Below are 72,089 nucleotides of genomic sequence, written 5' to 3' on the forward strand. Positions count from 1 at the left end.
ATTTGATATTTTTGCTTATTATATACCAGCCACGATAATAATAATAATTCGCATTAATTTTACGATAGCCAAGAAACGTCATACATAAACGAGAGATTAATTCTATCGACTAATTTTAACCCAAACCTAATCATACACACGTTATTGTTAGAAAATAATACGGAACGGCATTGAAGGTTATTACTGCCAGAGTTGCAAATAGTTAACCGAAGTTTCCACATTATTTTGTCATTTCATGCATTTTGTTTAATGATTTATTCCTGCTTAAAAAAATCAGAAGCGTATTCCTATTTTGCTCAGGAGTAACAAGCTCAAAATTCTGAATTAGTACTGTGGGTTTTAAATCATTCCAATAATCAGTATATGGATATAGGCGCCATATGAAATTTTTATGTATTGAACAACTTACTTATTCTGATAGTACTTGATGCTCAGTCAGATAATCAGCTCCATCATGTGTGCATTTTGTAAGTGGCAGCTTTTGTTATACATCAATAAATTAAAGCATTAAAAATCTATCTACTTTCTATTATTGTTACTATTATTTTACTTTGCAAGCAGTATAACCTCAGGGGATTGAATTTGAATCCTGGCCTGGTCATTGTGTGTGTTGTGTGTTTTTTTTTGTTTGTTTTTTTATTGATTTTATTAAAATCACACAACATTCAATACAAATAAATCAATTTTTACAAACATAAGATTGAAAACAAATCAACCCCCACCCCTGAATGTGTGTTGTGTTTTATATGATGTTCATGTGTTTGTGTTTTTTTCACTGGGTACTCTGGATTTCCTCTTGCATGTCAAAGACATGAGTCTTAAATTGATGTGATACTAAACTGGTCATCTTTAAGTGACTATGCACATGTGCAGATGAGAACCCATTGATGGACTGGTGTCCTGTCCAGGGTTCATGTCTGCCATGGGCTCAGTGCTGTAAGAATAGGATCCATCTCTCACTTGGATAAAGTGAATTTAGAAAATTCATGTACTGTGTAGCTGTACTATATTATGATTTGCCTCAGTCAAATATTGAATGTAAATTAAAACATAAATATACTGTTAATATCGTCCAGTTAAGATTCATAGGGAGCCAAGACTGGGTGCAAAATAAAGCATAACATTGCCTTGAATAGGACACTAATCCATTTCAGGACCCTTTTAAGCATCCATCCATTCACCCAGCTTCCTAACTCACTAATCCAAGCAGGGTCAGAAGACAGCTGGAGCCTGTCACAACAATCACTGGGCACAAGGCAAGAACATCTCCTGGTCAGGATGTCAGTATATCGCAGAGCTGATTGCACACACAAACACAGACTAATTTAGCAATGCTAATTCACCTCATCTTTATGTCTTTGGACTGTGGGAGGAAACCCACATGGAGAACATATGCAAGCTGCAGGCAAGGAACACCTGGGATGCAAACCATGGTCTCCTTAATGTCACAGTGGTTTCCCCCTTTTTAGAGGGAAGAACTAGAATACTAGAAGCCAAACTTACAAAGACACTAGGAAAGGCCACACAGATATGAAGAGAATGTGCATGCTTCACAGCCAATAACTAGACATGGATATCAAATGCAGGATGCTGGATTCTTGAGGCAGCAGTGTTAACTATTGTTTCACCATACCTCCTATTTTCGATTGTAATCAAACATGTAATTTTCTTTTCTGTGATAATTTTGTATAGGATTTTTATTTCTTACACCCATTGTTTGTTGGGCTAGGCTTCAGCTGTCTCACAACCCTGCCCTGGATAAGCAGGTTTTGAAACTGGATGGATATTTCACTATAACATCTGTTCAGTTCTTGTCACTTTCAGTCTGGGGCATGCATTCTCAATGTTCTCTCACATTGAAGCAATATTAATTCTATGCCAGCTGTTTTACATTTTTTGCGAAATAATAGAAAAGGGTTCCATATAGTCAAGGAATATACACAACAATCTGACTTTTTTGGATGGATGGATGGATATACATTTTAATGAAACCATCAGTAATATATTCTATTATCCTGATGAGATTTCTATTTTCATCTGTATGTGATTCTGGCCTTCATTTCAATGATAACTTAATTTTTTCTTTTCGAGAACAGTTTTCTTTATAATCTATAGTTGTTATGTGCAGGTTTTGAAACACTGTACACTTTCTCTTTTGTGGTTTAGGTTAGAAAAATTGCTAGATAAAGGGACTGAGAGTTTGTAAATAGCCTTAAGAGATTTTTGGATAAATTATGAATGAACAAGAAGACCAAGACAGTAACGAAGAAAATGAGGTACTGTAAAATGTTGAATATGAGTTTTCACTATTATTAATTACAACAATTTTTTTTTTTTAATTTTAAAAACTGTATATTTTCAAATGGAAATATCTGCTTTGACTTATCTTTGTTTGTTTTGAAATGTATCTCACAAAGAAAGTCATTACAGTATATGTCATGAACGTATTGTGAAAAGTACACCCTCTTTCATATTTATGTTTTAAATATTAGGACATCACTTCTTCTTCTTCTTCTTTTGGCTGCTCTCGTTAGGGGTTGCCACAGTGGATCATCTTCCATATCTTTCTGTCCTCTGCATCTTGTTCTGCTACACCCATCACCTGCATGTCCTCTCTTACCACATTTATAAACCTTCTCTTAGGCCTTCCTCTTTTTCTCATACCTGACAGCTCTATGCTTAGTATCCTTCTCCCAATATACTCAGCATGTCTTCTCTGCACATGTCCAAACCAATGCAATCTCGCCTCGCTGACTTTGTCTCCCAACCGTCCAACTTGAGCTGACCCTCTAATGTACTCATTTCTAATTCTGTCCATCCTCATCACACCCAATGCAAATCTTAGCATCTTTAACTCTGCTACCTCCAGCTCTGTCTCCTGCTTTCTGGTCAGTGCCACCATCTCCAACCCATATAACATAGTTGGTCTCACTACCGTCTTGTAGACCTTCCCTTTCACTCTTGCTGATATCCGTCTGTCACAAATCACTCCTGACACTCTTCTTCACCCATTCCACCCTGCCTGCACTCTGTTTTTCACCTCTCTTCCACAATCCCCATTACTCTGTACTGTTGATCCCAAGTATTTAAACTCATCCACCTTTGCCAACTCTACTCCTTGCATCCTCACCATTCCACTGACCTCCCTCTCATTTACACACATGTATTCTGTCTTGTTCCTACTGACCTTCATTCCTCTCCTCTCTAGAGCATATCTTCACCTCTCCAGTGTCTCCTCAACCTGCTCCCTACTCTCGCTACAGATCACAATGTCATCAGCAAACATCATAGTCCATGGGCACTCCTGTCTAATCTCATCTGTCAACCTGTCCATCACCATTGCAAATAAGAAAGGGCTCAGAGCCAATCCCTGAAGTATTCCCACCTCCACCTTGAATTCATCCGTCACTCCTACCGCAGACTTCACCACAGTCACACTTCCCTCGTACATATCCTGTACAACTCTTACATACTTCTCTGCCACTCTCAACTTCCTCATACAATACCACAACTCCTCTCGAGGCACCCTGTCATATACTTTCTCCAGGTCCACAAAGACGCAATGCAACTCGTTCTGGCCTTCTCTATACTTCTCCATCAACACCCTCGGAGCAAACATTGCATCTGTGGTGCTCTTTCTTGGCATGAAACTATACTGCTGCTCACTAATCATCACCTCATTTCTTAATCTAGCTTCCACTACTCTTTCCCATAACCTCATGCTGTGGCTCATCAATTTTATCCCCCTGTAGTTGCTACAGTCCTGTATATCCCCCTTATTCTTAAATATCGGCACCAGTACACTTCTTCTCCAATCTTCAGGCATTCTCTCACTTTCCAAGATTCCATTAAACAATCAGGTTAAAATCTCCACTGCCATCTCTCCTAAACACCTCCATGCTTCCACAGGTATGTCATATGGACCAATGTTTTTTCCATTCTTCATGCTCTTCATAACTGTCCTTACTTCCTCCTTGCTAATCTGTTGAACTTCCTGAGTCACTATCTCCACATCATCCAACCTCTTCTCTTTCTCGTTCTCTTCATTCATAAGCCTCTCAAAGTATTCTTTCCAACACCGTCTCCTCGCTTGTGAGTACATTTCCATCTTTATCCTTCATTACCCTAACCTGCTGCACATCTTTCCCAGCTCGGTCCCTCTGTCTAGCCAATTGATACAGGTCCTTTTTGTCCCTCTTTAGTGTCCAACCATACAACTCATCATATGCTTTTTCTTTAGCCTTCACCACCTCTCTCTTCACCTTGCACCTTATCACTTTGTACTCTTACCTACTTTTTGCATCTCTCTGACTATCCCACTTCTTCTTTACCATCCTCTTCCTCTGTATACTCTCCTGTACTTCTCCATTCCACCACCAGGTTTCCTTTTCCTCCTTCCTCTGTCCAGATGTCACGCCAAGCACCTTTCTTGCTGTCACCCTTACTACATCTGCTATAGTTTCCCAACTGTCTGGTAATTCTTCACTACCACCCAGTGCCTTTCTCACCTTCTCCCTAAACTCAACCTTGCCGTCTTCCTTTTTTAGCTTTCACCATTTGATCCTTGGCTCTGCCCTCACAATCTTCCTCTTCTTGATCTCCAACATCATCCTACAGACCACCATCCTATGCTTCTTAACTACACTTTCCCCTGGCACTACTTTGCAGTCTTCAATCTCCTTCAGATTGACTCTTCTGCATAGGATGTAATCTACTTGTGTGCATCTTCCTCCATTCTTGTACGTCAACCTATGTTCCTCCCTCTTCTTAAAATACGTATTCACCACAGCCATGTCCATCCTTTTGGCAAAATCCACTATCCTCTGACCTTCTTCATTCCTCTCCTTGACACCATACCTACCCATCACCTCCTCGTCTCCTCTGTTCCCTTCACTAACATGCCCACTGAAATCCGCTCCAATCACCACTTTTTGTCCCTTGGGTACACTGTTCATCACTTCATCCAACTCACTCCAAAAATCTTCTTTCTCATCCATTGCTCACCCAACTTGCAGGGCATATGCACTAACAACATTCATCATCACACCTCCAATTTCCAGCTTCATAATCATTACTCTGTCTGACATTCTTTTCACCTCCAGAACACTTTTGACATACTGTTCCTTCAGAATAACCTCTACTCCATTTCTCCTTCTATCCACACCATAATAGAACAATTTGAATCCACCTTCGATCCACCTGGCCTTACTCCCCTTCCATTTAGTCTCTTGCACGCACAATATATCAACCTTCCTTCTCTCCATCATATCAGCTAACTCTCTCCCCTTACCAGTCATACTGCCAACATTCAAAGTTCCTACCCTCAGTTCCTCTCTCTTTACCTTCCTCCTCTCCTCCTGCCTCCAGACACGTCTCCCCCCCCTCTTCTTCTCCTTCTTCCTCTTCGGCCAACAGTAGCCCAATTTCCGCCAGCACCCTGTTGACTAACAGTACTGGTGGTGGTCGTTGTTAACCCAAGGCTCAACCGATCAGGTTTGGAAATTTGTATTGTTGTCCGCATATTGATTTGGCAAAATTTTACACCGGATGCCCTTCCTAACGTAACCCTCCCCATTTATCCAGGCTTGGGATATTAGGGCATCACTAACAATCATTTAATCCTCATAAGGTCCTGAAAATAGAATTTTTTAATCTCAGGTGACATACAACACATAATAGATTTAATTTTTTCCTTTTTAATTTATCAAACAAGCTACCATGCAGAGTTCATTTCCTAAATGTGAGAACACCCTGATGATCAGTAGCTTGTAGTACAACATTTAGCAGCACAAACTTGAAGTAATCATTTCTTGTCTGAGTGTATTAGTGTCTTACATCAAACTGGAGGAATTAGCCCTCTCCTCAGTACAGCACTCCTTTAACTTACAGCTCTCTTAAGGTCTCAAAATAATATTTCAAAGTAGTTGAGATCTGGGGCCTCATGTATAACGCCATGCGTAGAACTCACACTATAACATGGCATAAGCACAAAAGCGGGAATGTGCGTACGCACAGAAAAATCCAGATGCAGGAATCTGTGCGTACGCAAACTTTCACGTTCTTCCACTACATAAATCACGATCAGCGTGAAAAGTAATGCACGTGCACGCGCCTTCTGTCCTGCCCCAACTCCTCCCAGAATTATGCCTCTTTGAATATGCAAATTGATATAAATAGCCTTCTGTGAAAAGACAATGGGAAAATCACGGGGGAAAAAATAAGAATTTCAGCGAATACCAAGTGAAGGCAAAGGAAAAACGTACTATTTGTTGGTTTAAACAGTGGTTTAATCAACAAAAGAAAGTTGATCGAGTGACAGAGTGTCGGACAAACTTGAAAGCACAAGTTCACAAAGTCGCACAGTGCCCAAAATAAAAAAGAAGTTGTCACATATCAAAGTCGGCGTGAAAAGGCGACTCGTAGCGGACCGTCTGAGTGTCATATGAAAGCTTATTAGGGTACAGACAAAAAAAATAGACACAAAGTGGGAAAAAAGCACGAAATGTCAACTTTAATCTCGAAATTTCCACTTCAATCACGTAGTTTAATTTGTCATTAAAGTAGAACATCATAAACTTCATCTTAAAATCATTTAATTTAATAGTTTCTCAAATACCTTTGTAACTAAAGTAGCACGTTAAATGCTTTGTTTTGTATGTGTTCTTCTATGTGTTCTATGTGTGTGAATCACTACGTCCTTCTAAAAAAGACTTTCTCTTCCTCCCACAGGACACAGAATCCATTACATTCGTGATATTATAGCTCTCTGAATAATTAAAATACTGAGATGTATACGTGATATCTTTTTCATGATGATAGGAATGAAAGCATGTTATTAAACATGGGAACACGGTGGCGCAGTGATTGTTCATATCTCACGCAAGAGGCTTGCTGTGCCATGCACGACATTCGATGAAATAATTTATTACAGAAGTACTGTCTCTTTCAAACATACTAACCTCCAATTCCTGTCCATACTTTTCTTTCTCCAAATACCCAATCGCCACACAATCAGCTCTGTAATAGACGTTAAGCCATCTGTAAGCGTAGAACGCCGATTCTTCAAAACTTTTAAGGAACACTGAAATAGCTTCGTAGTACATGTTTAATTATTCTATCCGTCTATCCTTCCAGTGTCACGTCAGCACCAGCAATAATACAGCACAAGGCAGGAGCTATCCATGAACTAGCTAGCGCTGCGGCACCGTGTCCTTACATGTTTAATTATTAACAATACAGATTATTTAAATGAAGTTAAAGTTTTATCTGTATACTATAAGCAACATATTTTGCTGCATTTCATCTTAAAAATGATATTGTCATCATACACACTTTATAAAGTGGCGCAGGTTGTGCAATATTATAAGTGTAGTGCAAGTTTACAGTGGGGTAATTGTACTTATAAGTACAAACAGTTCTACAAGGAGCACTTGATTGAGTGCGTTTATAGTTCTTGGAATGAAACTGTTTCTGAAACGAAAGGTCCGTACAGGAAAGACTTTGACGCGTTTTGCCGGATTTCTGAGGCAGCGTGTGTTTGAAACTGTATACCGATAATTCTCTTTCCGATCAGTGATATAAATATTCCGAGTGGTGCAGTGAGAGTAATATGGAAAAAGATGATCCGCTGTGGCAACCCTTAACAGGAGCAGCTGAAAGAAGAACAAGATGCATTGAGAGTAACAACGCTAAAGCAGCTATGGTATTTGGAATACTATGGCTATTCCCCGGACCATTATATTGCTACAGGTTAATTACAATCAGATGCATTACACTAATAAACAATATGCAGTTAGTTTCAGTGTATTTATAATGCTGCGTCAGGAATGTGGGTCTAAGAAAGAAAGGGTGACCACACAGGAACAGTAGCACTGCTTTGACGCTGGGTGCCGCCAGTCTGCAAAACCGAGCGGAGAAATTGTGTACGCCAGGGTATGAGGTACCGTGGAAATGTGCGTGGCTTTACGCCAAGTTTAGGTTTTATACATTGCGATTTGAGCGTGGAAACGTTCATACGCAACATTTCTGTGCATACGCACCGTTTATACATGAGGCCCCTGGACTTTAAATTAGTCACTTCAAAGCATTGGCTATTCGTTTTTCAGTCATTAAGTTGTTTTTCAAGCATAGTCCTTTACATTCAACAAGTCAGGTTTACAGTTAGCCTTTTACATAATAAAGCTCTTACTGTATACAGAAAAGTGCATAATTTCACATTTTAATAATGGTCTAAAAATCTGCTTACTTTAGAAATTTAAATGGTTGTATTACATACTTTTCCAAGCTTGGAGGATTTTGCACCTATTTTTAGGTGTGTTCACATGTAATGTAAAAAGCCCCTATAGAGATTTTCATGTCTGTGTCTCTATCTGTCTGCCTGTCTGCAAAAATCAGCTTAATAATAATAATAATAAATTAGCTCCCAATGGACCAGTATTGTTGGAGTTTGGCACACTTATCCTTCAAGGAAATTGATTTGGAAAGTCCCATTTTAAATTAAGTTTTTCAACCAACGATTAACCAATTTTACTTCACTTCAGTACAAATCTGCTGTTCATGAAAGTTACTGAACCACCACAATCCTATTTGGACTATTTTAAACTACATGAAATTGTAAAATACTGCTAAAAAGCTTGTACTTAATGTAGTCTACCAATGCATGTAATTTAATTTTATTATCACTGTTATGTTCTACAAAAATATTTAATAAACTGAGATGTGATGACTGACTTTTTGCCTTCATTTCTTGCTTTAAGGTGTTACAGACTAACTTTAAAGCTGATTATGATGGTTGATGGTAAATGACTGTCATAGAACAACAATTTTGATAAAGTTCTTGGAATAACAAGTCATTGAAATCAGGTTCACCAAATTTTCTGGGACACCCATTCCTTTGAAGATTGACAGCTATTTTGAATTGTGTCCATTTGTTAGTAATACTTCTGAGTAGAGAATGATAGATTTCTAATTGGCCAAAGATGTCCTTATAACCCCTCCCAGACTGATAAACAGCAACAAATGCTTTTCTAAGAACACTGATGATGTCTTTTACTTTTGGCTTGGAGTCACCGCAAATCTGAATGCTCAAGATTACCTGTTTGGTAGCGCTCGAATAAAGAGGCAGCAAAGATGTACTTATTTTTTTCACACATGGCTTTTTTGTTGAATATTGCTTGTAATTTAAGGTTAGACTTATCTAATCTTAGATATCAGTGATTACTGGGTGATAATTAGTGATGTCCTGCTTTGTGAAAACATAGAATAGGAAGGGTATGTAGTGACTTTTTTATTTCAGTTATTTAAAGTGCCATTATTTAAAATGTAATTTTCTAAAATTATTTTTAGTATTCTGAAATTACGGTGACTATGTTAAACACCTTGTGCTTATAGCACAATGTCTCATTTTTTATTTTCTTATTTATACTGAAGTCTTTTCTGCAGGTATACCTCAGTGTGCTGTGCAATCATGGCCAACTTGGAGTCGCCTACTATAGTATGGTTGACTGTGCTGTGTACTTCATGCCTGACTCCCAGGATAACAATAGCCTTAGATTATTGAACAAAGGTATGATTGTATAGGATGTGTTACATTTAATCAATTTAAATATTAAATATAATAAATATATATTAAATATCACTTTGTTGCGGAAGAATTTTTGGGATGCTAAAGGACCCTCAAATACCCACACCCACTCTCATACATCGGCCAATTTAGAATCATAATTTAATCTAACCAGTTTGTCTTTGGAATATGGGAGGAAACTGAAGTATCTGGAGTAAAGTCTGTGCAGACACGAAAGAACATACAAACTCCACCTGGTCAGTTACTAACCATGGTCTACAGACCCAGGATTCTGGACCTGTAAAGCAGCAGTAGCATAGTAGAGTAGCCTCTGTGCATAATGCTGCCCCTTATAATTAAGATAATTATATTTTTTCACACATTTGCAAGAACTGGCTGACTTGGCAAAATTATCTAGATAGATAGATAGATAGATACTTTATTAATCCCAAGGGGAAATTCACACTACCCACTATACATTTTTTAACCTGTCCATTACAAAATGACAAGAGGTCAGAGGCTATTTCAGTTACATCAGCTGCAAAACAAGAAATAGTGCACCGGTCTATCTCAGTGCAAACTGACCAATCCACCCACAATCAATCAAACTGTACAATGACAGTTTAAAATCACTAGGACAACTAACATAGTATGTGGGGGAGTTTGGGAATGAAATACACAGAAGAAAACCATCACGGTAAATGAGCTCCACATAGTTAGTGACAAGACTGGAATTTTAATCCAGTATTATCATAGAAGTCTGAATAGCAGGGCTGATTATTGTACCTCATTGTCATTCTTATTTGGGACATACTGAAATAAATATACAAATATCTAACCTGTGCATAAAGCAGTTTCTATAAATAAGTTGTTAATATATATCTACATATTTTGTGTCTGATGTCCTGTTCAACACTTCTGAGCTATGTGCAAATGTAAAGTTCACAAAGTAGTAATAACATTATTATTGCTGATTGTTTAGGACTGAAATTACTAATGAAGGCCTCCTACATATTTGTCGCATTTTTCACAATGTTGCATTTTTTCATTCATTTTATATTGCTTCATTGTGTTAGTTTTCTTATTTATATAGTGAGCTTCATATTCTAAAGCAATTTATATGATTTTAATTTGTTTTTCTGCAGTAATTGAAGATGTTCATCCCAAATGCCTTATTACTAGTGCTAAACAGGAACAGAATTTTGCAGAGTTCCTAAAGAAGCTAAGTTAAGTGCCTTTACAAAATGGATATTCAACATAAAGAATGTATTTTCAATGCTTTCAAGCATCTTAGGCAAATAGTAATATCTCTATTCTGATTCTTTCTTTTTCAGATACTATAGAGACTGTGCTGTATCCTAATGCTGATTTTGGTAAGAATCATGTTCCTTATTTTCATATCTGTTGAAATTTTGATGTGCGATCAAGCTTTATATATTTTAGACTGTGTAATTATCCAACTAATTTAAATCAGGTACTTTCTATTCCACAACTATTTTAGCTGCTTCTTTGAGTTTATATACATAATATCTGATATTTCACAGCTCCTGAAAACTGGTTTGCGAGGGCTATGTCATTGGGAAAGATATTTTTGGTGTATATACTTCATCCATTTAGTTAGCTAGTGATCACAATTTGTTTAATTTTCACCATTTAAAGAACAGAAGTTTACTCCGGTGTCAAAATCTTGTAAATCATGTCTAATTTGATCTGGTGCCTCCTCTGTTAAAGCCAGTAACATCTCAAGACACATTTGATTTTACAAAGTCACAGTTCATTAACTGCTCCCATAGTAAGACACCCCACAAAACTGAAGTACTTTTGCCAGTTCATATATTCATTGTCCATATAGTAAAGCTTTGGAAGAACCACGCCTATACCATATATCCAGTTTGGTATCAAATTTATGGTTGAAACTTGAATCCATACTGCCCATTTTCTTTTGTAATAGGGTGACTATAGAAATTTATTATGAACAGTAACATAAGGTTTAATACAACCCAAATAACAAGTCCTACACCACCCTTTGGGCAACCATGGGTAAGCATTCTGTCTACAAACAAAATAAGTAACATTAGCAGCATCTGGTACTTTAGCTTAGTGAAGAAAGGGACGTCTTTGAAACTTAGTCAGTTCCAGGAGTGTTTATGTTAAAGTAATAATAATAATGATAATAATACATTTTATTTATATAGCGCCTTTCCCATGCTCAAGGCGCTTCACAGAGTCTTAGAAAAAACAGCAGGGTATATGTAACATTGGATACAAATGTTTTCCTAAATAGAACAATGAAACAGATAATAAATCATTAAATAGAATAAAGAACAATAAACCAGAGTAAAATACTAAATTCAATACTAAAAGAAAAACCTAACAAATGATCTAACTCAGGGGTGGGCAAACTACAACAACAACAACATTTATTTATATAGCACATTTTCATACTAAAAGTAGCTCAAAGTGCTTTACATAATGAAGAAAAGAAAAATAAAAGACAAAATAAGAAATTAAAATAAGACAACAATAATTAACATAGAACAGAGTAAGGTCCAATGGCCAGGGGGGACAGAAAAAACAAAAAAAACTCCAGAGAAAAAAATAAAATGTGCAGGGGTTCCAGGCCACGAGACCACCCAGTCCCCTCTGAGCATTCTACCTAACATAAATGAAATAGTCCTCTTTGTTTTTAGGGTTCTCTCTACGGCCCGCGGGCCACATCTGGCGCGTTGGTCTTTTTAATCCGGCCCGCCGAAGATTGGTACAAAATTGCCCAAATCAAATCATATCATAATTATGACTGCATTCATTTGACCTTGTCCTGTAATGCCTGGCGTTCCATCAGAGGGAGCATTAGGCGCAGTGATACATTGACTTGATTTTGCGGAGCCCGGGTTACTCTCTGTTATTACTCTGCTACTGCTCTGAACCCATCTGCAACAATGAGTGGGCCAAAGAAAAGAGAAGTCGACAGTGAGTGCCAAGTGTTTAATAAGGAGTGGGCAACTGAATACTTTTTCACTGAAGTCCAGTCAAAGGCTGTATGTCTTATTTGCCAAGAAACCGTTGCGGTTTTAAAGGAATACAACATCAGCCGTCACTTTTCCACCAAGCATGCTAATTACGTTAACAACCAGTCAACGCAAGAACGGACGGCTACCGCTCAGAGGTTGGCAGCTAGTTTGCAGGCTCAGCAAAACACTTTTATCCGACAAACTGCCATCCAAGAATCAAGCACGGAGGCAAGTTATGTGCTGGCATTCAAATTAGCAAAGACCAGCAAGCCTTTCTCCGAAGGGGAGTTTCTCAAAGAGTGCATGGTAGAGACAGCAGGTATCTTGTGTCCTGAGAGCAAGAACACATTTGAAAAAATTAGCTCATCATACAGGAAAGTGACTCGCCATGTTGAGCTAATTGACGAAGACTTAGCTAGCAAGTTAAACAAAAAAGCGGAGTCATTTACATTATATTCCTTGGCACTGGATGAAAGTAATGACATAAAGGACACCGCTCAGCTTTTAATTTTTATCAGAGGGATTAATGACAATTTTGAGATAACGGAGGAGTTTTTGGCCATGAAATCCCTAAAGGGGAAAACGTGTGGAGAGGACTTGTATGAGTGTGTCGGGGGTCATAAATTGGCACAAGCTACCTTGCGAGTACGCTCGCCAACGTTACTACAAATGGATCGCCAAATCTGACTGGAAAAAACATTGGGTTGCTGAAAAGAATCCAGAAGAGGGTGAAGGAGGACAACCCTGAGCAGGAGGTAATTTTCTTACACTGCCTAATCCACCAGGAAGCACTGTGTAAATCCGTATTGCAGCTTGACTATGTAGTGAAGCCAGTTGTAAAACTTGTTAACTTTATTCGAGTGAGGGGACTTCAGCATCGTCAGTTTATTAAGTTTCTTGAAGAAATTGATGCTGATCACCAGGACTTGTTTTACCACTCCAATGTCCGCTGGTTAAGTTTGGGGAAAGTGTGTCGACGAGTGTGGGAGCTCAAACAGAAGATTATCTCATTTTTGGAGGTACTTGAGAAAGCTGACGATTTTCCTGAGCTGAGTGACACAGATTGGCTTTGTGATTTAGCTTTTGCTGTGAACATACTGACACACATGAATGAGCTGAACGTGAAGCTACAAGGGAAAGACCAGTTTGTGCATGAAATGTACACAAATGTCAGAGCCTTCAAAACCAAGCTAGCTTTATCCTCAAAGCAAATGTCAAACAACTCATTCGCTCATTTCCCCACACTGGCTACGCTGAAAGAGGCCCCTCGACTTGTGAAAAAATACAGGAAATCACTGGACGACCTGCATGGAGAATTCTGCCGTTGGTTCTCTGATTTTGGAAAAATTTACAAGTCACTTCAGCTGGTGGCATGTCCCTTCACATAGGACCCTGAAACAGCACTACAGGAGTTGCAGTTGGAACTGATTGATCTCCAATGTGACACCGTCTTAAAGGAGAAGTTCAACTCTCTTAAACTGGATGTGTTTTATGCTTCATTAAGTGCAGTCAAATTTCCAAACATCCAGAAGATGGCACAGAGGATGCTGGTGTTGTTTGGCTCTACGTATGTGTGTGAACAGACTTTTAGTGTTATGAACACCAACAAAGCACCCCACAGACCCCAGTTAAGCAATGAACACCTCAGATCTGTTCTGACAATTGCCACAACAAAACTCACACCAGACTTCAATGCACTGGCAAAAAAGGGTGATCAACAACACTGTTCCCACTAAAAGTGAATGTAAATATTAACACTGTAATGCCTTTTTTATGTTTATGTTTGATATGTATGCATCTAGTGCTGGCCCGGCCCGTCTGTCAAATTTTAAAAGTCAATGTGACCCCTGAGCCAAAAAGTTTGCCCACCCCTGATCTAACTTGTGGTATAACAAACACACAAATTATCCTGAGCACCTGGACAGAGAGGTAAACTGAAAGAAAGGGCAGAATGTTAAGTTAAAAGCCTTCCTAAATAGATGAGTTTTAAGTTGTTTTTTAAAAGAATGAACGGAGTCAGCTGATCTAATTAATTTCGGGATGTCATTCCAAAGTCTGGGTGCTATAGAGCTGAAGGCCCTGTCACCCATAGAATGCAGGTTAGTGTGAGGCAGAATCACCAGAATCAGAGGACCTTAGTAAGCAAACAGGAGCATAGTGATTTAGAAGGTCACTGATGTAGTCCGGTGCAAAGCCATTTACAGCTTTGTTATTAATAGAATTTTATATTCAATCCTGTAAGACACAGGGAGCCAATTAATGCGAAGCAAGATTGGTGTTATGTGCTCATTGTTGCTGGTTCGTGTAAGGACTCTTGCAGAAGAGCTTTGAATCGACTGGAGCTGTGATAAAAGATTAGAAAGGGCACCTGCCAGCAGCCAGTTACAATAATCGATGCGGGATGTGATAAAAGCATGGAGTTTCTCAGAATTAGAAAAGAAGAGGAATGAGCGAACAAGGGATATGTTACAGAGGTGAAAGTAAGAAAGTTTCTTAATATGGTTTATGTGGGCAGAATAAGAAAGGGAGGAATCAAAAATGACACCAAGATTCCTTGCATCAGAAGAAGGTCTGATGAGATCACCATCAAGAGTGACTGGAAAGGAGCTCATTTTCTTAAGTAGTGATTTAGTGCCAATTTTCAGGAGTTCAGTTTTGTTGCAATTTAATTTTAAAGAGTTCTGCTCCATCCAGGTTTCAATTTTAGGCAAGTTGTGAGCTGAGAAAACTCTGATGAAGTTGCACTTTTTACATTGAAATAGAGTTGAGTGTCATCTGCATAAAAATGATAACCCAGTCCATAGCTACGAATAATATGGCCAAGGGGAAGCATATAAATACAGAAGAGAAGACAGCCAAGGACAGAGCCCTGAGGAACTCCTTGTGTGACTGGCGCTGAGCTGGAACTGCTGTTGCCAAGACTAACAAACTCTTGCCTATCAGTCAGATAGGACTTGAACCACTGGAGGGCAGTGTCAGAGATACCCAGCATGTTCTCCATTCTGGATAGTAGATAATGTCTGACAGTGTCAAATGCTGCACTGAGGTCTAACAGAATTAATATGCTGGTTTGTCCAGAGTCTACTGCCATAAGCAAATCATTGGTTACCCGAAGAAGAGCAGTTTCACAGCTGTGCTGCGCCCTGAAACTAGACTGAAAGGTTTCCATCAAATTATTAGAGGTTAAGTAATTGGTGAGCTGGGAGGCTACAACATGCTGAAGAACTTTTGACAGAAAAGGAAGCCCATGTGGTTGAATTAATGAGGGGTGAAACCATCCAATCATGGAAATAACAAATGGTAATTTACAACTCTACTAGTAATTGAACAGGAAGTCGAGCGGCCCATAAACACTTTGAGTATTAACTCAGAGCCTGCTGAAAAAGGGTGAGACATCCATATTATGAGGTAATCATAGACACAGATGAGGCTGACCATTTGATGTTAGTCTTTGTTGAGAAGCGTGAGGAAGTTAAGGAATAAAATGTTGTGCCATTTAAGAAGTAATCAAATGGAAATAGTAAGAAAAACAGAAGGAAGGATTACAGAGTCAAAGAGTACAGTAAGAAGTAATACCTAAGGGACTAATAATACTTAGGCAAGACATATTACATAGAGATTCAGAAGCATAGTATCATAACAAATATAGTTCTTCAGGATCATGGCAAATATAGATTTTTAGCACCCACTGATCCATTATCAATTATACAAATATTCATACTGTGCTAAATCTAAATAAACCAATATAATAAAAGGTACGAGAGATAAGAGAATTTCTGCATGGGCTGGAAGTATAAGTGTCATACAAACCCACCATTAATATGAGGCTGTGATTCCTTATATTCCTAAATATGTGTTAATACCATGTAAAACCTGGTGATGTAAGTGGGCATCTGGAACTTGTATATGATGACTAACAGTTTTAGCAGAGCTATGGAAACTAATACTTCCCAGTAAAGGGATATAAATGTTCACTTTGAATGTATTGATGATGTGTTAGTAATCTGTAACCCTAATCTTCAACTTTTAGTCAGCTCATGTGCATTGGGGACCTGAGATCCGTTTAACTGGAACTTAAGTGCATTGTAATAAACAGAGGTTTGATTGTCAGCCTGCACAATCGTCCTTCGGAGACTGGACTTTTTGGTAGTGAGAAACATGAACCCAAGTCAGTCTTTCAATTTCAAGGCAGTAGTGGTGGTTGATAACACTTAGTGTCACCCATTTCACCTTAGAAGCAGGCAATTATTTAAGTTGAGGAACTTTACTAAAGGGCGGCACGGTGGCGCAGTGGGTAGCGCTGCTGCCTCGCAGTTGGGAGATCTTGGGACCTGGGTTCGATTCCCGGGTCCTCCCTGCGTGGAGTTTGCATGTTCTCCCCGTGTCTGCGTGGGTTTCCTCCGGGCGCTCCGGTTTCCCCCCACATTCCAAAGACATGCAGGTTAGGTGGATTGGCGATTCTAAATTGGCCCTAGTGTGTGCTTGGTGTGTGGGTGTGTTTGTGTGTGTCCTGCGGTGGGTTGGCACCCTGCCCGGGATTGGTCCCTGCCTTGTGCCCTGTGTTGGCTGGGATTGGCTCCAGCAGACCCCTGTGACCCTGTGTTCGGATTCAGCGGGTTGGAAAATGGATGGATGGAACTTTACTAAATCCCAGTCTGAAATTTTAAATTCATGAGATGTCATTTCTGAAGGATTAAGGAGAACTGCTTTTACCTGTAGATGAAAAGACTTAAAGAGTTTTGCTCATTAATAACCAGTAATGTAACGTTTCATTTGCAATAGTGGAAAGAGCTTGAGGTTGTCAAATACACGAAGGATATTCAATTTGTTGCAAGAACCTTCCTATTAATACTGTCATGAAGTGACAGTTCTGTAGTTCTGTTGGTGTTCCTTTTATAGCCATTAAGGTTAGTGGTAAGGCTGATGGCCATTTTAAACCAGTCTCCTCCCCACATGGATTTTATCTAGCTTATTTGTAATGGTCAGATTTGGTCAAATACTGTAGGTAAAAGTCAGAGAAGCTGCAGATACTGCAGAAAGCTTTTCTTTTCCTTTTTAAAAGGTATTAAGATTATGTGTATAAGTAATGCAACATAGAGGTTCATTTAAACAAACCATGCAAGCATATACTGTAAGTGTAAATATTCTGTTTTCTTATCTCAAGCACATCTTAATTTTAATTTTTCATACTACAAACTAAAACTTAATTTCTTCAGTTGCTGTTTACATTTCTCCTCAATCATGTCTGGCTTAAGGTAATTACTAGAAACTTGCAGAAACTTTTTCTCAAGCATTTTCATTAGCTGCTCTTTTTGTTTATCTCAGGTTCTCCTTTCTTTGCTTTTTTGCAGCATGTCCAGTAAATTCTAAGGCTGTTTTTGTCATACTTGCAGTGGAACCTCGGTTCATGACCATAATTCGTTCCAAACCTCTGGTCATAAACTGATTTGGTCGTGAACCGAAGCAATTTCCCCCATAGGATTGTATGTAAATACAATTAATCCGTTCCAGACCGTACAAACTGTATGTAAATATATATTTTTAAAGATTTTTAAGTACAAATATAGTTAATTACACCATAGAATGCACAGTGTAATAGAAAAACTAATGTAAAAACATTGAATAAGACTGACACAAACACCCAGGCTCCCTGCTCAGCTGCACGCGCAGGCTCTCTCTCTCAGCAGCAGCGGAAATCATCGGCGCACACAAACCGAAAGGGAAATTGGCTTGTTCGTATACCAAGTGTGTGGTCTTGAACCGAGGCAAAAGTTTGGCGAACTTTTTGGTCGTAAACCGAGTTGTACGTGTACTGAGACGTTTGTGAACCGAGGTTCCACTGTATAATGTACATATATGTATGTATAAGATATAGAAAAATATATAAAAAAATAATTTCCTCCATACATGCAAGGGTGATTGATGACTCTCAGTTGACCTAGTATGAGTGAATATGGATGTGTAGGTGAGTGTGTGCTGTGTGATGGACTGGCACTTATCCAGGGTTGGTAAATGTCCTGTATTACAACAATGGGCTCCAGGCCTCTGTGAAATTTGCTGTTTTATACCTCAGTAGGAAAAAATACCAATACACTGTCTAGATTTAGATGTCTGTAAATTAAGTTACTTGACAAAATGAACATCGCAAAAGAAATCTAAATCTAAGATTAATTGTCTTCTATGAAAAATGTTGTGTAGGAGCCAGTGTCTCCAATGCATTCCACAAGAAGTCCTTTATGGGAAAGTGACAAGGAAGCAGACTTAAAAGAAAAAATACAAATACTTATCTAATACAGTGTTCTGCTACTGCAGAAAGTTTTTTTTTTAGTCTCATGAGACTAAAGTAGAAATTTTTGGTCTAGATGTTACAAATTAAACACTAAACACCTGTCATGTCACACCATCCCTGTTGTAACTCATTGTATATTTATACTAGGAAGGAAACGTGGGCCCTGCTTCCCAAAAAAAAAAACTGAAAAATTAAAGGAAAAAGTATTTGCACTCAATATGATAATACTAAAAATGTTTTATTAAATAGATATTGTTGACTGGCTCAATCAGAGTTTCTGGCCTCGATCCCATCTGAAATCTGTGGTAAGACCTCAAAATTGAAGTCTACCACTGACTCCTAGCTGACAGAGTTACAAAACTGATGCAACTGCATATTTTGCCCTATCACAATATGTAAAGGTATTCGAAACCCAGAAATATTACTAGGCGTTATTGTTTTCAGGGATGGTTCAACAAAGTCAAGGTTTAATTATTTTGTTTTTTACTAATTTCTTTTTTAGGATGGTTTGTGATCAAAATATTGTATGGCTTATAAAGGAGACCTCACAACTTAATGTGTTAAATATATTAAAAAGCCTAACCTGGTGAGACTCTTATAAATGAAACAAAATGTTTTGAGATTGAATGCTTTTCCAGAATAGCTTTGAAGCTACCTAAAGATAAACAGTAATGCATAAAACAAAACCACATACTGTATGAAATACCAGTCCAGTGTAGAGTGTATAGTGTATATATTCCACTACTGTCTGCTTGTCATAAACTTTCAGTTAGCTTTATTTTGGTATACTGACATAGTTTTAGAGGTGCAGGATGGTCTTGTATTTTGTAACATACTGTATACAGTACTCCAAATGTACTTGGTTTAAAAGTGTGATTAAACCAATTTAACTTGCAATAAGAGAGCAAAGTGATAAAAAATAATGGTTATTATTAAATATAAACAAATAAATATCTTTTCGTTTATTTCTTATTTTTTGTTTAATGGAATTTTCCATATCTTAGAAAGTTATACTCCACTTTTTGTTAAGATGTGAATTAAATAATTTCTGTGTTTTGTAGTAAATTATAGGAAAGTGTTTAGGACAGAAATGTGAAGTGGGTTACTTTACCAAATAGAGTTTTATTTTCATTGTCCACTTTCCACCTGTAAAAAAGTTTAATTTATTATACAACTTGTTTGCTGTTGGCCTTACTTATAAAAGCAATTGAGCAAGGTTTTCCAACTCTGTTTCAGATTACTTTACTTTGTTTTTATAATTTCAATAAAAGGAAATCCTAAGTGTTAGCATATTACTAGATCATTTTTTAATTCACAGGTATGTAAACAAAGAGTCTGATTAATCTTAAAATTATAATATGAATTTAGTAGTAGTAGTAGCTGTAGTAGTAGTAATTGTGGTAGTAGTAGTAGTATTGTCAAATGTACCAACATACAACATGTTGCCACTCAGTAGCACCATGATAAAAAGGGGTGATTTCGTACCCGGATGGGAGGCCAGAGAGGGACCACAGACAGACTTATCGGCAGAACAAAAAAATAACTTTGTGTCTGACCGGTATCAAATAGTGGAAGGACCAGTGATAGTTGGGAGTCCGGAGCAATTCCATCCCCCATACACTAGGTGGCAGTTGTCCTCATATGGGAACTCAGTTGGGACAACTGCAGGGGTGCTTGGGATATGAAGTCCAGAAATGCAGCCCTGTTGGGTTCCCTAAATACTAGTAGAGGGTGCTATCGGTGGAGAACCTCCCTATTTTCCTTATGGGCCGGAAGTGCTCCCCGGAAGGTATGGAGTTGGCACCAGAAACATTTTTGGGTCAAGCATAAAAGGGAGCATTCTCCCTTATGTTGGTGAGGCAGAGTCAGGAGGCAGCGGGCTACAAACACTCAATGGAGGACAAGAGGAAGAAGAAATGTTTATTATTGTATCGTTTTGGCTGAACTTTGGAGAGATGATTGTGAAGAAGTGTGATTGTTTGAATAAAAATTATTTTTTTAACTCGAAAGTGAGATGGATATTACTGTGTCTGGGCTTTGTGGCACTCCCTACAGATAACACTATACTGTATTCAAAACTGTGGAGAAATTTACTAGTAACCACTGTTGATTGATTATTGACTTCAACATAAGCCTGTATACACTGCAATAAACTAAACTGAGATCAGCTGTTTATATAATATACACAGAAAGACATAACATTTTGTATAATTTTACAAGTTATAAGTTATATGATGTGTTATTTCATGAAGTGTTATCATACCTCCAGTGTATTTTGCTTGAATTCCAGCCCAGGTGCTATCATTTTGAAGTACTTACATTCTCGTTATATTTATGTTAGATTTACTCTGTGTACTCCTGGTTTTCTTCCCTGTGTCTAACATATGTATGCTAGGTTAGTTAACAGCTGTGAATTGGTCAATGGACTCGTGCACCACTTAGGGTTGGGTTCTGCCAGTGCTGTTTTGTTTTGACCCCCAACATCCCTGAATTAGATTAATTAGATTTAATTGTTTTGATAATGAATGTATGAATTAATATTACCTGCATATACTGTAATTCTTTATAAAAACTTTAGGATTTTTTTCTTCACTCAGAGAACCATAGACAAATGGAAAAAGGTACCATGTAGTGCAGTAGATAGGACTTTAGGGACCTTCAAATCTAGACTTAGTATTATTTTGGAGGAATTAAGTTTATGGGATTGGCAAGCTTTGTTGGTCTAAATGGCCTGTTCTCACCAAAATGTTTCTAATGTTCTAAAAAAAATGATGTTTTCTAATTGTTTGCAGTTGTCATTATAATTGCATTATAATGTATTATCAACAATTTCTGATTGTCCACAGTTGTCATTAATATTTCATCTTAATTTATTATCGACAATCTCAGCTGGAATAACATAAATGATAATATTTGTTATTTTATATTACCCTTTTTGTTGGACATTGAATTCATTATAACATAATGTTCTGAAAGCCACTGAATCCAATTCAGGGCAGTAGTATTCAATTTATTATATTTAAACATTTTCATAAACTGATGATTTGTCTCAGTTCTAGAGCTAAGCAAACAGAGGATTCTTTCAACACATTTGCCCTTCCTCCCGACTGATTTAACTGATGTTGAGAAGATCTCTTACCTGTCTTCCACACTTCTTTTTGAAAATACTCAAACGGTAGGCATTTCCATTAGCATTTCTTAAAAAAAAATTAGATTTGCATTGTTCAGATTAATAATTGCATAACCCATCTTTACTGAGGGCTATTCAGATACTGCAAATCCAAAGAACCTACAGGGCTCTATGCTTATTCTTTTATCATAGATCACCTGTACTCAGAGTATTTGATTTGGGAGTACTGCAAATAAGTTTGAAACACCAGTCTATATGATTACTTAAATACTATTATTTAATTTTGATTTAGTGTATGCAATTTTGCAGGAGCCGAACAATATTAATAATTTACAGGTTTAGATAATGATCAAAAGTGAAAGTTTAACTTCTTATAATCTAGTATAATATACATTATAATTGCATTAGCTTTTGTAGTTTGTTTTCCCACCTGTTTTCATTGAAATCAGCCATTTCCCCATACATCTTATAGGACCAAATGAGTCCTTGGGAATGTTGTGTTGATACAATACATTTTTTGGTATAAAATGATGTATTATTAATTTGTTGTTTGCATATATCCTAGACATTTAATTTAATATACATTTTTATTTTTTTATTATTTAATGTCCTTTACAAATCCTCTCTAAAGTCCCTTCCTTGTATTTTTTATTAAGTCTTTTAAATACACAAATGACTCAATAGATTTGCATACAGTCAAGCTACTGTAAACATTGTGTATTTATTGCTTTAGCACGTGAGACATAAGCCTGGAGGGCTAGAGAGAAAATTTGGAATTATTCCAAATTTGGAAAATTTGGAATAAAGCACAATGCAAATCCAAAAAAAAAAACCTAGAAAATTGTACAGATACTACGGGGAGATAAATTTTGAAAACCTTTAGAAATACAATATTGCATAGATTACTCACCCATACCCTTGCATTAGATTTTAGTTTGCTGTTCTTACAGTTATTTTTTTATGTCTGTCACTTAATTATTTTGATTTTCCAAAGTGTACTCTACTGGCAATAACCAACCTTAAAGAAGAAGCCAGTGCACTCATGCATACATATTCATACTCTCTCATTCACTTAGAGCAGTGTTTCCCAACCTCGGTACTGTGGCCCCCCTGTGGCTGCAGGTTTTTGTTCCAACCAGCTTCTGTTTTTAATTGGACTCCTGGGTTAATTAAGTGATGTCTTATTTCCCAAGTTCTGTGTTTTTGGAACAATATAGAAATTAGAAAACTAAGTTTAGTTAAAATATATATATATAGTACATTAAAATGTACCAAGCAGTTATATGGGAATAATGTATTTTTTTCTTTTTAACAATATTTTCATCTTGATTTTAATTCTACTTTTCTAGGTGTTCTAATTGTTTAATTAATCCATTATTTACTAATTCGTGGGTCTGATGCTAAAGTACTTGCAGCCTTTGATTATTCAGTGTTGTTTGCCAGCGTGTCTGCTCTGCTCATTTTTAATTGTCATTAATAAGATACAACGAAGGGGAAAAACTGCACAGAGAAAGGGCAAAATATAATGAAATCAACAAAAGAGAGTTAAGCATTTAAATTTATAGCAAAAGCAGAAATGTCTTATAAATGTAAAAATCATGCTGCTGTGCTTTTCTGAATGTAGAATAAAATAAAAATAATACCAGCTAATTAAATGAGATAAGTCTTATCAGGTGTTGTCACTGATTAGGAATCTGGTTGGAACAGAAACCTGCAGTCACAGGGGGTCCCCAGGACTAAGGTTGGGAAACACTGACTTAGAGCCTCCATTTGGTACTGTATGTAAAAGGGAAAGTGGAATATGCACAGAAAACACACACAGGTATAGAGAGAACATACATAGATCAATCCAAACAGAGCCTGGTCTGGTATTGTACACAGTGTTCTGTTGGGGGAGTTACAGCAGCTCAGAGGATGGCAGATACCTAAAAAAAACTATCATGAAGGACACCTGATTATGTGACTGATCCTGCAGACGCTTATCACAATGCTAAGTTGCCCAACAGAGGCAGTTTTTTTCTGCAGCCATCACAATATGTAACACATCTTCAGAATATGCTCATCCTAGCCAATTATAATAAAATAAACTACTTTAGGGTCAATATATACAATGTTTTGAATGCTATACATTAGCTGACTAATGCAATAATGTATTTGTACATTTTATACTGTTTGTATAATACAGTATATCTTGCACCTGTGCAGTGGTTCACACTACGTAATTACTGTTTTGCACAATTTCTATGCAGTTTATTTTTTTCTGATGTTATTGGAGTATGTGAATTTCCTCTCATCTATCTTTCTAAATGATATCTGCCAATGCAACATTATAGTATCTTAGCCAAAATATATCAAACATTAAACATGCTTAGATCATATATAACTGTTGTCCTGTTTTCATTTTTTTTTTTCAAGTTTATTGTTTTGCTCCAGTCCTTTACTCTTAATTTTTATTTAATGTCTGTAGGGTGAGCCCTCATTTGCAACTAGGACTTCGAGCAGATATTGGTCAGTACGGTTGTACAAGGCCCTCACTTGCTTCAGGCTATACTGTGACATTACCTAATTTTTGGTGTTTGGTTTTGTTTTTTCTTTTATTCATGATAAAAAGTGTAGTATTTCTTTTCTAATTTGAGAATTTTGAGTTTTGGATTTTGTCTTAGAAACATTCTGTGGTCTCATTTTTTTCAGGGCTTCTATTTTTTTTTTTTTTGATTTACTTAATGTGCCCTTTATTTCTTTGTTAATTAGTATATAGTTAGATTTTGTTCAGGTGTTTTACAGACCAGAACATAGATGAGCTTCCCTGAAACAATGCATATTTGTGTTACAGTATGTAAAAACTAGTGTTAACTGGTGAATTTTTCACAGAGAATATGCTAAGTTAGCCAGTGACTTTCTTCACTGTGCTGCAGGGCAATGTGTGTCATAAGAGCACAATGATATGTATATTTTTTTCTTATTGGTAGTTTCTAGCCATTTGTTTTGTTTTGTTTGTGGTTTTCGTTCTGTTTGTGCCTTATTTGTTTGAGAGATGGTTGCACAGCTGCCTCATAGCACATATCACAGTTTGGCCACAGTAATCAGTTCAGCATAGTTGCCAGACATTTCCCTAGCCCATGAGGACACTTAAAAGTTGATTAAACCATTATAATCTAGTCAAAACAAATTCAGTTCCTCCTTGTCAATTGACTTCAATGCAGTTCATACAGTTCTGTGAAGTTCCAGAACATTTCCAAGATTTTGCCAAATTCACTGCATAGCAAATTCTCTAGCGTTTGCTCATCGTTAGTAATACCGTGTTGATGTGTTTTACTGGTTTTTTTTTTGTTGCTTTTGAATTGTTGTTTTTCATATCTTTATGTATTTTCTGTGATGCTATGTACCTGATATTCCTTGTGCTTTGTGGGTGGAGCCCCAGGAGGCAAGGCCACATTAACATCACCACCCCTGAGCCCTACCTCCAGTTTTTAGCTAATGCAGGCTTCCATCGTTTCTTTAACCAGCTGCAACCTTAGCACAAAACTTCAAACCTCTTAAAAGAACAAAAAATATCATTATAGATTTGTCAATATTAACAATAGAACTTATTGAAATGATTTCAATATTTTTGGTACATAATATAATCATAAAAATACATTACTGTAATTCATTGTGAAAATATTATCATCTAATCAAGTCTAAATTTGCTTTGTCTGGCATCCAGTGTCTGTCTAAGATTGGTGCAAGAAATTGGTGCCAGTTTAACAAGCAATTAATAAGAATGGTCAGGTAGCACTTACATTACGTCAGATTTAACATGATGCTTTAGCTATGATGGGAATTTGGAAAAGCTCATAAATGAATGTTTAATTTTAGGATTGAGTTTAGCATGTTCTTAGTGCTACTATGGTTTCAAGGAATTCATTCCAGATTAATATGTCTCGGGCCTTCACTTTTTCCTTTTCAAATATTTCATTAAAGCAGATTTTGCATGATGAACACAACGATAGGTTCAAATATGACCAAATTAGCTAGTCTTCTTTTGGTTTGTTTTACACCTAATTTTTGTTTGGCAGCTGGTATGGGAAAAAAAGAAAAAAATATATTGGTTCTGAAACATAAAAAAATAATAAGGCAAAATAAGTTTGTTTCATTAGTTGGTTGCTAACTACAGTATGTACAGTATGTGGGTGGAATGTGGATCCACATTGACTGGAGTGTTTGTATTCCTCCCTTCTTTGGCCATCTGTCCATAGCATATGTTATCAAACCAGACACTGATGTTTGTCATTTTAACCATTAAAGACAATTTAACACATTATAACAATATATCTGTAACTTGGCTCTTGCCTTGCACCTGGAACTGCCAGCAGAAGCTCCAACTCCTTGTAAATGAAAAAATGGGTTCAAAAATGTAAAGATAAGATGGTGAATTATCTAGTGATGACTGGTAACTTATATGCTTATTATACACACCGTTAGTAATTTCATTGACTGCCTTTTGAAACAGCTGAAATGTTTATGGTAATTTTGATATTTTGCAATCCAGATGCGAGCTCTTGGGGGACTCCTCAAGTTCCTGAATAAAAGAAGAATGGGACTGGAGTTGGAAGACAGTAGCACTGGCATACCTATTCTTGCTATCAAAAGGTTTATGCTGTATGTGTTCTTTCTGGAATTATAAAATGTGTGGCAAATGAAAAACCTTGTTTGGATGAGGACCAAGTTATTTATAACAATAAGTAATAAATTGCAATTCACACTCTAATTTCAACAATATTTCAAATAGGAACCAATAGTATTATTTAATTTACTCTAAATGAGTAAAATGCATTGGTAGCATTGGATTTATATTTGCCAAATAAATGATCATTTATTGGCCCAAGGGTATTTGATGTGTGTGTGTGTGTGTGTGTGTGTGTGTGTGTGTTTACCCTGATATGGACTAGCACCTTGTCCAGGGGATTGTTCCAGCCTTGCACCCTGTGCTAGCTGGGATAGGCTAAAGCTTTGCTCAGATATAAGCGGGTTAGTAAATGACTGACTGACTGTACTATATTAAAAATTAATTTTTTCTCTGGTTTATTTTATTTTTATCATCAGAAATCAACTGGTATACATGGACAGAGATGCATACAGGTAAGACCATTTTAAAATTCTATATGTATACCTTTAAACACTTTTTAAAATGTACAATTAAAACTTTTATACTTGTAGCCTGACCTATTCTTTTTATTTTAAAATTTTGTGGAAAATTAAATGTCAGCTGTGTGACCAATGTAAAAGGATATTTCAAAATATTTCTGCACCCATACATACCATTTTTAAAACAGTATTAATATCTATATACTCTACTTTTAACAGCACTTTACAGATTTTCAAATCAGAGCTTCACCCATCTGTATACAAATTGGCTTCAGGAGTAAAAGAAGGCCTCAGTTTATATGGTAAAGTATATTATTAGTTTATTATTCTATTTTTAAAAAGTCTTGTTCTATGCCATTTAATAATATTTATTTTCTTAAAATAAAGTAGAAAATAAGTCTTTTACAGTTAAAATTAATCTTAATTCCTAATTTTATAAGGTTTTGCTGAATACATATTTTTGACCATTTAAACATATTTGAATAAATATATGTCCTTTTTTGTTTTTAATTTTTGTCATTGTACAACCAAGACAATCTTGGTCAATGTGTTTTTAAAAACATATTGTATGATTATTTCTGTTTTAATTGCTGTTTTAAATTTATAATATTATTGAGTAAAACGTAAGGTATTAAATGCAATTAAAATCTTTTTGAATTGTGTATTTTAAATAATGTTATTGAAAAATTAAATCCCTAAATTCATCTGTATTATGATTGATTGCTGACACTAGGGAATCCATTCCCAGATGGGTTTATCCATTCCCGGGAATTCGGGAATCCCGCATTTCATTCCCGGGAATCCCGGTCTCCTGGGCATCTCACATGTGAACGGTTTAGAAAGACCGACACTTATTTTTAATAAAACTACTGCAATATGTTGACACAAATAAAAGACTAACCTTATCTACAAGCAGTTCATGCTGTCATAGAAGTACATGATTTGTGGTAATAAGAGCATAGAAAGCACAACGTCCTCACAGGTGGCGCAGTGATAGTGCTGCTGCTTTGCAGTAAGGAGACTGTGGAAGATTGTGGGTTCATTTCCCGGTTCCTCCCTGTGCGGATAGCGCTTTCAGTACTGAGAAAAGCGCTATATACTGTAAATGTAATGAATTATTATTATTATTAACGTGTCCTGCATGCGGTCGGCCATGCGAGAGCGCACCTTCATGCAGAAGTATGCCAGCCGCTGAGAAAGCACGCTCTGCCTCCACTGAAGTAGGCGGCACAATCATCAGATACTGATACACTTGTTCTAAACAACACCCGCGCTTGCCGTTGCTCTGAAACACCGCCATTTCAGCTTTTACTGATGCATCCAGTTTCTTGTCATCATTCTGTGATGGCAAGTTTCTTGGCACAGATAATGTGGATGCAACAGACTGACGCATTGCAATTTCAAGTTGCTGTTCCAAGCTGTTGTCTGATGAAGTGCAAGCTACAGCAATGGCGCCACCTTAATTATTTTCAACTATAACTCTGTTATTTCTTGATCGATTTTTACACTTTTACACGCTATATATGCAAGCTTGCCCATTCCCGTTTTCCCAGGAATTAAGGCAGTTTCATTACCGGGAATGGGGGAAAAAATGTCTGGGAATTACCAGGAGCCTGGGAATGGATTCCCCAGCTGACACTGAACTGATTCAGTTACAGTGAATTTGTTTGTGTTAATGTACAGTATGGTCCCAAGTGTGGAAAGAAGTCCTCTCCAGCACTGGTTCTTTTCTTGTTCCTTATGCTGCAGGGTTAACTCCAAAACCAAACCAGTTTTGATGCCATAAATTGGATTGGAAAGTGACTGGTTGTTTTAATGAATTTGAGCAAGTTGCAAACAATACCAAAGAGACACAGGAACCTGTCTAATTCAGTACTATATAACAGCACTCTCAAAATATTTCCATTTTTATTGAAAACATTGATAAAATAGTGGCATGCTGGAATTAATTCCAAATATGACTAATTTATGTGTAGATAATGCTTGAATAATCCATCCATCCATCTATCCATCCATCCATCCTCTTCCGCTTATCCAAGGTCGGGTCGCGAGGGCAGCAGCTTGAGCAGAGATGCCCAGACTTCCCTCTTCCCGGCCACTTCTTCTAGCTCTTCCGGGAGAATACCGAGGCATTCCCAGGCCAGCCGGTAGACATAGTCCCTCCAGCATGTCCTGGGTCTTCCCCGGGGCCTCCTCCCGGTTGGACGTGCCCGGAACACCTCACCAGAGAGGCGTCCAGGAGGCATCCTGATCAGATGCCCGAGCCACTTCATCTGACTCCTCTCGATGCGGCGGAGCAGCGGCTCTACTCTGAGCCCCTCCCGGATGACTGAGCTTCTCACCCTATCTTTAAGGGAGAGCCCAGACACCCTGCGGAGGAAGCTCATTTCAGCCGCTTATATTCTCAATCTCGTTCTTTCGGTCACTACCCATAGCTCATGACCATAGGTGAGGGTAGGAACATAGATCGACTGGTAAATTGAGAGCTTTGCCTTACGGCTCAGCTCCTTTTTCACCACAACAGACCGATGCAGAGCCCGCATCAATGCGGACACCGCACCGATCCGCCTGTCGATCTCACGCTCCATTCTTCCCTCACTCGTGAACAAGACCCCGAGATACTTGAAGTCCTCCACTTGAGGCAGGATCTCGCTCCCAACCCTGAGAGGGCACGCCAACCTTTTCCAGCTGAGGACCATGGTCTCTGATTTGGAGGTGCCGATTCCCATCCCAGCCGCTTCACACTCGGCTGCGAACCGATCCAGAGAGAGCTGAAGATCACGGCCTGAGGAAGCAAACAGGACAACATCATCTGCAAAAAGCAGTTACCCAATCCTGAGTCCACCAAACCGGACCCCCTCAACGCCCTGGCTGCTCCTAGAAATTCTGTCCATAAAAGTTATGAACAGAATCGGTGACAAAGGGCAGCCCTGGCGGAGTCCAACTTTCACTGGAAACGGGTTCGACTTACTGCCAGCAATGCGGACCAAGCTCTGACACCGGTTGTACAGGGACTGAACAGCCCTTATCAGGGGGTCCGGTACCCCATACTCCCGGAGCACCCCCCACAGGATTCTCCGAGGGACACGGTCGAATGCCTTTTCCAAGTCCACAAAACACATGTAGACTGGTTGGGCGAACTCCCATGCACCCTCCAGGACTCTGCTAAGGGTGTAGAGCTGGTCCACTGTTTCGCGACCAGGACGAAAACCACACTGTTTCTCCTGAATCCGAGGTTCGACTATCCAATGGACCCTCCTCTCCAGAATCCCCGAATAGACTTTTCCAGGGAGGCTGAGGCGTGTGATCCCTCTGTAGTTGGAACACACCCTCCGGTCCCCCTTCTTAAAGAGGGGGACCACTACCCCGGTCTGCCAATCCAAAGGCACTGTTCCTGATGTCCATGTGATGTTGCAGAGACGTGTCAACCAAGACAGCCCTACAACATCCAGAGCCTTGAGGAACTCCGGCCGTATCTCATCCACCCCCAGGGCCCTGCCACCAAGGAGTTTTTTGACCACCTCGGTGACCTCAGTCCCAGAGATGGGGGAGCCCACCTCCAAGTCCTCAGGCTGTGCTTCCTCATTGGAAGGCATGTTAGTGGGACTTAGGAGGTCTTCGAAGTACTCCCCGCACCGACCCACAACGTCCTGAGTCAAGGTCAGCAGCGCACCATCCCCACCATATACAGTGTTGACACTGCACTGCTTCCCCCTCCTGAGACGCCAGACGGTGGACCAGAATCTCCTCGAAGCCGTCTGAAAGTCGTTCTCCATGGCCTCCCCAAACTCCTCCTATGCCCGAGTTTTTGCCTCAGCAACCACCGAAGTTGTATTCCTTTTGACCTGCCGGTACCTATTAGCTGCCTCCTGAATCCCACAGGACAAAAGGGACCGGTAGGACTCCTCCTTCAGCTTGACAGCATCCTTCACCGCCAGTGTCCACCAACGGGTTCGGGGATTGCCGCCACGACAGGCACCGACCACCTTACGGCCACAGCTCTGGTCAGCTGCCTCAACAATAGAGGCACGGAACATGGCCCATTTGGACTCAATGTCCCCCACCTCCCTCGGGACGTGGTTGAAGTTCTGCGGGAGGTGGGAGTTGAAGCTACTTCTGACAGGGGGCTCTGCCAGACGTTCCCAGCAGACCCTCACAGCACATCGTCCCCCACCATCGAAGCCAACTCACCACCAGGTGGTGATCAGTTGACGGCTCCGCCCCTCTCTTCACCCGAGTGTCCAAGACATGTAGCCACAAGTCCGACGACACGACCACAAAGTCGATCATCGAACTAAGGCCTAGGGTGTCCTGGTGCCAAGTGCACATATGAACACCCCTATGCTTGAACATGGTGTTTGTTATGGACAATCCGTGACGAGCACAGAAGTCCAATAACAAAACACCATTCGGGTTCAGATCGGGGGGGCCATTCCTCCCAATCACGCCCTTCCAGGGCTCACTGTCATTGCCCACGTGAGCATTGAAGTCTCCCAGCTGTACGAGGGAGTCCCCAGAAGGTATGCCCTCTAGCACCCCCTCCAGGGACTCCAAAAAGGTTGGGTACTCCAAACTGCTGTTCGGTGCATACGCACAAACAACAGTTAGGACCCATACCCCCACCCGAAGGCAGAGGGAGGCTACCCTCTCGTTCACCAGGGTAAACCCCAATGTACAGGCTCCAAGTCGGGGGCAATAAGTATGCCCACACCCGCTCGCCGCCTCTCACTGGGGGCAACTCCAGAGTGGTAGAGAAATATTTTAGTTGTAATATGCATTTTTAATCTTTATTTTACATTTTATGATAATTATTTCTTTTGTTATTTAGGAATACTTAATCGCTGTAAATCCAAGTTCGGATCAATTCTTATGCGGTGAGTAGTACTTTAAAAATTGTCATATGTAAATAAATCTCAAAAATACTCATCTACAAACCTATGAGACACATGTTTTTTCAATAATTTAAAGATATTATGTTTCACTGGAGATTTAATCCATCATCAGAAACTGTAAAAATTTTACTAAAGAATTGTTGTAGAACCATAGACATAATTCCTGAAATTAACTTTCTAGAAATAGGTCTTTCTTATAATAACCATGGTACAGACAATAACTGTACATGCAGAATGCTTTTAAATAAGATGGCAGCAGCTTCCTCTAAAGACACAAGCATGCCATGTACATTTTCATAGCACCCAAAGCTTAAAATGACAAAGCTGATGATACAATCAGAGCACAATGCACAAATGGTAAAAAAAAATAATGAGTAAATGTAAATGATAAATATAAACTTAGGTTCAAGACATTAAGATCTTCATTTGTATTGTGACAGTCAGGTTGGAAGATAATAGTGCCATCAAGATAGAAAGTAGCCAACAAAATGTTAGGAAAATGCAACATACCATAACAGAACTATCATAACCTTTTAGTATGAATGAAAATTGCATTTTTGTGCTTCAGATGCACTTGTCTTTAGCTGCAAGAATATATATTTTAGGTATAAAAAATGCTTATGCAACACATATATAGCATTACACAATGTGGCATTTTCAGCAAACTGTTAGTGATACACATTTCTTTTTTAAATTAAATTTGGCAGTTATATGATAATGAACTGTTTACCTGTTTTTCCTTGCACTATAAATCAACACAAAGACATCACTCTATGAAGTTTCAGTTGTCACCTATTGTCCTTAGCTGATGATGCCCCCCATGTTAATTTCACCGAGGCCAGCGTTCTTTCTGGGACATCAGCAGATTGAGCAGACTTTATCACTGAAGTAACTGCCAAATATGTTTTAATAAGAAGACTACTCTTAAGGCCTTTGATATATCTTCTTTGTGGTATAATAGCCACTATACTGAGTATAATTTTTTTTTACAACCTAAAGTATATTGAGATGTTTTTTCCTTGAGTACAGTACATAATTTCAGCATGTTGTTATATATATTCCACATTTGCCCAATTGTTTCCTTCATTTTTTAATCAATTAACTGCCCAAATGTGAATGCAGCCAAAGCTTTAAATTAAATATTGTTTTTCTACAGTCGGTGGTTTCTTCAGCCCACACGAGACTTGGAAGAACTAAAGAAACGTCAAGAGGTAGTGGAGTTCTTTACCATCCCTCGTCATTATGAAGTAATGACCATGCTACAAAACTGCCTTAAAAACATCAAGAGCATCCCTGTAAGCCTCTGAACAATTATTTAGTTTTATCCACTGTGAATATTCAAAAAAATATTCATGATTTGTTTGTTGAAATTTAATGTCTACAGTTCCAAGGATAAATATCAGAAGGAAATTTCAGGTTCACTTCCAGTTTAGCATTGTCTATAATACTGATGATTTTCCTTATCTCTAGTTTTGTATTTGCAGTGTTTTATGTTTTTACTGCCTATAAATTTTTAAAACATTTTCAAACATTCAAAAGCAAAGTTATGAATTCTGTCATTTAAATAACAGTACAGTACAAGTCCAAAAATCCAAATGCAAATTAAGACTGCCCAAAAACTGAAACCTTTTAAAGTTTCTTTTGTGTGTGGAAGTTCTGTGCTACAGAGGCACAGCAGTGACAAGAGACAATATGTGCCACACAGACACCATTTTTAAATAATTAACCAAACTGTGGCAACACCATAATTTTGGGCCATATGTACTCATTCCATATTTCTGTTTTTATAGACCCTTGATAATGGCTCCTAAAGTATATAAACTTAGTGATGTGAAAAGAAGAAAGAACATGTTGAAATTGAGCAATAAACATGAAATAATAAAAAAAGTGGTGAGAGCAATGCTGTTCTAATGGAAAAACCTTCAACATCAAAACATTTACAATTTACAGTATAAGAAAGTCAAAGAATAAAATTCTAGAATTAACAGCCTTGATTGAACCTTACAATAAAATTGCTGAAAGAAAAGGTTTACATAGGCCAAAATTAGAAAATCTTGATAAAGTGTTTAACACATGGTTTTTTGTTAAAACAATCAGAAGGTATGACAATTTTTGGGCTGATGCTTATTAATAAAACTAAGAAGCAAATTAACATTGAATCAGGCTGTGCATTTAATTATGGATGGCTTAGGAATTTCAAAACTCATCATGATAGCAGACAATTAGAAATTTCTGAAAAAAGACAGTTGAACGATTCTCAAGCAGCAACAAACTACAGCGCAATATTAAAAAAAAATATTTACTGACTTTGATCTCACACCTGATCAAATTTTTTTAAGCTGAGGAAATGGGCATTTACTGGAAGTGTTTGCCCACAAAAACTTTGGCTGGAGACCAAAAACTAAATACTGCAATGTTATAAATTTAATAAGGAAAGATTAACCTTTCTTACATGTACTAATATTTTAGCTCAATATGAAATTAAGCCTTTTTAGAGCCCACAGGCCTTTAAAAGAATACTTCATCTAAAAATGAGATTTTTAATCACGTTTTCATGCAGTAAGGAAAGAAAGAGGTTTATGAACTAATAGAAGAGAATAATGACCATTGTTGTACAATGGCAAATTATGTGAAAAACATCCATGGAAAAAAGAAAAGAAAAATTCATGCTACTTATGTCACATAATCCACATGCCTGTTATCCAGTAGTTATGCTCAAAATGTGCAAAATACATGTCTTTTTGCTAAAATATTGTTTTATGGTTACTTCCTGAATCATCACCACACACCTAAACAGGAAACCTAAAGCCTCATGGGACTTTTTGAATTGAAGACCCAGCTCTCCATCTCATTTGTTGGTCGAGTCCTATCTTCAATTCAAAAATGTGACCCCCATGAGGAAAAGAGCTTGTTTATTTTCAACAGTATTTTTTCCCTTAAGTGACATTTGTTCCTTAGTGTAATTGAAACTGAAAAATACTTAGCTTTTTTACACAATTATTATGCACATAATCAGTATTAATAGAAATTGCCTGAAGCACCTAAATTACTCAGTTTAAATATAAATGTTTTCTTTTTATAGACTGTGATGAGGAAAATGACTTTGTCTCAAATTAGCATACGTGACTGGCAATGCCTGTACAAGGTACATTTATCTTTGGTTTACTACTTTAATACTATAATGTTATTCATAAGATAACTATGTACGTCTTAGAAATACTTGTTTGTATTCCATGTGCAGACAATATACAATGCATTGTGCATTAGAGATACTATTCGATCTCTGCCTCAGTCTATTGTTTTGTTCAGAGAACTTTCTAAGGCCTTTACAGATGATCTTCATTACATTGCCACCCTTATCAGCAAAGTAGTAAGTTCATCAATTAGGTCTACCATTTTCTTAACACATTTTTCTTACTTACTGAGCACATCTGTTGAGTAATGTCTTGTCTATCTTGTCAATCATATAGATTGATTTTGATGGTAGTTTCGAAGAAAATAGTTTTACTATTAAACCCGATGTTGATCCAGTCATTGATGAGAGTAAGTAAAATACTGTTACTGAATGTGTTACTAAATTATTGATTGATTGTTTTTTCATGTTTTATCAAATTACTGACTATAGAATCTTTGTCTATTGTTAAGTTTCATGGAAAGCAAAGTTGCCTTAATAATCATTTATGCCTTTCACAGAAAAACGCAAAATGATGGGACTGTCAGACTTCCTGACTGATGTAGCAAAGAAAGAGCTAGACAATTTGGACAGCCAAATACCATCTTGTTCTGTTATCTATATACCACTGGTGAGTGGTGTCTGAAGAATGTGACAGTCTTGTTATACAAGATTCCAAAGCAAATGCTTTATTAAAGATTTTTTTGCATGTGTTGCTTAAGATTGGATTTCTACTTTCTATTCCTCGACTTCCCAATATGCTTGACAGAAATGACTTTGAAATAAGTGGCCTGGAGTTTATGGTAAGTTTTTATAATCTCAAATTTTGAAAGAAACTTTTAAAAACAGTTATCGAAAATATAGCTTACTTAACTGTGCAATAGTTGTGATTATGTGTTTTAATTAAGGTACAAACAATACCTTTAACAAAAAGTCACATGAACAATGGTATGGTGGATGTTTTTCAAGTACTTATATCCTTCTGAGTTTAAAGCCTGTGTTTTTTCATTAATCGGATATTTTCTCCACTCTCTTTAATCAAATAACCTAACTAAACAAATTCCAAAAGCTATTAAACCTAAGGTATTGGACTTATATATCACTCTTTGGTTAAAATCCTATAGATTATTGAACTTTTTTTTATCCTTTCAGCATTGGTTAAGGGTGGCGCAGTGGTAGCGCTGCTGCCTCGCAGTTAGGAGACCCGGGTTCGCTTCCCGGGTCCTCCCTGCGTGGAGTTTGCATATTCTCCCACAGTCCAAAGACATGCAGGTTAGGTGGATTGGCGATTCTAAATTGACCCTAGTGTGTGCTTGGTGTGTGGGTGTGTTTGTGTGTGTCCTGCGGTGGGTTGGCACCCTGCCCGGGATTGGTTCCTGCCTTGTGCCATGTGTTGGCTGGGATTGCCTCCAGCAGACCCCCTGTGTTCGGATTCAGCGGGTTGGAAAATGGATGGATGGATGGCATTGGTTAAAATTTTAATACTACTTTATAACAAAATGCCAATTTTATCATTAAATTGAAATTAATTAAAAACTGGTTTAAATCTGTGTTCTTTTTTATAATATACAAACCTGGAAACTACTGAGTGTTAAAGCGTCTTTCTGAATTCTTACTAATGCTTTACTTAAGCTTTCCTTTTTGTTTTTATTATTGGAATAACTCTGTAATTCTGTTTAGTTTATTATTTGATAATTTTCAAATTATGCCTTTACTTGATATGCACTTACCTAAACCATCATGTGGTATTTTAAAAGAAGAATTTTAACAAATTTACTGGTTGTGTTCATTGAAATGTCTTTGTTCACTATTTCCCTAACTTAGGTGAGGATCACAAAATTGTCACATTGATTTGTTATAGTTGTCTATTTCATACATTTACTTAGGTTAATGCTGAATGAACTGAATGTATTTTTAATCAAGCCATTTATGACTGTGGTTTTATTGTAGTACATATTTACTCTATAACTAACTTCCTTTGTACATCGTTGCAGTTTAACTATCCATTTATCTATATTTTCATTACAGGGTTATGGGAGGCCAAAGCCTGTTAGCATGCAAGGCATGACCGCACCCCAAATGATACGTCAAATGTCTATCACAAAGTATGCATAAAGCACACACCAATGCTTACTCATATCCAATTTTATTTTATTTTTTGTTTTTGCTGTAGTTCCTGTCTGAAAACAGATTACATTATCGTAGCAGTCGCACTAAGGAGCTGGACAACTTGCTAGGAGACTTGCATTGTGATATTCATGGTTAGTATAGATTTACTTAGAAATGTGGGTAAGGCATCTTCTTAATATTTGTGTGGTTTACTGGACCAGCATTTTTATCTTAATTTAAAATATAAATAGTTTATATTAATTTTAACTTAAGTGTGTAGTATGATGTTTGATGTTACATATTTCTTTCAGCTTCTATCATTTTGATAAAAGTGCTTCTGGTTTAGTGTTATTCTGAAATTGTATGGCCTTTGCTTCTCTTCCAAAAAAAAAATTAATACCAAAAGAGAAAAGTCGTAATTTCTCATTCCTTTTCTTTCAATAAGAACAGAATTGTGCTGGATAGCAGCTGTTTTCATATTCAGAGTGTTCTTGAAAATTTTAAAAGGTAATACAAAATAATTTTTAATACATATTGTCATATTTATTAAGGATATTTTGTGTTTGATCATTCTTGAAGAAGCATCATAGTGTGGAAATAACTGCAGTAGCAATGACTTAGATCTCGAGCAGTTTAGCTCAGGAAACAACATATTTCTTTTATTATTTTACTTTTGTAAATGAAAGTAAAATTTTAAAAAAGGTGATCTTCTACTAAATCTGGTGAATATAAACAAAAATATACAGTAGCTGAATGGACAGATAATTTTCAGCTTAAATAAAGGCATTTAACTGTGCATACAGTATTAAAATGTCGTTTTAACTACTACCTCTACTAGTTCTACTGAATTCCTTAGAGTGCCTGTCTTAATATACACACCTTCTCAAACCCACTTAACCCTTTTCTGGATCACAAGGAACTGGAGTCTATCCCAGGAAAACCAGATGCAAGACACAGCCAAAACTACATGAAATGCAGGAAACAATCATGCACAGATAACCACTGCATCCCAGGGAACACCCATGCATAAAGGAAACTGAATCCATGAGGTAGCAACATTTTGAGCTGCACCAGCATGCTGCCCAATCCTTTCAACATGAAAGTCTATTATTGAATTTTTGTTAGTTCAGACATCATATTTACTTTAGTTATTTTTTTTTTCAAACTTGCTGTTGGCCATCTATAAGTAGTGTCTCATTGTCATCTGTCCTATTTTTACATAATATTCACTAATGTTAAACAGCATATTATTCATTTGCTTCAGTGCACATGCAAACATGTTTATTTTATATCTGGTATAAACATTATAACCCATACATTATATGGGTTTAGCTTATCTGACTTAGTTCTATTGAAAATGGATGTTGGTAAAGTTAGTTTTGATGTGTATATATATATATATATAATAATATATATATATATATATATACATAATATATATATATATATATATATATATATATATATATATATATATATATATATATATATATATATATATATATATATATATATATATATATTGTCACACATGTACGCTTGGGAGTCAACCAAAGGCACCAGGAAATGCCAATTCCATGCCAGGCCAGGTGGTGGCAGGTTGCACTAAACCTCTCCCTTTTCTTTCCGCAAACCAAACATGAGAAATCCTTTCTGTCCCGGCCCAGAGGACATCACTTCCTGTCAACCACCTATAAAAACCCCTCATCTTCCATACTTAAACAGTTCTGTTTTGGACTCTAACCTGTACACATTGTACGCTACTTTAAAACATTTTGCAGCCAAGAAAGCTATACGGGTGGCTGCCCCAAACCTTTTTTGTGTGTCCAGCTGTTTCTTTCACACTGGCATAGTCAGCAGGATGGTCACCTTAAAGAAGCAGGAGAGAACCCTTAGAGGAGCCTGGACACACCGTCCCAAACAACCAGAAACCGCTGGGAGATTACCTTTCCCAAGCTCCCATGGTGAAGTCGGTTGGTGTTGGTGGAGGGAACCTGAGGCGCACTTCGACCCAAGGGTCTGTTAAAAAACCCTGGGTATGTGGACGAAAGACATACGGAATAGGCCTGGGGTTGGCTAATCAAGAATATGGTCTTGTTGCCTTTTGAACATACTGGTGAGGTTTTATTAATCGGGATCAAAACACCAGCCATCTTCGATTCAGGCAGTGACATTTCAATTGTTGCTCACCACTTAGTGTTGCTGAGACAATTACATAAAATGAAGACCAGTATAACCAGTGTACACAGGGACGTTTCTCAGTATAAATCAGCTGTGTGCTTTTTCCAGTGCGACAGGGCGGTAAAAAAACTGATAATAGCCGTCATGGAAGACCCTCCGTCCCGGGTGATACTCAGGAGAGACTGGTCAAACAGTAAAAGCGGCATAACACTCCACCTCCCTAAACAACCGTTGGGCCTAGTAATGGATGTTGAGACGGCATCCTCAGCTGACTCCACGGCATGTTTACAGCCGGAAGAGGGGTGGAGTATGGCCACTACTGATGAGGTGGAGATTCCAGGGCTATCGTGCACCAATATGTCAAACCCAGACACCGCGGTGGGTACAGGAAAAACCACCCACTGAGGTCGCCTCCGACCCTCTTTCTCAACTGCACTTCCAATTCTGGCAGACACCGGCTTCTTTTAAAAGGGAGCAATGAATGATGACTCCCTTAAGTTTATGAAGAATGCAGTCGTTCTGATAAATGGCCATCGCACTCAGCATCCTATGCCACAGGGTTCTCACTTTGTGCTGAATAACGACCTCCTATATTGGGTAGCTGAACATGAGGGGGAGGTGTGCTCCCTGTTACTAGTTCCACAGACTTACTAGCGACAAGTCTGTGAGCTAGCACACACCCACCTCCTTGGAGTCCATTTGGGGCCCAAAAAGACTCTCAAGCATATCAAGCCGGGAATCAGTGAGGAGGTCCACCACTTTTGCATGTCCTGCCCAGAATGTTGTATTGTACGGAAAGTCTGACGGAAGTTGGAGGTTTTGCAATGACTTCCGTTGGCTTAACCGGGTTTCCCGATTCAACGCTTATCCAATGCTGTGCATGGACGACCTCCTCAAACGGCTATGACATGCTAGATTCCTGACCACCCTTGATATAACAAAGGGGTACTGGCAGGTTCCCATAACGGATTCCTCAAAGGAGAAGACCGCGTTTAGCACCCTTAGCGGACATTGGCAATATCGTGTCCTTCCATTTGGATTACACGGGACCCCAACGACCTTTCAGCATCCAGTGAACAAGGTGCTCTGGCCCCATAACTCATACAGTGTTGCCTACCTGGATGATGTTATTATCTATTCCAGCACATAGAAGGAACACGTAAAGCAGGTGCAAGCAGTATTATGGGCACTAAGCGAAACTGGCCTACGAATTAACCCAAAAAATATTTCTTCGGATTAACAGAGGTCAAATATTTAGTGTACCTACTGGGCCGGGGTACTGTACGACCACAGTGTTCAAAAGTTGATGCCATAATGAATTGGCCCCATCCAAGGACCAAGCGGCAAGTCCAAGCCTTTCTCGGATTACTGCGCTACTTTTGCCGGTTTGTGGCCCGTTTTTTTGAAAAGGCAGCGCCCTTGACATACCTCACAAAGAAGAGGTGCCCAAATCATGTGGTATAGGATGCTAAATCAGAAGCTGCATTTAGTAACTTGAAACGGGCCCTTACGTCAACTCCAGTATTGAAAACCCCTGACTTTTCTGTACCTGTTATCCTCCAGGCGGACGCTTCAGACACAGGTCTTGGTGGCATGTTGAGCCAAAGCGTCGATGGAGTTGAACACCCCGTCGTGTACCTCGGCTAGAAACTGTTGAACAGCGAAACCAGGTATGCGGCAGTGGAACGGGAAGCCCTGGCGGTTAAACAGGCAATCACCCAGCCGAGGTACTACCTCTTGGGCCGTGAGTTCACCCTGATGCATTTGAAGGCCACAGTGTATAAGGAAAAGATACGAAACATAAATCATCTTAGGGAACATATCACCAACGCCATTACAAGCATAACTCCAGCTGTGCTAATACACGTTCATCAGCAGTGGCGGACATGTATTGAAATGTGTTTTCAAAACAATGGCAGTCATATAGAGCAGGCATGTCAAACTCACTACCACTGGTGGGCCGCTTCAACTACCATACGTGCGTCAGCGGGCCTCACTGTAACAAATACTATTATATTATTATATAAAGTTACTGTAGCTTTCTTTCCAATACTGAAAACTTTAAAAAATGTAACACTTAAAGTTTAAAGAAAAGCAATTTATTTCCATACAATCTCCGTACGACAGCATACAATTAGAGTCTTAGCCTCTTAGCTAGGTCCTTATATAGGAGTCTTACAGTCTGAGATCTATTTCTTTTGTCCCGACACTTGGCATCTCTTGTTAGTAACCAGTTTGTCTATATCAGGCTTAAAATCTTGTGCAGCTGCAACTTTTATGAGGGATGAAAGGTGCTCAACAGTAAGTCTTGAGCGAAGTGGGGTTTTGGTAGCTTTCATTAATGAAAACAATTGCTCACAAAGGTAAGTGCTTCTGAACATAGACAGTACTCTCGATGCCAACTTAAGGATCTGCACATACAAAGGTGGCAGGTAAGCATACAAGCCTGGCACATCAACTTTATTGTAATTTGCCTTCAGAATAGAATCTGACTGCAGTTCAATCAATTCCATTTGGATATTCTCAGGCACATTCTCAACGTTGTAGTAGTAGTAGTAGTAGTTTATTTATATAGTGCCCTTCACAGAGGAAAGGTCACAGAGCGCTGAACAGCAAATACAGTACAAATTCAACAGTTAAAACAAAACATAAAAAAACAAGAAAACAATAAAAACAATAAATAAACAAACTGGAACTATTCAGGACGGATTAAAAGCTTGTTTAAAAAGAAATGTTTTTAGTTGTTTTTTAAAAGAATCAACAGACTCGACTCGACTCCATGCAGACCACAAGGCGGGCTAAAAGTAACAGGATGGTGACGTAAACAGTGCAAAGTCCTGTTCGTGTGAACTGAAATCACAAAAACACTCACTGAATTCATTGCTCAGTAATTCAAGTTGGAAAACAAATCCTCCAAAAATCAAATTGTCATTTGAATGCTTAAGACCCTGACATGTAAGAAAATGGACAAGATTCTCATTTCTTAATTGATGTGTCCACAGACGAATCTTGCCTTGCATTGCACATCATCGTACATTGTAGTTACAAGTCTGTGTTTTCCTTGAAACTTCAGATTCAAGTCATGCAAATGTCCAGTCAAATCCACAGCAAATGCCAAGTCCTGCACCCACTTGTCCTCATTCAGAAAACTTACATCTTTTCCTTTCATCTCTAGAAACAATATTATTTCTTCTCGTAGCAGGAAGAACCTCTTCAGTACTTTGTGACAAGATAACCAACGTACCGCCGTATAATATGGAACGGTGTCAAATTCACTTCCTACAACCTCCAGTAATGAAGTAAACTGTCGATGATTTAGTCCACGTGCACGAATGAAGTTGACTGTTTGTGTAACTGATTTAAGGACTTTGTCTAGTTTCAAAACCTTCGAACACAAAGATTGTTGGTGGATTATGCAGTGGAAGTGAGCAAACTTGCAATCAGGTTCTTTCTCATGTATTTTTGACAACAGCCTCACACCAACACCGTTAGTGTGTCCCACCATTGTAGCAGCCCCATCTGTTGCCAAACAAACAAGCTTTTCCATAGGCAGAGTGTACTGAGAAAGAACTTCAACCTTGTTGAAAATGTCCTCGCTGGTAGCCGTGTCATGCAAGGGAACAAGTTCCAACAACTCCTCTGTAATTTCTAAGTTTGTGTCACAAGCTCTTATAAATATAGCAAGCTGTCCAATGTCCGTTACATCCGTCGACTCATCAATGGCGATCGAAAAGCACTCTAATTCCATTGACTTATTTCAAAACTGTTCCCTCAAGTTGCCAGCCATGTCATCAATTCTATCAGCAACTGTATTCCGTGTTAGTGATATATCTTTGAAAGCCTTTGCTTTTTCAGGACATACGATCTCTGCTGCTCTCACAATGCACTGCTTAATGAAATCTCCCTCAATATATGGTTTAGCATTGCTCACAATAAGTTCAGCCAGTGCATAACTAGCTTTTACACAAGCCACGCCTTATTTATGCACCTTGAAGAGAAGTGTCTGCTGTTTAATTAGATTACTTTTCATTTCTCGCAGTTTATCTTCTCACAATTTTCCTGTGTATTTGTCATGAGTTTCACGGTTGGTTTCGTAGTGCCATTGAATATTATATTCTTTTGGTATGGCAATGACATTATTGCAAATCAGACAATGAATTTTGTCATTTCTTGTCATACAAAAATATAGCAGTTCCCATTTCTCTTGAAAGATATGATGCTCATCTTGTATCTTTCTTTTCACCTTGGTCGAGGTCATTGTATCCTTCATACTGCAATGCAAATATTTCGTTTTAAATTAAATGACAAAGACATGGGCCTATCAATTTATGCATGTTTGGCATTGTGCAGCTCAAAATTTTACTTTACTAAGTTTACTTTAAAGTTTATATTGTAAAATAAGCCGATATACAAAAAGCCCCCTGACCTACACTAATTTTACAAACTCAGAATCACAAAAATGTGTTAATAAACAACTCATCAACTTCTCGCGTCCACTTCAGATCTTCAGCTATAGTCTACACTAACTGTTCTTTACAATACTAGCACAAAGTTACATAAAACTAGAGCAAAAAAATGTGAAAATATGCGAGCTATTACTACTCGTGGTGGACAGTTCTGTCCAGTGGCCAGTCTCAGCAGCCCAGCCAGTAGTGTAGCCTGCCAGGCTGCTGCAGCCTAGCACTTCAGTTGCGACGTCTCAGTTCATTAACTTTGGTCAAGGCTCGTGGGGGGGGGGTGGAGGATGGGGGGGAGCTGTGTCAGGCCTAGGGTAACAAGGAGCTGACGCCACAGCTGCAACTATACTAGCAGATGATGTTTCTGGTACCGTAATGCCATGGGAAAACGTGCTTTTGTCAGAAGGCAGAAGTAAGAAAAGTCAATAAGTAATGCCAAAGATGCAGAATGATTCAATCACAAACGATAGTAATCATTTTGTACAAGTTTAGAGCTAACTAGGATCTGTCATGCAGGCTGCACAGATTTCTGTTGCGGGCCCCATGTTTGACATGCCTGATGTAGAGCATATTATATAAATAAAAATGATGCAGCCCTGTTAGGTCCCGCAGGTGCCGCCAGGGGGGTGCTGCAGCTGGGACTCCTGAGCCCTTATGGGCAGTGTTTTTACCACACCCGGAAGTGCAGCCAGAACTTGGCAATCAAGCACCTGGCGCACTTGCACTTTCTCACCGTGTCTGTGTGGGTTGTCCTCCGGGTGCTGCTGTTTCCTCCGATAGTTCAAAGACATGCAGGTTAGGTGGATTGGCAGAACCAAATTGACCATAGTGTGTGGATGTTGTGGGTGTGTGTGTTCGCACTGTGATGGACTGGCACCCTGTCCAGGGGATTGTTCCTGCCTTGCGCCCTATTATAGTTGGGGTCGTCTCCAACACCTTCCGTGACCCTGTTCAGAACTAAGTGGGTTAGACAATGACTGACTGACATTATGAGGTTTTTAATTTGTATATTCACTTTTACTGATTTGGCAGAGTTAATCCTTTCTCCCCATTTAACAAAGAATGGTCATTTTAAAGAAACAAATACTTAACAGGAAAGCAAATAATGTTATTGCAGTTTCTGCCTCTCCTCTTTGAGAAATATTTGTCATAGGCATCATTTTGGGTTTCAGTTCCTTGTGGAAACTACAGACAAATTGCTATTCGTCTTCTACTTCCCCTTTATACCCTTCTAGGAACAGTCCTCCCACAACTTTTTGACCTTACTGTGTTGCCCTGGTTCCTAGATGTTTCTGATCACTGTTTGGCAGATTTACTTTATGCTCCTTCTCTAAAAGAAGATGCAATATGCTCTGAGGCATTCAGAGTTCTCAGTCCCCTCTCTAGTGGTTTCCCCTGAGCTCCCAACACATTTTCCATGAGGAAGAGGAGATCATTTTAGCAATATCTATGCATTTTAATATAGATGTGTGTCTTTAAACCATATTTAAAAGCAAATTATGTTAGCATTAACTTTACAAAATATATTTGGTATTTTTTGCATTTGCACTTTGTAGCAAAAATGGTGTAAAGTTCTATGCATTTTTTTCAGTTAGTTGTTACAAAGATGAAGCACACAGTATGTTATTCCTAATTAATTGGAATCAAAATTGCAAGTACTGTAGTTTAAAAATGAAGGATCACATTTTCCTGAAGTGGCCTATTATAACAATGTTTCAAAAAGTTATTTTAGACTGAAAACTCAGAACCTTTTTAATTCTGTGTTCCTTAAGACATGGAAGCAGCAGTAGTTACACAACTGCAAGGGAAAATATTAGAGAAGGCCCTTGTGCTTAATGATGTAATGGAGTATTCTGCCCAGCTTGACTGTCTCATCTCCCTGTCAGAAGCTGCAAGAGAGTTCTCTTATGTTAAACCTACAGTGTCTGTTCAGGGTGACTTCAGAATACTACAGTCAAGGTAAGGATTGGATAGGAAACTTTAGCCTGGCTAATTTTTGCACATACTCTGTGATGGTATATGTTTCCCATTTCACCTTATCTCTATGTCTCTGGACTACTGAATCTTACTGTATATCTGAAACAGTATGACAGTCGATTGTTTTTTTTAATTCTGAAAATGAATCATTGTACTTAATTAAGCAAAACTGGAGTTACTTTTATAGTGAAAAAGTCATTATGAAAATATTCTTTATGTTCAGTCTTCTTTAGGTGTGTTTTGTATATTTCATTAGCTTTGTTTGAAACAAATACATAAGAATGTGCCAATGCATTATGTGAATGAGCACTGATCAATAGGTATTCTCTATCTTCAGGCATCCCTTACTGGAGCTATGCACTGCAGTGTTTGTTTCAAATCCAGTTCATAGTTCTGAAAAGGAGGGCAAAATAAAAGTTATAACAGGTCCTAATTCATGTGGAAAAAGCATCTATCTTAAGCAGGTGAGTTCTTCATCTTCTTCCTCAGATTTAAGTATGAAGCAAATCAATAAAATGCTCTATTTTGTTTATGCATTTTAAACAATGTTTACTATTTTAAAAGTCACAATATTAAAATGTTAAGTTTGAAGGTTGTTGCTTTTTATTAGTGTGTATTTATAGTCAAATCAAGTGTGTATATAGTATTTTATTAATTTAATGTCTTAAAATGTGAATTTCTTTAAACAAAAAAAGAATTCAAATACCCTTTTTAAGATGGCTAACTTGCTTTTATTTGGTATAATTAAATTCATTTCAAGAGCATTCTTTTTATTTAAGACACATTCTGCTGTAAAAGGGACTTGCTTTACTTAAGTAAGGTAAAACCCCAGGTTATTAGTTTCGTTTTCAGATTTGAATCCTTTTTGATCCTCTGTCTATATTAACTTCAGCCATTAACAATTTAAAAATATTCCCTAGCCTAAATGCACTATACTAATAAATTTACTGCTCAAGAACAGTAAAGACTAGGCAGATTTCCAACACTGCAACCCCTTGTTATTATTTATGACTTAAGTGAAGTTATTCACATTGAGTGCTTGCATCGAGATTGAACCCTGGAAATTAAATCAGCCATCCGTTTATTTTTCTGGAAACTAAATCAGCCATCCATTCATTTTCCTAACATGTTCATTCAGGGAAGGATCGCCGGAAGCTGGACCACATTCTAGCAAGCATAGGGCGCAAGGCAAAAACAAACCCTTGACAGAAACTAAATTCACCCCAACCAAACCAGATTTATGTACACATAGTATGCACCAGATAATATTGTTTGACTTTTGCACGTTGTTGATGATCTAGATTCCCCTGCTTCCCTACTCTCTCTCTCTCTGTCTTTTGATGCCAAGAAGTCATAAGGTCAGATAAAATGGTTTTATTTGTGTGCATGATCTTCCAGCACATGGGCTTTAGAGACAATATCATTAAAACGATTTAAACTTTACACTTTTCCCGCTCAGCAGTCATACTGACAAATACTTCCATTATTACTCTTATATACATAGGGGCTTCTGCTTAAATTAATAGATCAGAAATAAATGTTATTCTAGATAAATAACATCTACAAATCATTTAATCTCTATATTAACATTACTATTGTTTCTCAATTTAGTGTTTTTGGTATCAATATTCCAAATTAAATGATACTATATCCCATAATTCCCCATAATTATAGATATGTGCTCAAAAAAATTGAAAACTTTGCGCCTCTGGACAGATTGTATGGACACTAGAGGGCACTGTCACTCCTCAACCCCAACACACAGACACTGACGACACAACTTAAAAGCACAACAAGCTTGTTTATTTAATGAACTCTTCACAATGCTTTTCCCAGCATTACAGCCACAAGTAAATAAGCAATATAGCCCACAAAATTCTTTTCTCTCTCTCTCTTTCTTCCTCCTTCGCACCTCCCAACAAGCTTTGTCCACCATCTACCCAACTCTGCCTCATCCCTGTAAGGTCAGCCTGGTCCTTTTATATTGTCCAACCCAGAAGTGCTTCTGCTCTTCTGGCCACGTGATCTGCCAGCACTTCCAGGACAGTCGGAAACCTTATGCCCCATGGTTCTTCCACAGCACCCCCTTGCAGTACCTACAGTACCCAACAGGGCTGAGATAAGGAACTCCAAGTCCAATATTGTCCTGCAGGAATCCAGAGCACCGCTGTAATCCTGGGGAGCTGTCATCTAGAATCTCATGGGAGGCAGTGCCCTAAAGAAGCTACCTTCCCCCATCCTTCCATATCTATATCATATCATATCGGGTTGAGCTACCAGTCGTCTCTTATATTGCCCCTCCCTCAGCTGAGCACTGTGGGGCGAAGCGTCCTGTCCCGCGAGGGTTGTTGTTTTCCAGGAGGGGCTGTCTGGCCTGTCTGTGGGATGGTCCTGAAAAACACAAACAAGAAAAGTGCAGTGAGATGCTGTGCTTTTGTCATCCCCTGACATCTTCCCTGGTTTTAAACGGACATCTTCTCCACAGATGACCCGGCTGGTAGCATTCATAACAGTCATCTCCCTCCTGATGTTTGTGCCCTGCGGGTTTGGAAGCAGGCTGGAAACATCGTCTGCACCTCCCACACAGCTGAGGGTGGATCATCGTCCCGCCGCCTCTGCAAAGAGCATCCCTCTGACACATGTGAGCGCACAGGCTCACTCGCTGCAATATCAGTAGATCATTGCTTTTCTCTGTTGATCTCCTGTCAGTCTTTGTCTCTCTGTGAGAGAGAGAGACTCCTTACTGTCTATACCCCTTTTGTGTTATGCTTAACCGTTGCAGACATAGCGAGAGTCTGGACAATCCGAAAGTCAGCACTACACAGCTGTTCCAACTCATCCGACCCTTCTACTGGGCAATTGGTCATCACGCCTGTATCGATTGTAGGTCTCGAGGCTATTTGGCATCCGATATTGATTAATCTCGGGACTCCTTCGCTCTGCATCCCTCTTTCTTGTATTACTCACCTGTACAACCAAATTCACCATATGGGGATGTGCCTCAGCCAAGTCATCACAGGTATTCTTCACGTCTCAAAGGCACCTTGGCCGTCTTCCTCAGCTCCTCAACTAGCTTCTTCATATGGGAAATAATCTGTACCAAGGCTTGTACGGGCTGGAGTAACCTTTCCAGTTCCCGCACATTAAATCGATTGGCAGTGATGGGCTCGGGCAATAATAAGCCCCATCTCCCAGCCGCGAGCCGGCAACCATGCTATTTCCCTGCATATGCACCGCTGGGTCTTGGGAGTTGGAGTTTTGGGTTATGGCCTTTTGCTGACAGTGATCCACCTGTTTCAATTTATCAGTGAACCATTCAGTCACCCCCCAAACCTCCTTACCTTTATTCATGGTAGGCTGAGCATCGCTCACCTCCCCTTTCCCCTTCGTGGAGTCCGAGTCCATAGGGTTGATGTTCAAGCCTATGATGGGCCTCCACTGACCTGGAGGTGTTCAGGTGTCATTCAGGAGTATATTCCATTCCTTGCTGGATCTTTAGATAGTCCTCCTCTATGAGGTACGAGCACAGGACAAAGTTAACAAAGTCGAGAAACCTCTCAATTCCCTCCCTGGTGCGTACCTCTTTCTGGATATCACCAACCAGTGTTTTTTCTTCTCGATAGACGTAGTCATTCCCCGTCTCATCTCCCATTATGACAGAATAGGGTGCCTGAGTTCTCAGCACATTGTTGGTCAGCTTGGATTTCTGCCTTCCCATTTCAGACCGGCAGGAATTCTTGGCAAACTTGTTGGGGTGGTGTCCACGAAAAAATACACAGGCTTCTGCCAACACACAGCCAGAAAATTCTGTCAATTATGCCACTAGTGGACACTAGAGGGCACTGTTGCTCCTCCAACCCAACACAGCAGACACCAGGCACAAGTTGAAAGCACAAAACAACTTTTTATTTTTAAGGAAACGCTTCCCCAAAAATACTTCATCTGGCTTTTTCCAGCATTACTGCCACAAGTAAATAAGCAATAAAGCCCACACGATTCTTTTCTCTCTCTCTTTTTTTCTCCTTCACTCCTCCCAACAAGCTTTGTCCATCATCTACCAATTTCTGACTCATCCCTGTGAGGTTGGTCTGGTCCTTTTATATTGTCCAACATGAAAATGCTTCTGCTCTTCCAGCCACGTGATCTGCCAGCACTTCCAGGTCAGTCAGAAACCTTATGCCCCACGGTTCTTCCACAGCACCCTCTGGCAGTACCCACGGCACCCAACAGGGCTGAGATAAAGAACTCCAAGTTCTCCCGGGGAGCTGCCATCTAGCGTCTCGGGGGAGGCAGTGCTCTAAAGAAGCTACCTTCCCACATCTTTCCATATCTAGGGCATCCCGGCCAGGTTGAGCTACCAGCCATCTCTTACAATTGAATCTCTTTGATTCAGATGTTGAGCCTCATCTATAATTAATTAAACTAATTTTCCTCTTCCCTTCGTTTATCTTAGTGAATGTATATTAGATCTTCCATCCATCAATTATCCAATCCGCTATATCTTAACTATAGGGTCACGGGGGTCTGCTGGAGTAAATCCCAGCCAACACAGGGCGCAAAGCAGGAAACAAACCCCGGGCAGGGCGCCAGCCCACCGCAGTATTAGATCTTTAATCTCCAAATTTATGTATAAGGGCAAAAGGCTACATCAAAAATAAACCACTCTAACCCCCTCCATAGGAGAGGCTGGGTATTCTTCCTTTGTCACATTTATTCTTGATATATCTATCATCCTAGTTGGCTTCCTAGTGAATCCGTTCTTATGGCCTCCACACAATGTTATTTGCAAGTTGCATAACAAGATGTAAACTCTGTCTTTGCCCCATTATATCATACAGCATTCATATATAGTGCCCTTTTGAAAACAAGACTAATCACTAACTGAAATAGCATAATCAAACTCCCGTCTTCAATTGTTTCTCTTTCCATATTGGCCCTGTAAAATATGCCATACTTTCTCTCTATGAATGTTCCAGGAATTACATTCTCAGTTTGGTATTCCCACCTAATACTTTTACTTTTTTCTTCAAGTACACTAAGCTTTAAAGGTTTTAGGTGTCATATTCATACAACCCCCTTTCAATTTAATATATAAAGGGCTCCATCAATTCACTCAGTTATATATGGTTCACACTTATTTGCAAAGGGTCTTTCTCAAGATACTCATTTCAGTTCTGTACAAAGAACTTGTCTGCCATCTTTCTGTGTGTGTTCTGATTCTTACCTTCAGTGTTTATGTTTTGGCTTGGAGTCTGTATATTTGTATCTTGTCTACTACATTTCCCTCTTCCCCACTCTCTCCAAATCAATCTCCTGGATTGGGATGCAATATCATCACAAGGTACACACTAATTCACACACCCACACCTACATCAGGCAGATTTAGACTCATTTACCAAACTGACTATTTTTGGTCTGTCGGAGGTGTAGTCCCAAAATGAAGCTCACATTAATGCAAGACAAACATGTAAACTCCACTCCAAAAGTACTTTGGTCAAGAAGTGAACTGTAAAGCAAATGCTACTGAGTGAAAACACAACCTTTTTAAGCCATGGTGCTAGTCCAATTTTACTTACTAAAATGATACCACAATATCACTGTTCTGCTCCACATCTTGTTAGCTGTTATCTGTTGAGCTGTGCTCCCCCTTCATCTTGTCATTTATTAACACACCTGTCAGTCACATCCCACACTCACAGTGCTGTCATAAATGTCTATGAAACTCACGTAAAGCATGTAGGTTGCCTAATAATCATTTGAATACAATACATCCCATGTGTCTCACGTAGGCACCCCTTTATCTCATGTTTTGGTCACATATGAAACGTATCTTTTTGGGTATATAAACCCCTAGGTCTGGTTAGTTGTGGTATGCTGCAATTTGAACCTCTGTCTACGCGCTTCTCTTTGACTTGATCCAACCGTGGAAATCACTCGCCTTGTAAATGTCTTTTAAAGGTTTATTGTTTAATGTATACTGCCTGCTATGAATTATTTTGTAAACCATTCTTTATTGTCTTTTGGTTGTACACCTGTATATACCTGTATGTTTCTTTTGTATATACAGTATTTCAGTTTACAACAAGGTACGTCCAGTAAAAGCCTTCCAGAAAGCTCACCCCTTGTCGTTTTTATGTGGATGTGCTGAGTTGTTTAAGCTCTCTGCAGCCGCACTGCACGGACAGCGTGGAGTGAGGCAGAAAACTCACAATTATTAGAATCATATGCAATGTTTTAAAAATTTCACCAATATGTATGTCAAAATGCTAAATTTAAAAGATTGCTATGAAACACTGTATGGAATTTTTTAAATTCCTATTTTAAAGTAGGATTAATATTTATTTTACTCTTCATTGTATTATAGTAAAATTATTCCTAATTTGAATCAGTATTAGCTTTTTTGTTTAAAGTGTGTATTATATTAATGTATATTGAATTTGAAAAGTATTCTGAATACACTATTGCAGATTGAAATGTCTTTCACAATTAGATTTATTAACTTAAAATCAATTATAATGGCATTTAACAGTTCATAGAAAGGCTGCTGTACAGGCATTACGAGTTAGAATTGCATCAGATCCCATGATAATGGTTAGTTGTTGTGTTAGAAAACACACAAAAAAACTATTTCTATAAGCACTCCATCCAGAATATCCCCCTCTCCCCACCACAACAATATCCCAGAAATATTTAAATTGATTTGATTAGCATCTCACAATTGTGAATGTCTGTCAATAATTGAATATATTGATATGCTCTGTTCAGTGTTAGTTGCTTCCTTGATCTTAGTATAGCCAATGCAACCCTGGACTCTGCAGTAGATGGAATAAGCAGGCTGATAAAATCAAACAAAAAATTAATGTTGTTCTTTAGAAATTGGAATGATTTTTCCACTTCAAAACTGTAATAACCCACTACTAATGTATATCACTTTTTAATTTGAACTCTTTTATTCCCTCAGATAGTGTTCCTTTCCTTTCTAACAATAGAAATGTTTATTTATATTATTTTTACTATGCCCTGTTTTTATTTCAACATTTAAATTCTTCTTTCTCACAGTATACAATAAAATAATGACTTAAAAAATAAACTAAAATACATAAATTAAATTTGTTTTCCCTAGAGTCCTGAGAAATACATATAATGAAACCACAAGTAGCAATGATCATTAAAAAGTAAAAACACATCAGGTGTTTAACCTAAGAATAAATTGTATTATCTATTTTGTACAATCCATCAAAAATATAACTTACTGTAGTAATGAAAGTTTGTCCACTTTATGCAACAGTCAATTCTGGATCGTAATTGTGCCATAGCAATAAATAAACATGATTTGGTTGACTACAATGTTTGTATTCATTACAACAGTGTAGGGAAGTATTATTTACAAAAGTATTTAAATGTGGTACATGATAAAGTAACATTTTAAAAATGGTTTATTTTGCTAACCACAGGTGGGATTAATCATATTTATGGCTCACATTGGTAGTAATGTGCCTGCATCTGAAGCTGAAATTGGTTTGGTTGATGGGATCTACACATGTATGCAAACCAAAGAATCAGTGTCAGTAGGCCTTTCATCATTTATGATAGCGCTCAATCAGGTAAAACAGAAATAATTCCTAATGCACGAAATGCATACCAAAATAGATATATTACATTCTGAAATTTTCACTTTCTTTCTTTCTTTCTTTCTTTCTTTCTTTCTTTCTTTCTTTCAAGATGGCCAATGCTCTGAGCAATTCTACAGACAAATCAGTTATTCTTATTGATGAATTTGGAACAGGAACAAATACAGTAAGTACCTTTTCTAAACATGGCAATACTGTAAACTGTAAATCAATAATGCAGATTACTAATGAGGAGAGACACTATTGATGCAATATAGGATTATAGTTATGTTGACCAGGAATTATGTTAGATATTTGACTTAAAGTTAGAAATTCTGCAATTGTTTATGTAAAATTAATCACTCATGCTGTTTTCTTTTTTAAAAAATGCATTTGTTTTGAGGTTGATGGACTGTCCCTATTTGTTGCTACTTTGAGATACTGGATGAAGCTTGGTTGGGCCTGTCCAAATATTTTTGTCTCTACACATTTTCAAAGGCTTGGCCAACTCAACTTTCTTCCTGCAAGTTCATTACTTCATTTTCTGGTAAATAAATTAACGTCAATTTAATCAGACATAGTTTTTCATTGACCCTTAGGTCTCTGTGGCTGTTTATTTTTTAGTTTATTTTTCTTTAATAGATTAGGTAATTTATGAGAGAAAAATGTCCAATAAAATGGATTTATATATTATACAAAGTAGTACTGTATAAATAGTTTCTCTAATTCACCTTTTTAGATTTATTACATTTGTAGACCTAATTGTATCTACAAGTATAATATACTGCATATCCATCAAACTGACTAAAATAATTTTAGGCCACAGAGAGAAATATAACACACAGTTAAGCTATCTAAGCTTGTAACTTCCTCTAAAAAGAGTAATCTGTGATCATGTGACACACCATCTATGTTCTAGTGACCCACGTCCTGAATACAGAGGAATTGAAGTGTCACGCACATCTGTTCCTCAGAAAGTCACAGTCAGGGCAGGTAATGCAACAGTCCTTAAAGATGACACTGCAATTGTGACCCGCTGAGCTGGCTACTTTGAGCATGGGATGTCCCTTTGGGACATCCTGAGACTTTGCGGGATCCCCCCAAAGTTGCTGGATGTCATGGCTGACCTGTGCACTGGTACTGGGAGTGCTGTGCAGAGTGGAGGCAGAACCTCTGCATTTTTCCTAGTTGATTCTGGGTTTCATCACGGGTGTGTTCTTGCTCCTACTCTGTTCAGTGCTTGCACTGGGTGTTGTGCTGGGTTGTGGGGTCCAGAGGCTGTTCTTGACTTTGATATTGATTTTGCCGACAAAGCTGTGATCTTTGCGGAGTCAATGGAGACTCAGATCAGTGTTCTCGAGGGACTGAGCAAGGCATCTGAGTGTCTCAGCTTGCGAGTGTCCTGTTTAAAAAACAAGATCCATGCCTTTAATGACCTCTTGGGTCTGTCTGCGGAGAGAATGTCGACCTCATCGAGAGGTTTACTTACCTCAGCAGCGATGTGAATACAAATGCATTTTGATACTATGGCCAAAAAACTGCAGTTTATTTTTCGTATATTCTTTGAATATATTGTGCTGCAAGATAGTACACCCACTATAAAGCATTGTATCATTTAACATATGTGATCTGATCATTATGTAATTTCTCTCAATAGATTAAGCTGATTAAATATAATTAAAAACACTCTAAGATTACACTTTGTATTTTTAATTCAACAAAAATCACCAGAAATGCAAATGTTTGGGATATAAAATGTTAGTAGGCCACTAGCTCAATCATCTCCTAAACCATTACAGTTTGGTCTAAATGGCCCAATATACAGTAAATATTGTAATATACAGAAAAACCACAGTATAAGATATTGATACAGTTTGGGGCTTTCAGAAGGAAAATTGTAGCATTTTCAGATTAATTTATAGTTGGTTATTACTCAGTATGACAAATGTTTACAAATGGAGAAAAATCAAGATTACAGACATTCTTCAAAAGTAGGTTGTTCCATTATATTTTGTTTTGGAAGGTGTGGGGTGCCCTTCCCCTTAAAATGTAATCCCCTTTTTGTGCAACAAGGTTCTTTTTATGGATGCCCTATCCCTATCCCACTTACCAGCTACTATACAGTACACAATCGTTGCCACAGCCCACAATTCACACTAGCTAGTATGCATTTGATGGCCTGTGATTAAAAAAAAATGAGCATTGCATGGAAATGTCACATGAAAACATTGCACGATTTCACTAATCTTTTTAGGTTTATATGGAGCAGACATATTTTTTATTTTACATTAACTACTAGAAGCTGTTTTTTGTATTGTATTTTAAAAATAAAACTTCTCCTAAATATTATTAAAGCTACCTACTTATGACTTTTTTAGGCAATGAGTATTTTTTTATGTTTTAGACTATGGAAACAGCAGTTGATGGAGATGAGCTGGTTTTCTTTTACCAGCTCAAAGAAGGGTTATCGGAGTCCAGCTATGCAGCCAATATTGCCACTATTGCAGGCATGCCTGCAAATATTGTAGAGAGAGCTGCTGAGGTGAGATTTATTCTGTAGCTAGTGCATGTGTTTATGAAAATTGTTAAATAAATATTGAGTTAAATAGCAGCAGCACATATAATTGAGAAGTTTAGCAGGTGTATGCTCTGAAGTCATCTACTTTGCATAATATGTGCTACAATTTTGTTGTGTGGAATGTATGTGCTTCCTCACGTCATGTTATTTAATGTTATAATTAAAATGTATTACAATAAGAGTTTTTCAGTGTTCTACATGTATCTTGACTTCCACTGTGCAACTCAGAGACATTCACTTTGTTTATCTAAGCCAAACATTTTGTGATGTGCTTTGAACTTTAATGTATTGTCCTGTTCAAAAATAATTCTTCTCCCAATTTCAAAGTCTTGAGCTGAATGTAGAAGTTTTTCCTTTGCAAATTTCCCAAACTGACACAGTCCATCTTTACCTTCAGATTTGTTAAGCTCTGTTATTACAAAATATTCCCTAAAATTTAATGTTGCTGCCACCATAATTTATTGCAGCTATTGCTTAAGCAGGTAAAATTCAATGTTTCATTTATGGTTCATGTATAACAATTAATTTTAATTTGTTTACTTATTGTACAAAACCAAACCCATTAAAAAATGTCCCTAAAAATGTCTCTGCACAAGCTCTGCAGCACATCTTCAACAGTCTCTGCCCATTCAAGCCATGTTTCTAAAGGAAAGTTGTTTGTTGACCAGTAAACATTTTCCCCAATATATATTACAAGGGACTTTGAAAAAGTTTTCACACTTTTATATTTTCGTTGGAAAAGGTGAAGGCGGGAGGAGTACTAATTGGGCATTAAAAAGTTGGTAAGATGCTGAGAAAATTGCATCTCAATGGAAGGCGACTATGTAAAAAAGTGATTTAATTTGTTTTTGAAATTCTTAACAAATAGAGTTAAAAAAAAAAGTGTGGAAACGTTTTGGACATCCCTTGTAAATTTCTTTGAAGTAATTTGGAGCTATGTTAAACTTCATAATGACCTACTTTACAACCTACTATAGCTTGTAGAGGCTACCTTAGAGCCTATAGCCTGTAGAGGCTTAACATTTCTCAGCCTGACCTGACTATATTTTAATAAGTTAAATTTCCTTTTATTAGACCCATGTAGAGCCTACTACTATACTTTTAATTTTGTTTATGTGCTCTTCAAAAGTAAATTTGTGTCACTAGAGGTAAACTGGGCATGCTCCAAAAGTAACCATGAGCCCCTCAAATATTTAAAACTTTTTAAAATAATTTTTGAAGTTTTGGTAAATCTGTCATAGTAAAATTATTTTTCTCAGGTATTTTCTTTCTACATGCCAAACATGTGTGTCAGGATAATTGTTGACTCAAATTTATTACTGTGTGTATGTGTTTGTATCTTGTGATAGACAGGCATCCTTTGCAGTGTTGGGTCTAGGTTTGCAGCTTATGTTATGATAGGTTACACCCTACACAACCTTAAATTGAATTGAATGGGTTTAAATGTAAATGAATGGATTTTTATTCAGTTGAATGTGAAAATTCTACAAGGTTATGAGTATTTTTAGAACATTGTAAAAACTTTTGATGAGAACAGGCTATTCAGCCCAAAAGAGCTTGCCCATCCCACCCACCTAATTCCTCCAAAATAATAGTAATATTTGAGTGTTAAATACCGCTGTAGTCCTATTGTTCACAACACTACTTGGTCACTTGTTCCATAGTTCACTGTGTGAAGGAAAACTTCCAATCCTTCCATTGATAACTTCAAACTCAGGATATTTTTTGTATTTTATACATTTTAAAAGTTAAAATACAGTTTAGAGGACTTAAGTTTTTTTATTTTATTTTTCCTTTGAATGTGCTTAACTTTCTTGTACCTGTTTGTTTTTAAGTGGTAGTAGATATGTTATAAATTGGCATATATATTAGTTTTTAATCACAAATATAGTCACAGCTGCCTTAAAAAATCATTAAGTTGTCTGCAGTTTGCTTGTAAGTCAGTGACTTTGATAAAATGTTTTTAAACTGAACATTTTGACTGTCTTTTATAAGTTTTACTTTGTCCAAAAATAAGTTTCTTTTGATGATTTTTTCTACTCTGGAAGTTTAACTATTTTTCAGCAACACTGGCCATGCAGAGTGCAGACTACACACACAACAATCATGTTTTTGAAAGTTTGTAAGTGTACCATATTTTAATGTAGATGTTAACGTAAAAATTTGCCTTGGTAAGAAAGAATCTGTGCTGTAGAGCACAAATATCTTATGCCATAATGAAAATTGACGTTTTGAATATTTTACATATTTACATATTTTTGAAGTCTCTGTCTGTCATTGTTGCATCATTTTTAATCCAGGCCTTAGAACACTACAGAACTGGAGAAATTATCAAACGAATTAACTGTCCACAAAATGAGCAACAATTAAGCAGGTATGTTTATCATCATAACGTTCCTGGTGTTTGAACTGATGTATGGTTTCATTATCAAATAATTATCCCCAAATCTTTTAATGATACAAAAGTATTAGAATCAAGTGCTGAAAATATTACTAAACAAGTGTTAAGTACTTTTTTATTGCGAGAGTTACACAAAATGAGTGTTCAAGAGATTTGTACATTCACTGAGAAGACTGCAGTAGATATATAGTAGATCCAATTAGTAAGTAAAGGTAATAATCTATGATTGACTAATATGTCCTGATGTGTCCGATCTGCCATAGCTGACTACCTCATATAGATGAATTACCTGTGGACTTAATCTTAATGTACCACATTTTAAAGAGTTAGCTTTACTTATTGTATCAATTTGTGACCACACCTGGTATATTGTTCAGAAAGGATTATTTTGATCATCATTAAGGAAAAAACAATTCATAGTTGCATAGAACCATATATATTAATATAATATGTACTGATGTTTTTTGAAAAAAATCAATTAATCTGCTTTTCAATACCTGCCACAATACATTTTGTCTAATTTTTTATAGGTGCCTGGCGATAGCAGAGAAATTCCTGAGCTTGGATTTAGATGACTCCAGTATTGATTTGCAAAAGTTCCTAAAACAAGAGGTGGTTTTGTAAAATGCCACATCTCTGTTGAGCAAGAACATGCACTACTTTGTAATAAATAAAGCAATTATCTAAAATATGTAGAACCCATATTTTTTTTTCTTTTAAGCTTTTGCTATAACATAATTAAATAGCACAGTAGAAATGCAATTGTTTTAATTTAATTTAGTTTCTGCATTCTGTCCCATTGGCAATCATACAGTATTCACACAAGTAGGATATGGTCTGAAGACCCACCAGAATGACTAAAAAGGAAGAAAAAAATATAAAGAAAGGAAAGGAAAATTCTGACTTGCCAGTCCAGAGTCCTAATGAGGCATTATGCAGGCATATTGCTGTTGGTATAAAGCAGCCCCAGTAGTGTTTCTTGGCATACTTTTGCTGAGTAATTAATTGCTTAAAATTACTCAGTGTTGGTGTGTCAGAGAGAGGATATGCAGCATTCTTCACAATGGCACTCAGTTCTCTTTTAATTACCTTCTTTGCTACGACCTCCAGGGTGTTGAGAGTGAGTTCCATAGCTGAGCCTGCCCTGATGTTAACAACCCAGTACACCACAGTTTAGAAAATTGCACTTGCCAGTCTCCCAAGGAAGAAGAGCCTGCTCTGCCCTTTCTTATATAGTTCCTCTGTGTTCTGATAACAGTCCAATCTATCATTGTTGTGAACTCCCAAGTGCTTGCAGGAGTGGACCACCTCTGCATCCACTGTGACCAGACATAGAGGCTCTTTAGTGCGGCAAAAGTCTGTAACCAGTTCCTTGTTTTTGCTGGTGTTTAGTTGCAGACAGTTTTTTTTTGGCACCAAGAAACAAAATTCTCCATCCGACTCTATACTCTGTCTCATCACCCTTATCGAAAAACTCCATAAGTGCAGAATCATCTGAGAATTTCTGCAAATGGCATGGAGAAATGTCAGTTTCTGATGTTATTTTTACTGTACAGTCAGAGGTGTAGAAAGTGAAGAGAAAATGAGACAAGACTGTTCCTTATGGTGCTCCTGTCTTGTTCACATCCATATCAGAGACAAAGTCCTCGAGTCTCAAAACTGTGGTCTGCTTGATAGATAGTCTATTAACCAGGACACCACAGGCTCATACACCTGTATATCTGTGAGTTTACCCCTTAACAGGGATGGCTGGATGGTACCAACAGCATTGGGGAAATCAAAAAACATAATCCTCACAGTGCTGCTACCTTTGTCTAGGTGAGAATAAACCTTGTATTTATAATATATGTAAATAAAAAGTATATTGACTTACTTAGACTTAGACTTAGTTCCTCCCACGCCGGGTGGCGCACTGGGCGCCAAGAGATCGCCAACGAATTCAGTCAGCGGCAGCGGATTCAGCTTCGTCCCATGATATGTCTATAGCGCGTAGGTCTTCATTGAAAGAACGTCGCCATGTTTGTTTTGGGCGGCAACGCTTTCGTGTGCCATGGGCGGGCGTCCAGCTCATAGCGATCTTTGGGAGGCGATGTATCAGTTGCTGGAGGGTGTGGCCAGCAAATTGAAAGCGCCGTTCCGCTACAGTGCTCGCTAAAGGTTGGGTAGCTGTTCGTTGAAGGATTTCGTGATTGCTGACGTGGTCCCGGTAGGGGACCTTCAGTATTCGCCGTAGGCAGCGTTGCTGAAAGACGTCCAGGCGCCTCGTGATCGCTGCAGATGACTTCCAAGTTTCGCTCGCATATATCACCATAGGGATGACGGTCATATTTAGCAGTCGTATCTTCGTTGGCAGTGTAATGATGTTGGATCGCCATATTGGTCCCAGTTGTCGCGTTACTGATGACGCTTTCCCAATACGGCAGGCTACGTCCATGTCTGTCCCCTCGTCAGGCGCCACGGTGAAGCGGTCGACTTCCTCAAGCTGTTGTTGGCCGATGGAGACCAGGATGTTTGCACGGGCATTGCCGATGCGCATGACCTTGCTCTTGGCCTCACTAATTCGGAGCCCGATTTTTGCCACCTCACGTTGTAGTAGTTCAGTGAGATCGCGGAGGGATTGTTGGGTGGAGCCAAGTAGAGCGATATCATCCACAAAGTCCAGATCTGCTATTCGTCTCCCATCGCGACCCTGAAGGTCATGGTCGGCATGTCCAAGCGCGTGGCGCTTGACGAAGTCAAGTGCCAGCAGGAATAGAAATGGTGAAATGATGCAGCCTTGGCGCACGCCCGTGTCAATCTGGAAGGCCTCGGATATACCATAGTCCGTGCGTACGTAGTAGCTCGACTCGTGGTATATATTTCGTAAAATGTTGACGAACTCCACTGGGATGCCATAGACTCCGGCGATTTTCCATAGTGTCTCTCGGTGAATACTGTCGAAGGCCTTAGTAAAGTCGATAAAGTTTATAGACAGTTTTTGCTGCAATTCGGTACTTTGTTCGAGGATTGTCCGTAGGACAAAGATTTGTTCAGAGCAGGATCTCCCATTGCGGAACCCTGCTTGTTCCTCGCGGAGTTGGTGGTCAACAGCTTGGCGTAGGCATCTGAGCAGGATGGAGCACAGCACTTTGCCTGGGACGTAGAGGAGGGTAATTCCGCGCCAATTGTTGCAGTTGCCGAGATTCCCTTTCTTTGGAATTTTTACGATGACCCCTTTTCTCCAGTCTTCTGGGACGGTCGCTGTTTCCCAGCACCTGTTAAGGAGAGATGTAAAACAGTCTATAAATGGTTGTCCTGCATGTTTTAACATTTCGGGAGCGATTTCGTCTATGCCGGGTGCGCGACCAGTCTTGAGGGCTGAATCACCAACTTGGTTTCGGCTGATGTGATCGGTCCAACTTTGACTGGAAGGTCGTTTGTCAGTGTTAAGAGATCATCCGCGAATGTTGATGTGTGTTCTGGTTGGTTCAGGAGCTCAACGAAGTGCTCGACCCATCGTTTTTCTTGTGCTTTGGTGGTTAGCAACAGGTGACCGTCCTTTGCTTTGATTGGTACACCTCTCCTGCTGTGCGCACCACTCAGCTCTCGGATGATCCTGTATAGTGTTTTAGTGTTGTTCCTGTCCGCGGCTTCTTGTGCCTCATGCCCTTTCTTTTCAATCCAATCGCGCTTATCTTGGCGGCAGCTTCGTTTAACCATTTGATTGGCAGCTTAGTAGCACTCCTCTGCCGCGGTGAGACCAGGTCCTGGGGGCTCCCTATCACGATCTTGTTTCAAGCGGCGCCGTGGATCGATTAGGTCCCAGGTGTTATCTTTTATCCAGTGTTCTCGGTATGTGCCTCGTCTTCAACCAATTGAAGTTGTGGCACTTTCAATGACAATCTGGTGGAGTCGTGTCCAGTCATCCTCAACCAATTCTTCGCCGCCTGTTTCTGCAAGTATTTCGAGGCGATTTCGGAGCTCGAGTTGGAACTGTTGGGTTACGGGCGTCTCTTTGAGATTTGTAACATTGAAGGGTCTTGGTCGCTGAGGTTTAGGCGTCGATTGCATAAGTTTTAGCCGGCATTATGGTCAGAGCTGACGTCCGCTCCTCTCTGGCTTTTCGCATCTAGCAAGGACGAGCGCCATCTTTTGCTGACACAGATGTAATCGATTTCGTTTTTGTATAGTCCTCCTGGAGACCGCCACGTCATTTTATGGATCCTTTTGTGCTAGAAAAATGTATTTCCGATGCATAGATTGTTCGTGGCGCAGAGTGGGCGCAGTCACTCACCGTTGTCGTTTGTTCGAATGCCTGATCCATGCGGACCCATTGTCTTCTCGAAGCCCGAGCAGTCGCCGTTTAACTGAGCATTGAAGTCGCCGACAACAAGGAGCAAATCGTGGCGTGGTATGATCGTCAGCTCGTCTTGGAGCTGGTCGTAGAACACTTCCTTTGCTGCTTCGTCAGATTCCTCTGTTGGGGAGTATATCTGGATGACTGTGACTTTCACCTGTCAGAATCGGAAGCGGGCGGTGATAATTCGGTCGGTCCACTCCGTGAGCGCTGCTGTCACCTGTGGTGATAGTACAAGTCCAACGCAACGCGCATGTTCGGTGCTATGGCCGGAGTAGAGAAGCATTTTTTCCATTGCTAATTATGCGTCCTGTTCAGGTGGTAGTCGTCAAATGCTTGGAGCACCTGGGCGAGGTAGCCCGTTCGGTAGAGCGATCGTACATTCCATGTTCCGATTCGTGTTAGAGTCTTAGCATTGAATAAAGAGACGCGCATCGGGTGTTGGACAGCCACAGATGGGCTTTGTTCCAGCACCGTCACAGGGGATAGGCCGCCGTCGTTGCTGGTTAGTTGAATTTGTTGTGATTCTCTTGGCGTTTCAGTAGCAGGTTTTGTTTTTACGGGGTCAGGGTGCTGGCCCAACGCCCAACCCTCCTCCTTTTCCATCCGGGCTTGGGACCGGCAGTGGCGGAGTACACATATTGACTACATCTTTATATAAAATTAATTAATTTGAGTGGTTTAAGTAGTTTAAAGCCTTTATTAGTAGTTTGCCTTTGAGTGCTTATTATCAATGCATGCATTCACAGAAAAGTAAATAAATACCACCACATATTTTCATTTTACATTTATCCTGTAACATGGCAATGATTTTTAAAAATAAAAGAATTATTGCTTTATGCACAATATGTATTTGTGAATTATGTTTATGGAAAGAAGCTGGAAAATTCTAAGTATCTGAACCAAAAAAAAAAGAAAATATTCAAATGGGTAGAATGGTTAATGTCCATCTTTCAATGTATCAGCACTTCTTTAAGTATTTGGATTGTAATAACATGGCAATAATCAGTTTGTAGCATTTGAAGATTAAGAATGGTTATTTTAAATAAATGGGGTACTTTACAGCTTATGAAAGCCTGTGTTGGTGAAGTTAGTTTCCAGGGGACACCAGATTGTCACAAATATGTGCTGAGGCTTTGGTGGCTTCAGCTGCAATCCGTGGCCACTTCTATGTACAACATGAACTCCCAGGGTAGATGTGTGAGGATTTTATGGTAATGTACTTGGACAGGTAGTTGCATAGTTTTCAGGAGTTGCTAACAATTTCAAATATGAAAGCAAGGCTGCTTTTGCATTTGACACATGATTTTAAAACTTTGCATAAAGAAACATTCCAGATTTGTATCCTTTGAGTCCAGAATCGTGAAATAAGTTGTGATAAAGGTCTTCTACAAGGAAACAATACCGAAGAATGAGGAATGGAAAGCAGAGTAGTGTATTGAGGAAAGCAAGTGGGCTTTCTGGTCCACAAAGACAACGAGGGTAAAAGCCTCTAGTTGCATTTGTGTGTTGTGGGAAATTTTTTATCATTTAGTTTTGATCTTTTGCATTTCTAGGTGGGGTTTTGGGATAAATACCAAGTTGGTATTGACTTCGTGCTTGATTCACAATTAAAGATTATCTCTAATTATTTTTTCATGAAAATAAAAAGGGTAAGGCAATCACCAAATGCTGATTGTTATTTTATGTAATTGTATATAGTAAAATGAGATCAGAACCCATTAGTACTTCATAAATTGCAATATTAATATATACTTCATCTCCACATTCTCCCATTGTAAGCCTTCTCTTGAAAAAAGGTGTTAAGGTGAATGGAAAGATCATATTTTTAAGTATATCTGAAAGCAGTATACTGTTAATTAGAGCCTTTGTTCCAGGTAAGATTTTGTTTCTTTTTCTTTTCTTTTTGATATTTAGTAAGAGCTATTTTTTGTAAATAATGCTTACTGATTTTAGAAACTGCCAAAAATTTTATAAAATACACCAAACTAACCAGACATGCTGTAAATGTTATTTCCTTTGTGACAGCCCCAGCTATATACAGCCAGAGAACTGGAAATTGAAAGATTTAATTTGATGTACTCACTCAAAAATCGTAAAAAAAACGACATTACAAAAGTTAGTAGAGGTTCTGCATAATTAATTAAGAGCAACACTAATAATTGTCTGGATTTTTTTTTTACTTTATGTAAAATATGACACTCTATTTTCATTGTATAATAATAATGCATTTTATTTATATAACGCCTTTCCCATGCTCAAGACACTTCAAGGAGTTTAAGAAAGAACGACAGGGTATATAGTATATAGCATTGAACTAAACCAGATAAATAAATAAAGAAGAGTAAGATAATAAATTCAGAGCAAAGCCTAACAGACAACATAATTGATGGTCTAGCACACACATACAGGATACATGAGCATCTTGACATAGAGGTAAACTGAAAGAAGGGTAATAAAGTCAGGTAGAGTTAAAAGCCTTCCTGAACAGATGAGTTTTGAGTTGTTTTCTAAAAGAATTCATGGAGTCAGCTGATCTAATTCATTTTGGTAGGTCATTCTAGAGTCTGGGCGCTATACAGCTGAAGGCCCTGTCACCCATGGAGTGTAGATTAGTGTGGGGTACAACAAGATTGCCAGAATCAGAGGACCTTAGTGGGCGGACAGGCACATAGTGATGGAGAAGGTCACTGATGTAGTTTGGCGTAAGGTCGTTTAAGGCTTTGTAGGTTATTAGTAGAATTTTATATTCAATTCTGTATGAGACGGAGCCAGTGAAGGTGAAGCAGGATGGGTGTGATGTGCTCGCTGCTGATGGTCCATGTAAGGACTCTTGCAGCCGAGTTTTTCATAATGTTGGAGCTGTGATATAAGATAAGAAGTAGCACCTGCCAGCAGTGACTTACAATAATCGATGCGGGATCTGATAAAAGCATGGACAAGTTTCTCAGCGTTAGAAAAGGAGAGGAAGGAGCGAACACGGGATATGTTACAGAAGTGAAAGTAAGAATGTTTCTTAATGTGATTTATGTGGGCAGAATAAGAAAGGGAGGAATCAAAAATGACACCAAGATTCTTTGCAGTAGAGGCAGGTCTGATGAGATCACTGTCAAAATTGACTGGGAAGGAGCTCATTTTATTAAGTTGCACTTTAGTCCCAATTTGCAGGAGTTCAGTTTTGTTGCAATTTAATTTTAAATAGTTGTGCTCCATCCAGGTTTTAATTTCACTGAGGCAAGTTGTGAGCTGAGAAAACTCTGATGAAGTTGCACTTTTTACATTGAAATAGACTTGAGTGTCATCTGCATAAAAATGATAACCCAGTCCAAAGCTATGAATAATATGGCCAAGGGGAAGCATATAAATACAGAAAAGCAGAGGACCAAGGACAGAGCCCTGCGGAACTCCTTGTATGACTGGTGCTGCGCTGGACCTGCTGTTGCCAAGACTAACAAACTCTTGCCTATCAGTCAGGTAGGACTTGAACCACTGGAGAGCAGTGCCAGAGATACCCAGCATGTTCTCCATTCTGGACAGTAGAATGTCATGTCTGACACTGTCAAATGCTGCACTGAGGTCTAACAGAATTAATATGCTGGTTTGTCCAGAGTCTGCTGCCATAAGCAAATCATTGGTTACCTGTAGCAGAGCAGTTTCACAGCTGTGCTGTGCTCTGAAACTAGACTGAAAGGGTTTCATCAAATTATTAGAAGTTAAGTACTTGGCGAGTTGGGAAGCTACAACACGCTCAAGAACTTTTGACAGAAAAGGTAAGTGGGAAATAGGCCAAAAATTGTTAAGACTGTCAGCATCAAGACCAGACTTTTTTAACATTGGGGTTACAGAAGCGGTTTTAAAAGTGAGCGGCACAAAACCAGTGTCAAGGGATGAGTTTATTATTGTTGTAATAGTCGGGATTATGGCATGAAGGCAGGATTTAAGTAGTGTTGTGGGATGGAGTCCAGTACACAAGTAGTCAGCCTCATCTTGCAAAGCAGGTCATTAACAAATGACGATATGACTGTTGAAAATTTAGAAAAGGAGCTGGTTGGAGTGGAAAGACAGGGAAGGATATAAATGGATGATGGATTTATGTTAGATGAATTATTTAGATCTTTAATTTTATTGCAGAAAAAGTGGAGGACTTTCTCACAGACAGGAGATAATTGGGCCAGATGCAGGTTGAAGTAATTTATTAACTACAGAGAACAAAACCCTTGGGTTTTCATGGCCACTTTCTATTATTCTGCCATAATTGGTGTTCTTGGCAGCAGTTAGTGCTTCTCCGTAAGCTCTTTGGTGGTCAGAGAAAGCCTGGATGTGCACGGTGAGGCCAGACTTATGTGACATTCTCTCAAGGCGTTGGCCAGCTGCTTTCATATGAGGATACAAGCAAATGGATGTTGCCAATCCCAGATGCAGTGAGTACTAAGGTTCTGTCTAGTTTCTGAGATCTAGCCCTTTTTTTCAGAGGCTGAAGTCTGTTATCTCTCCAACCCAAATTAATTTGACAATATTTTCAGCATTGATCAGTTTTCTACCTAAAAAGGGCAAAGACCCCATAAGCTGCTCAAATTTTTGATGTCATGTTTTTGGCCAGGCTCCTTGCATGCATGACACTTACAACTTGCCATACCTAAATGAGCACGCCCAGTTAAAACTGGCTTTTCTTGAGTGCATCTTGCAGCTGACAATATATGTTGCCCCTACTTTATCCTCACCACTCGTCCATATTTCTTTAAATGTTGAAGTTTGACCTCATAAACTGCCTTTGCTTTGGCAAGTCACTGGAAAAACAGAGTTTATAAATGTAATTAAAAGCCTTTACTCATCTCCTTTACCAAGAAACCTTTACCATTTCAGGCATATCTGAACCCTTTCAAATTCAGAGAGGAGCAAGACACAATTGTCCTTTATCCCTTCTTCTATTCAGTATCTCCCTCAAGCCTTCACTCATATCTTCTACAAAGAAGATTCAGTTAACCCTATGAATACACATAGCATTACACAACAATGTTTCTGTACACACATTCTGAAGAAATGCCCATTCAGATGTACCTCTGGTACTCAATTTGTTCAATGCTCATTAGGTCATTTCAGGGTACAAGATTTACAAACAACAAATCTGCCCTTCTTCCTCTTGACCATCTTTGTCACCTCATCCATTCTCTTTCTTACATCACTGTGTCAGATTCATTCAAATATCTCAGTTTCGACATTTCTGTTTGGGGGCAGATTATATGAGTAGTTACTTACAGTGGCTCTCTCTAGATGGATATCTCTCCTGTTTTATCACTTTATTTGTTGTATTATGCAAGCATTCGACAAGCAATTACCTTTGTATTCAGTGTTGGCAGTGTGATCTCTCATGCTCCTTCAACTTATACTGGAGTATTATCTTTAAGAATATCACTCTGTCGTCTAGGAATCTCAGCATACTTATTATGTTCATCACTTATGCAATAGTTTTATCAAATGACACCTTTGACACTTCAGCTCCCTAAATGTTCCTCAAACTTCCCTCTGCATGATTTGGGACTGTCACTCTGTCACTCACTTTGTTCTTATATCTTAAAACTTTCTCTTTGTTGCTTCCTGTACATATTTTAACTTGAGAACTGCTACAGTAGAAGAATTAGTAGCTTATCCTACTAGCTGACAAAGATAAATGTTATAATTGGTTTTCTTCTAGATTAACTACACTAAGTGGAACTTCGTTAGGTACACATGCTCAAAATAAAGTTTATCTAATCTAATTTAATCTAAAAGTGGACTGTGAGAATGACTACACTCTGGTAGAACTCACTCCAGTTGAGATTAAATGCTTTGAGAGGCCTAGGCTGTGACACTTTAAACAACAACAATATATTTCTTATATAGCACAAATTCACACAAGGAATACCTCAATGGGCTTTAACAGGCCCTGTTTTTTGACAGCCCGCCCAGCCTTGACACTCGAAGAAGACAAGAAAAAACTCCCAAAAAACCTTGTAGGAAAAAAAATGGAATAAATCTTGGGAACGGGAGTTTAGAGAGAGAAACCCTTCCAGGTAGGTTGGGCATGCAATAGGTGTCAAAAAAAATGGGCTAATAATACAATATTTCAGATATTCCAGGAATTTTTTGGTCCCCGCTCAAATATTAGTAATTTTCCCCAACTCTCTTAAAATTGTCTACATTTTATTATGGTGATGTCCTTCAACCTCACATGTTTCACAAGTAACATAAAATTAACAGATAAATTAATACTACGTCATATAAAACCAGGTTACTTGTGAACATCTGCCCCAATGAATGGGTGGTCATCCAAAAATGTGTCAGGTTAGGAGAAATCATTGGAAATACCATTTGTACATTTTTATCAGTTTATCCTGTAAATAATGCTATAACAGTTGGAAATTGTATTTAAAGAATGTTCCGCAGACATTGGCAGATATAAAGCCAATGGTACTCAGTGATTGCTGTATTATGACAATGTTACAATATAGTAGTATAGTAGTGTAGTGTAGTGGTAAGTGCTATAGCCTTTTAGGTACTGAGTCCTGGGTTTCAACCCTTTTCATTGTCTACATGGAGTTTGCATGTTTTCCTTGTGTCTTTGTTGCTTTTTTTTGTTTGTTTTTTTTTAAGGTACTTGGTCCTTCCTACCACATCCCCGAAAGACATGCACATAAGATTAATTTGTATGTCTAAACTGGTCCTGCAAACTTGTGTGCATGAGTGGACTGCTGTTGCACCCAGGGTTGTTTTCTACCTTGCAGAAAATGCTACTGTGTTAGGCTCAGGTCTCTTACGGCTCTGAACTGGAGTAAGTGGGGCTGAGAAAGTATTGTGAGCGAAACTCGTTTATTCTAATTATAGGTTTGTAAGTTGCTGGACAAGTCCTTTGTGAGGCACACTCTCTCACATACCCACTCTCAAGCACATATGTCCTAAGAAAATATTCATTAAAAATTGCTATGTTTGTTAATTTTACAAACTGCATTAGATATGGAGGACCTTAATGACAATGAGACTCTTTTTTTTTTACTCCTCAGTAATTTTCATGTTCCCATTGTTTCTAAGTATGTGATGTAAGGCAACCTGCTGTATTTTAATTCTCAGAGTTTTACTTTTGGGGCCATGGGTGAATGGGCAGAAGTTATCACTACATGCAGTGTCTGTCGAGTCTAAATCCTCTTTCAGTCAACACACCTCAACAACTATGTTGTGCTCAAATGCCTTGAAGGGTTTCTTCTAGTGAAATTATGATTGGTTGGATGTTTATTTTATTAGCACTGTGAAAACGTGTTGATCTGTAAGTTTCACAAAAGCAAAAATGTAGACCTAAATGCCGGCAGACTGTAAAAACATAGTTATATCCTAAACAATTATTAGAATCTTACAAGATTTAAGTAACATAACTGAGGTATTTAAAATAAATATACAAATGTTGGAAAATTAAGGATTTTTAAATGAGCAGGGTAATGAGAGATCATGCATTTATTTACAGTAGAACTGGCCACATCAAAGCGTTATTCCCTGGATATTCAAATCATTCTTTATGCAGGTTTGAGTTATTTCAAAAAGCTGCTGCAAGAACCGTTACAACTGAACTGAAAGTACTGTGACAGATTAGAGGTCTCCGTGACCCCTTGAACCCTCAGACTAGACGTCAGACACCAGGTAAAAGCCCAAATAATGGTTTATTAATAATAATTATAAATAATAATTGTGCACAAAGCACCCTCCTCTCCACAATACTCAATAATAATAATAACAACAATAAACAATAATCCTCCACACTCCCAGACGCGTTGCCACCCTTCCACCCAGCTCAGCTCAACGTCTTGGATTTCCCATCGTCCTTTTATACACCCTGACCCGGAGGTGTTCCTGTCCAATCCGTCCACAGTTCCTTATCCCTTCCGGGTCAGTCCTTTTCTTCAACCCGGGAGCACATCGTATCTTCCTGTCACGTGACCATGACGGACTCCTGGGTTATAGGGCACATAAGAGCCTCCGAGTCCTCCTACAGCGACTCCTGGTGGCCCCCAAGGTATCCAGCAGGGCTGCGTATAAAAACTACATAGTCCATGAGGCCCTGCTGGAACTCGGGGGACGTTCACGCTGCTGGGAGAGCTCCTCCTAGCGGCCTGGGGGTGAGAACAGGAATCGAAAACCGGCAATCCACCACAGTACGTATGATCACTTAAGTCCAATTCTCAAACACCCTTATACTAGTTCCCAGTTAAGCTTAGGGCAGATTTCAAAATACTCCTTTTAACATATAAAGCCTTAAATGTCCAAGGCCCTTCTTACTCATTTGAACTTAACATTACTTACAAAGCAGAGCACACATTAAGATTTAGATAAGCCGACTTACTTATGATTCCAAAGATGAATAAAATAATGGTGGGAGGCCAAGCTTTTACTTATATTACCCTGAAGCTGTGAAATGATCTGCCTGGTAACATAAGAGATACCAGTTTGGCTTCAGCTTTAAAACTGAGGCTGAAGACTAACTAGTTTAGTCTAGCATACCATGACTAGAGCTGCTGATTGACTGTACTTACTGCATCTCTGTCTGTTAGTCATCTGTAGAAGAACACATAAGTAGTACAATATTTATAAAGCATTAATAGCACTTATTTATTCTGTTTCTCCTCTTATTTTCTTGATGTGGCACTTACTCTACTGCCATGCTGCTTTGCTGCATATGGAAAAGTCACCTCAGATAAAGGAGCTTTGGAATCATTGGATAGAGAGGTTCTTTCCAACAGAACGCACAGCCCAACACAGCCTATACTGTAGAATGATGAGGGTGGGTGGGCTGCTCATTGGCTGAGATCTCCAGGACTGTGATTGGGGTTGTCTTTGATTTTCTCTCTTTCAATTGACCATAGTCTCCACAGTAGTTTTTTTTTTTCCTCAACAGATACTGAGGACTGGTGTTTTTATTGTCCCTCTTCTCTACTATCAGCTGCCCACAGTTCAACAATTAACCATTGGCCAGATGTTATTGATTTCCATTTGTTAATCAGTTTCTACTTTATTTTCATTGTGTTTCAAATATGTGTCTTTAAGCATACCAATTCTGTATTTAGTAATTTTTAAAATCTACTGTTCCATTTTACCTGAGAACATGTCACAGTCCTCTGCAGTCGCACTCATTGAAGAGTGCTATACAAGGATAATAAACTAAATATGATCTGTAAAAATTTTTGCAGGGTCAGTTTTCTTCTAGATGGGTCTCATCTAATACAGGCTGCAGGACC

At 38.5% G+C, this 72,089-nt stretch overlaps 1 protein-coding gene across 1 annotated transcript; it reads left to right on the plus strand.

Moving 5' to 3' along the window:
- Positions 1 to 2,171: 2,171 nt before the first annotated feature.
- Positions 2,172 to 60,314, plus strand: msh5 (mutS homolog 5). The gene is given in 25 exon segments (XM_051919818.1): positions 2,172 to 2,276; positions 9,442 to 9,565; positions 10,708 to 10,788; positions 10,897 to 10,935; positions 21,916 to 22,037; positions 26,524 to 26,633; positions 27,078 to 27,113; positions 27,339 to 27,421; positions 31,948 to 31,993; positions 33,168 to 33,306; positions 35,094 to 35,156; positions 35,253 to 35,381; positions 35,482 to 35,554; positions 35,705 to 35,814; positions 35,906 to 35,986; positions 37,357 to 37,444; positions 45,703 to 45,889; positions 46,245 to 46,371; positions 53,362 to 53,511; positions 53,630 to 53,704; positions 53,921 to 54,064; positions 55,922 to 56,059; positions 58,396 to 58,469; positions 59,027 to 59,159; positions 60,240 to 60,314. Coding segments are annotated over 25 exon segments (2,469 nt in total). The 5' UTR covers positions 2,172 to 2,234.
- The last annotated feature ends 11,775 nt before the right edge of the window (positions 60,315 to 72,089 follow it).

The sequence above is a fragment of the Erpetoichthys calabaricus genome, chromosome 1 (genome assembly GCF_900747795.2).
Source record: "Erpetoichthys calabaricus chromosome 1, fErpCal1.3, whole genome shotgun sequence".
In the NCBI taxonomy this organism is placed as follows: Eukaryota; Metazoa; Chordata; class Cladistia; order Polypteriformes; family Polypteridae; genus Erpetoichthys; species Erpetoichthys calabaricus.